We start from the raw sequence: 60926 nt of genomic DNA, 5'->3' as shown, positions 1-60926 counted from the left end.
TTTTCAAAGTTTTGTATATTCCCTTTAAAATTTACACCCCGGAAACTATTTAGCTTTCCCCAAAGCGCTGACCAATTTTTATTACAATCCCGCACACCTACAAACACAAATGGGGAATTTTAAATGCACTCACCATTTTTGTTATATACACTCACATCTAGGGTAATTTTTGTTGAAGTTAAAAGAGATGTGAGTGTGGAAGGTAAAAATGGTAAGTTTATATAACATTTCTCAACACAAATTTGTTATATTACATAAGGCTGCCCATCAGATTATTGGTTAGCATGAGATGCCCACAAACTAAGTGTCTCGGATATTGTTAAGAGACATTATAGTTGCCCAAAATATATGCTTAAACTTGAAGTAATGAGGTGCCTCCACCTTAGGATTCAATGCACATATTTCTTACACATGGTTGGCTCATGTGTCATCTTTATGGCTACTCAATTTGGGTATAAATATACCATATCTTGTTGTAACTTTAGTGTGTGTAAAAATCCAGAGAATAAAATCACTGGAGTTTTCTTGAAACTTTGTTATCTTTAGCTTAATCTCTCATGTCTCGTAACATAATTATTTTACGTTATCAGCACGACACTCTAACCAACCGAGGAGATTCCATTCAACTCAAAAAGACTATCAAAATTTGCAAGTAATTCGTAAATTTTCAAGTTCAATATGTCGACTCTAACAAGTGTTGATTTTACAACCCTTAACTTATGGAGGGAAAACTATATTACTTGGAAGCTTGAAATCGAAGCTCATCTAGAGGCCAAACAACTAGAGAAGACAATTAACGAGGGAAATAATGAACCTCTTTACAGAGGCTCAGCGGCCCTGATTGTGATCCGTCATCATTTGTTTGAAGAACTTAAATCAAAATGTTTAAATCAAAAGGATCTGCTTGTATTATGAAAATGTTTAGAGAAAAGATACGGTCATTTAAAAAGAGTTATTTTACCAAAGGCCCAAAATGACTTGATAAACCTGCGGCTGTAGGATTTTAAAACTGTTTCTTAATATAATTATGTATTAGTTAAGACAACTACAAAATTGGGACATCGTGGCAATCCAGTTTATGAAGAATAGATGTTAGAGAAAACGTTTTCCACTTTTCATATATCTAACATGAACTTACAAGAGCAGTATATAAATATGAATTTTAAATGTCATTCTGATTTAATTTCTTGTCTACTTGTTGCAGAACAAAATAGGGAAGTCACTATGAAAAATCAATAGGCTCGTCCAACGGGTTATTCAGAAGTATCTGAAACCTATGTGACATCTTATGGACGAGGTGGTCGTGGCAACGATCACAAAATGGTCTACTGTTGATGTCAAAAAATGGTCTTCTGTTATATCAACATGAAATTGGGACTTGATGCAGGACAACGTCCGTTATGATTGAATATTCTGTTAGATTGAGTAAGATTCCTATTTGTTGCTCCTCGCTCCCGCTCCTTACTCTGCTTCAGCTCCTGATTCTTGAGGGGAAAACCTGCAAAGGATTCGAAAATCGATCCGACGCTCAAGATAGTCAGGTTGCTCTTTGCAGTAAAAGATTGAATATTAGTTGAACCTTTTGGGGGGCGTGTATGGGAACTCTGTGTAAGGGGTGATCTCTTCGTTTAAGAGATCGTGTTCCAGCTTCTGAAGATATCTTATGGAAGACGATTGGGGCCCTTTTATAGGCTTAAGTAGACTGACTATGATCCACCGTTTAGGGAAGTTTCCCACCGTTTGTAATTAGAGTTTCCATTTGTAGTCATCTCGTATCTAAAATAAATCGAAGTTCCTATGTTGAAGGATCCTTCGTAGATATCCTGTCGAGGTGATAGATCTTCTAGGAGATGTTTCCTCCTTTGAGACTTTTGAAGTCCAAGCTTGCTTAAACACTTAAGATCTTTAGCCGACTGAGATCTTTTAGGAGACTCCAAGATTGAGTTGGTAAGCTGTTGGCATGCTTCTACCTCCCCAGTTTAGGGCGTGAGGCATCGGTCTAACTTACGCGGACCCCCTCATTCCTTTAAAGCCTCCTGAGTTAATCTATTCGTGCCTGGGGGGAAACAGGAATGATACCTCTTAGCTGGTCCTAGCCGACCTCCTAGTTAGGGGTGTAGATGGCGGAGCGTTGAGAGTTTAGCTGTTCTGTTACCTAAAGCCGGGTTGACCCGTTAGACTTCAGGTCTGGTTTTTACTCTTTGACGTTAGTTAACGTCTGGACATTTTGTGCATCATCATGAGTTCCGTCACTCCTTAGTCGAAAGTAGAGAGACTGAGGAGTAGAAGTGACTTTCGAATATCCTGAGTGACCCTGAAGGCAATGGGTATATCTGGACCAGAGCTATTATGTGAATCTCGGTCGTTCTTTTGAGTTTCCTTAGCTCCGTGTTCCGGGGATGATTTTAGCTGAGCTGTTTGTAAAGTCTTTTTTGTGACTATGGTGATGATGTTCCATTTGTCGGGGCCGTTTTTACCCAGAGTCGACTGAGTGATGGTTCCTTGAATATGTGCAAACATATCCTTTCTCGCGTGACAAGTTTCGATTTCTGCATGAGAATATTGATTTCCGCTTCCATGCGTGATTCTGTGACATCACGGATCTGATCTTCTGATCACGCGTTTTCGACGTTGATCTTTTGGGCAACTTCTCACGGCACCGTTGTTGCCATGCGTGGCACGTGGTGTCTTGTGATTGGAGGAACGAGGGGGTTTCTCGTGTCCCACTAATTCCTTCTCTAACCTGGTCAGTCTTGAGCCGTGCTTCGATACCCAGTCATTATAACTTGGTGTGTGTTACCAAGATTACTTTTTCTTTTTTTGTTTTAACTAGGTATAACCCGTACCTTCGGTACGGGCGAAATTCATCAGAACTTAATGATATTCCATTAATTCAATCTTTGTTGATGAACGCACAACTTATGAATTGTTAACACTGAAAATAGAATATTACTCCAATCCAGTATTCCATGAATTTTTGCTGATTGTAACATAAGTGACATTAATAAATATTGATAGTGACGAAAGAAAGCTTGGGGATGCCAGAGCAGTATTTGTAGCAACCCAAACTTGTATTCAACTATTAAGTAATCAAATGTGAAGACAAATGTGTAATAGGCCACTGATTAGTTTGAGTTACCGATTGTAAAAGAACTTAGCTAATATTTTACACAATCCAGTATTCCATGAACTTTTGCTGATATTTCTCGTCCCATATTTATGATTTGGTGTTTTCCTCAAACGCGCGCATATTTATAGATATAGTTAGTCCATATAAATTGGCAAAAATTAGTACAAATAAGTGTAGCCATGGTTAAATCAACAAAATTTCACACCTAATTCAGCCAAATTCATGGGGTCCAAAGTAAAGAAATAGTGTTTTAATTGATAAGAAAGCAGCACTTATGACTTCAGATAGAAATCTTGACATACGTCCCGCAGCTTAAGCTTTGAAGAGTGTCACTACTAATAGATTACTGACCATACAACAATCGTCCAGCAGGACTAATAACAAACATGTAAAAGAGATCAAGACACACTTGTGTGACAAATAACTACAATTATATATAGAGATCTGTCATAGGTGTAAGCTTTCTACTTTCTCCAACGACTTCTCGTTGTCTCCACTACAGTAGAACTTGATTAAAAGAAAATACTTTTGAAGAGTGCATCTTGCCTGATAGTTAGTCCGGAGTTCATCCTTTAGGCTGCCTAACTGCCCGTCCACGTTGTCCGGAAACCTTAACAAACTCACGCTTAAACTCCTATAACGATTTGTATTGAAGACGTGGTATATCATATCCGCCATATTGTCTTATATAGAGTTATACCACATACCTGCCATTTGAGCATGATAAAAAAAAAACTGTGTTAAGATGATATTATTCCTAATACTACCATAGTGGAGACAAAAAATATAAAATAAATAGAAAAACTACAAAGATGTAATGATAGTAGAAATATATATTAGAAGCAACTATGGACAATGCAAAATCCTTTTGTCAATATTTCAACCTCGGTTGCTGACCAGTTTTTGTGGGAGAACCACAACGTAATGTTAAAGTAAACTGATCAGAGGTAGCGCCTGCTGCAGTTAAAAAACAACAAATCAGAGCATAGATACATGTGTTGCTTTTTCCTAACTTACGAGCTACTCAGAGGAGCGATATAATATAAAAAAAAATTAACTATGCTTCTTTAGTAAATGATAGTACTGCTCCTTTCGTTTCCTTAACTTACTTCTCTTACCCTTAGTGTATCTAGGTATTACTTCTAAGCTACACATGAGATTACCAAAACCCAACTTTACATTTAAACAACCACAGTAGAAATTTACAGTTGCCTTGCTTATTTGAGGATTCTCAAATAGGAAGAAACAATGGTGATCGCAAAGAAAATCCAACACCCATCTCTTCAATCAATTCACATGTTACTACATAGCCTAGAAAGATTACTAATCACAATGCAGAGAGACTGCCACAGACCTCCATTAATCGAGAAGCTACTATCCAATTCTCACTAAAGATTAAGACTCAATTTTCATGGAAGGAAAAAAAAAAACTTACCCGTGGTTGTCCAGGTCAAAGATTATGAGGTCCACAGAAAAGCTCGACTCAAGAATGCTAAGGAGCACAAAGAAGATGCGTCTATAACAAATCAACTAAAAAAATTAGAAGGTTATATCTTTGTTAACCAACTTACACCCTCTGCTTGCTATATGGGGGTAAAATTGATGAATTGACTACAAAAGATATAAGCCCATCATTGTTAGGATTAAAAAAGCATAAGAATTGATTATCAAAAGGATATATAGTCAATTAAGACCATCTCTTCCTTCTCTCACTGACACAACCCGTCTCTCTTGTTGTCAACAAAATTGACAAGTTATAATTAGTCAAAAAAAAAAATAGCAGTTCATTTTTGTACACTATACTTGACTATCCAGTGGTGTGAAAGAAAATCAGGTCATGAAAATTGTTGTACGGGGTGTTGCTTCCCGAGAACTTCAACGAACCACGCCTTCCAAGCTTCCAGGTAATGACTAAAGAGATAAGAAACTAATGGGAAAGATTGACAAATGATTGATTTGACAAACATTATCAAGATAATTTCATCAGCAGGATAGCTCAGGTGGATGAGAAACTAATCTCAATCTGAACTGATATTCCGGGAAATTGATCATTCTGGAATGATTTGTGCCAGGATGCTCAAAATGATGGATTTCCTCAGTTTTGAGGGAGTTAGTGACGGAATAGTATGTAAATGGATTCTCAATACCCACATGAACAGTTTGCCTCCAAAATGATTCGGAACTCCAAGTTGCATCAAACAGCATTGTTCTTTCAAAGGCAAGTTTGTTAATTATCACTATCATTTCCATCCTGAAACAGGCTTACAAAAATTGGAAATTAAAGTTTGAAATTTAGCAGCAATCACAAAAGTACGAAGGGAATGCTTTTCTATGTCAGGGTGTTTAATCTACAAATGGACCTAACCCAGTTGCTAAAGAGGCAAAAGGTTTACACAACTGAACCTTTGGAAAACTTCCAACTCGATGACTAACATTGATACTTTTGTTCAGCTTGTCCTGTCCTAGGGATACTTCCTTTCGATATAAATATTTTAGGAAACAAATTTAATAGCATAAGTTTACTTATTCGCAATCGAGGAGAGAAAATACTTTGGTTATGATATTTTAGACGTTAGGAAGCTGATAAACTCTCAATTGCCTGGACACTTTTGAGATCTTTCTTTTCAGCCTCCCCAACGTTCTGAAACTCGGATCGGCTGAAAGGGTCAAATACAAAAGCATCACGCACCTATACTTGAAAAAATATACTGAATGAAATAATAATACTATAATCGAGGGAAAACATTCTGCAATTTATAAGAATATAGAATCAAAGAGCAAGATCCAGAAACAGAGTCAATTTTAATAGTTCTTTCATTTCACTATAATGGATGAATAGGTAATGGTGGAAAATTCGAGAAAGTGCCTGCTAATTAGTACTTTATTATCAAAAAAACAATACAAAAAAATGAAATAAGCTTATAGAGATTAAACCTACTTGAATGAAAATCATTTGAGCAAAATTTTAAAGATGTTACATAAAAAAAATGAATCAAATAGTAACTAAAACTTGACAATCTAGGTTTCATCCAGACACATTGAGAAAACCAAAGATTATAGAAACTTCAGTTTTCAGATACCTAATATTTCAAATTAGCATATCACCAACCATAAGCAACCAGCCGCCTTACAATTATATTTAGTAATTTCGGACCAAACCCATGTGCCAATTCAACATATCAGGGTTAGAGGTACATCTACTCTCATCAACTACTTGGTTTTCATATAAGACATGTTTTCATAAGCCGTTGAATATTCACTCTTCCGTTTCTTTACAAGTATCAGGAACAAAGCAAATGTATACACTCTATGTATGAGTAATAGAGTAATAGACAGCAAATCAGTAAACCTTTTACCTAGACGAAGAAAAATAGATTCTCCCGTGCTAGCTTATTTCGAGGATCAGAACCTGAAAATCAGATATTTAAGCAATTAAGGTTAACAAATCAATATTCGAAATTGGAAAATGAATACTACGGAATACGGATTAAAATATCTAATAACCATGAAATAATCTTAGAAACTCACTATTATAAGAATATAAACTAATTAAGAAGTAAAAAAAACACAAACGAAACTCGAATTACTTCAAATCAGACCTGGTATAAACACCGACAATCTTCACTGCCATGTAATATACAGTAGAAGAGCAAATTCACTAAAATTTCACTGCTATATAATATAAACTAACCTCAAATCAGCCTCAACAACCTAGGTAGTCATCAACAAAGTAAAATTTAGCCAAGGGTGTAAGTTATTTGGGGAGTTTTCTCAAACATGTTATGTGTTCATGTTTGAAATTGAATATAAACTCTATAAAGACTAATCCTGTTTCTGTGTAGTTTCATTTAGGTTATGTGCAGATGTTTGAAACTCAATAGTAACTCTACCATACCTGAAATACAGATGTATAAAAATCAGAACCAAATAGAAAATCTATAAACTCCACAGAACTCCAAATAGAAACCCTATAGAAACCAAACTCCACAGACTCAATAATCACCAAAACTCTATAGGAAATAAATAAAAACTTTATAGAAATTAGTTTTTTCTTACCTCCATTTATCTTAAGTCGAGATCAATAAGAGGTTAACTGCACCTACTTCTTCATAGATACTCGGACAAATCTGCGCTTCTCACACCATAATATGTACAAAATTTAAGAGAGGGTCAATTATATATAAGTAAAAAAGCATAGAAATCACTCGAACTGATAAGATCCCACCTCCATACCTTTCTAATATAAGCAAGGGTCAATTATATATATATAAGTAAAAAAATTTCTCTATTTAATTCTAGGACGTCTTGAAATAAGTAGGTGGTTTACATTTTTATTTGGGAGACGACCATATGTAACCATAGAATTTGTTCATGAACATTTCTTCTTCTACCTGGAACATACAAAAACAGATTGAAAAGAAACACTTTAAAATCAGAGAACTTAAACAACAGTTTAAGGGGAATACAAGGTTGCTTGAAGTTGATGATATGAATATATTTAAAGCCCTAAATAGAACAAACTGAAGGCAAAACCTTAGGTGGCAAGGAAGAAGCACAATGATCCAATTTGTGAATCCCCAGCAAGAGAAAAAGGAACAGATGTTGAGGTAATACAAGAGAAAATAAAGGCAAACTCCTAGAGGATTCATGAAGAATTTAGAAAACCTTGTTACAAACCAATTTGGCGTGATGATAAACAAGTTTCCATTAGTTAAACTTACACTGTTGCTGAATGAGTTGGTGATCACAACTGTAGGGATGGGAAGAGGGCGTAGACAATAAGCAACAAGTGAAAAATTCTGTTCAATGGATGAAGAAAAATAGGAATACCGTGGAGATTGACGTTTCAATTGATTCCACACGGTCCAGTGTTTCACCGATTCGAAGAGATTCACAGCGTCTACTTTAAGGTTCCGGTTAAATGAAGAAAGTGAAGGGTTGAAGAGGAAGCCATGGGCAAAGCCTTTTGAGAATTTTAAGGGAGAAGATGAAAGAAGTGAATTCAGATGAAGGGAGTTAAGGTACGGAAGGAAGAGAAGACAAAGAGATTGGAACGACAAGGATTTAATGTAGCCGTTTCAATTACCAAGTCAAGTAGGATTTAACGGATACGATCGAGGGTCCCTTATGTGATATTAATCTGAACGGCCAAGATTAAAAGAGAAGGAAGTATCTGGTTGTCCAAATCATCATCCAAATCATCATTTAGGAGCATTTATTTTGTCCTAGTCACAACCTATCTGTTTTGTTATATAGATGCTCACTCGTCTCTTGAGAGGATCTTTTGATCTTCTTCTTCCACTATAAATAACCTCCTTTGACTTTTGAGTTTACTTCAACACTTAACCTTTTCTCCAATATCTTTTTCTTTGGATATTTTTCTTTAGCTCCCATTTCGTTTATGACCGAATGAGATTAGATGGTTCGAAACCTGATTCTTTTACATTGTCAAATAACTTGTCGGTGTGTGGTACCATTTCGTTCCATGATATTGGTAGGATGGTACGTCGGGAACTGATAAAAAGACCATTAGAGAAAGAAACTTCCGTCAGAGTATAATAACATGGAATTCGATAATATCTGGTTATGGGTCACATGGGGAGTGCGGAAATGCTCTAAAATTATTCGATGAGATGCAACAAACGGGAATTCTACCCGACGAGGTAACTTTTGTTGCATTGATATCATCTTGCAGGCATTCGGGATTAACTGCAGAAGGCCTCCGACTATTCCAGTCAATGAAACGAGATTATAGGATTGAACCTAGAATGGAGCATTATTTAAACATAGTCAGTCTTTTGGGACGTGCTGGGCGTTTAGATGAAGCTTACAGATTTATCAGAGAAATGTCGATGGAAGCTGATAAAAGTGTGTGGCTGTGTCTGTTAAGTGGGTTCCGTATTCATGGTAATATAGAACTCGGAGAATCAGCAGCTGGAGAATTGTTGAAGTTAGAACCAACGAGGAGAAGCAATTACATTCAATTGTTAAATTTATATGGGGAAGGAGAGATGTGGGAGAAAGCAGCAAAAATAAGAATGTCTATGAAGGAGAGAGGAATGAAAAAGAATCCTGGTTGTAGTTGGATAGAGAGTAAAGATAAAGTGACACATCGTGGAATCTTCGGAGAAATATGGCAAGAGAAGAGGACTCAAGTAATTGAGTTATGAAACTCAGATGAATGGAGAAGTTGGTCTTAGGCTGAAACTGACAAGCCTCAACATGGCAACAACACCCGGACATTCAATTATTCGATCATACGTCAAAACTATATAAACAACAGTTGTTTGTGCAATTCATGAAATGCAATATTCAATTTCTATATATGACATTTCAATTTCATCAAAGTAACAGCAATATTGCCCTCTTGTACAAATGAACAATTTTTTATACTTTCTGAATACGAACAAATGAAAATGGGGCACGAAGAAAAAGAAAATGAAAAATCAATTCAAAGATATTATACAAAACCTGAACACTCTCAAACCAATATTTTTCTAACATAGGCCTAACAATTATCATCTAAGCTTCAAAACAATTAAGGCATGACTGAACTCTATTTTGTAACTAGACCATCATCTCGGGTTTTGATATCGGTTGATCTTTGTCTAGTTGCTGGTTCGGAACCACTTCATTAGCTTGCCCAGTTGTTGATGTCTTCCTTTTGATGATTACGGACCAAGAGATGAGTTCTAGAGCAACTGCTATTGCACCCAGGGATGATATAACTCCGATGTAGATACGCTTCCATTTCTTCTCTGGGTCTAATATTTCAATACCTTCGAAAACGTTCACCACACTCAACACGATTACAACATAACCCGTCAAGTGATGATAGATATTCCAGTAGGATCTATACTTGTGATCTGGTTTCGGCCTTAGACACATAGCGAGTACCTGTAATGTAGCTAGAGCAAAGAGAGTAATACCAATACTCCTATGGGCATCGTATTGAACGCCGGGAGACTTCTTTCCCAACACAAGACCAGTGGCCCATCCACCAACACCAACTGCATAAGCAGATGTCTGGCAAAATATGTGCAAATAAAACCATGTTGGACCTGTGGAATCCACTCTCTTCAAATACCTTGCTATTATCGCACCCATCGGCATTAGTGTTCCCCAACTCACAGCATTCAACACTCCATGTACATTCTTGAGTTGAAGTCTTGGACTTGCTCCTACTTTTGCTGGTTTTGATATGTATCCTGAGAGTAGATTAAGAGACCCAAAAGATCGAACGTTCGGTCCAGAAATACGGTGCATCCCAGGAGTGATTCCGTCAAGAAGAGGTCCATCCTGCCATAACTGATTTACCATGGTAATGTTATCATCGGGAAGTTCAAAGGTTGCAAATATAGTGATTTCATTATTGGCATAGGTTGCAGATATATCATGGACAGGGAAACTAAGAGGTCCCTCTTGGAGTTTTGTTTTGTAGCTATCCAATGGAGAAGAGTAGGCATTCATTGAACCATTAGGACTTTGGAAGGCAACAAAAGCTTGGGCTCCAACCATACCAGTTTTAGTAGGATTGATTGCCCATGCAACCCAAGTTGAAGAAGTAATGTTTGCATGTCTATAAGCGATTTCGACAATTCGGGTAGATTGGTTGAAGTTCCAGTGGATGAAAGAGTTGAGAACAGGAAGGTCATTGCAGAAGTTGTAAACACGGGTATCATCGACAAACGAATGGTTAGAGCATGTTTGTTGAAGTAGTTGAGCAGAGGATGAAAACATGAGAAGAGTAATGAAAGTTAGTATGAAAGATGGGAAGAGTGGAGAAGACTTGAACAGAGAAGAATGCATCCTATTAATGGTGTTAATTATGATTATTGAAGAACAAGCAAAGAGAACTTCAAAAGTGGTGGTGAAGTAGGAAGCTAGTAGTCGATTAAGTATGATGGTTTCTCAAGTGGGTGTTATATATATATATATATGGAGATGTCTTCCTAAACCCATTTGGATTTGTATTTCCAATCTCCAACCGCCAAACAGAACTTTCTAATTCTTGTTTAGATCAAGTTCAATTAGGAAATTAGGAAACAACAAATTTCATCGCTACTTTCTATTTCTAACTAATCCTAATTGGAATAGAAAGGAATTACCCAATCAAACACTTACTCCGAAATTGCAACCTATTTGGGATACTACATGGAAGAGGGTTATTTTAAACGCGCTCCTCTTATGGGTTATTGGCCCCTCTCTCAAGGCAAAATTTGGATGGGAAACCGGGGACACGAAGACAATAACACTTTAGAAGGGTGCCTTTAAGATTATCAATAAGATGATTTCGGGGCAGTCCACATAATGGCTTAGGCTTAGAGCAAACCCAATAGGGATTGAGCAGGCTCCCAAAATTTCCCCAACCGCTAGTTTGGGATAGATCTCAAAAAATAAAGATCCACTCGTACAATTTTTAGGCCAGTGCTTTGGTGAAAGCAAAATAGTTTCTAGGGAGTGAAGACTTGGTCAGAAATTGGTTAATTTTGTTTGACAATTTTATTTTGTAAGTTGTTAGAGGGAAATAGAAATAAAAAACCCTCCACCTCACCTCACTCTCTCTTCACCTCACCTCTCTCTCTCCACCTCATCTTCTGTCTCCACCTCATCTTCTCTCTCCCCACTACTCTCTTCTCCGACCAGGTCGCCGGCCGGAAAATTTTCCGGGCGCCGACCATGAAAAAAAAATAAAAAAAAATGAGATACTGCACGGAATTAGGAAATTATGAAACAACAAATTTCATCACTACTTTCTATTTCTAACTAAACCTAGTTGGAATAGAAAACACTTATTCCGAAATTGCAACCTATTTGAGATACTGCACGGAATTGGGTGATTCTAAACGCCCTCCTCTTAAGGGTTATTGGCCCCTCTCTCAAGGCAAAATTTGGAGGGGAAACCGGGTACATGAGAAAAATGAGCGTCAATAACACTTTAGAAGACCGCCTTTAAAATTACGAATAAGAAGATTTTGGGGCAGTCCGCAGAATGGTTTAGGTAACAATTAGGCAGCCCTTGGAGCAAACCCAATAGGGAGGGACCCGAGCTCCCAAATTTTTCCCAACCCCTAGTTTGGGATAAATCTCCTTAAAGAAAGATCCACCCAAAATTATTTTTCCCTTGTTGTGTAAATTTCTTTTTGAAACTTTCTTTTGTTTATCTTTTTAAAATTTACCTGATCAAGAATTAAATCAAATTTAGGTTTGAAACTAACAATTTATAATTGAAAAATGAAATTAAAATCTCACACACCTCCAAACACAAATAAAAAATTTGAGTTGGAAGTCTGCGTTTCCTTCTGGATTCATCAATTGGGGAAAGCCATCGAAAGAATTCATCTTCGTAATGGGACATTGGAGGAGATTTATGAGACATTGCGGAGTCTTAGGAGAAATATTGAAGGAGAAGAGAATTGAAGTAATTGAGTTATCATATGATGATACCAAAAAATGTGTACATAAATAAGGAATGACAAGAATAGATGTATACTGAACACTTTGACTTCCAAAATGTATTTTCAACTATTAACCCCTCGAATACACACAATCACTATTACTCCGAAACAGTCTAGTAGAACTTCTATGATTCTCCCTAATTCACCAGCCCACGGCTTAGCTCGAAGTTTCTGCAGTAGAATTTTTTTTTTCCGCTTTGGTTTTACATTCCACCTGAGGATGTTCTGTTTACTCTTTGTGCTCCTAATTTTGGAGCTGCGGGCTTTGCTCCTCGGCCTCTGCCTAAAACCAATGGTTTGGCCCTGGTCGTTGGAGGTGGAGCGGCAATGGCTGCCCATGGGTCATTGTCATCATATGTTGCTGCAGGCTTCACGTTTAGTGCTTTTGATTCTGTCCTCGGGGCAGGGGCTGCAATAGAACCCCACATGTCCTCATCTTCATCCTTGGCCACCTTTACAGTAGTTTTAGGTCTCAAACTTGTACCTGAATGCAGAAGACCGATGTTGAAGATAGTGTTGGTATATTAGAAAGTAATCATTCTAGTGACGGAAAGTAGAACATTATTTAAAACACAAGTATATAACTTAAACAAGCACTGCTGAATCAGCTTGACCCCCAACAGTTGTAGTCAAATGATGATTTTACCTTGTGGTTTCGGTTGCACAGTTGATCGTGTTTTAGCAGGTTGAATGTTGGAAAATGACGGAGGAGGTGGTTTTTGCTCCTCAATCGGCTGAACATCATCCCACTTATCCTCTTTGTCTTCACCATTATTTACATCAAAGACCCCATTTCCAAGTTCTCCCCAACCATCAGTTGATGATGTTGGTGAAGATGGGACAGGTTGATCAGCTGATTCCACACTAATAGTTGGATGGATCAGCATGGCATCTGGAGAATGCATTACTATATTGCCACAAGAAACCAAAATATTCCAATTAATCGAGTTGCATGGAGCTAACCATCTCCTGAAACATAACCTAGAAAAAATCCGGGATAATCAAGTATGCAAACACAAACCTGAGCTTGAATTCGAGGTTGTGGAAGTAAGTTGGTTGCTAGAATCTGCTGAAGCAAGTGCAGCTTGTTCAGCACCTTTACCCTTGAGTGTTAAGGAGCTCATTGCCCATCTGCAATTCAATCATGAGATTAACTGTCAGCTATACATGGTTACAGTAACACTCGGATCAACAACCTGAAGCAATCTACAAAAGGTGCTCATTTAAGATTCTGAGAAGCAATACATCACTCATACGACTGATCAACCTTAACATACAGTACATAAAGATTTATACCCCATTCAAAATCAGGAGACAAACGAATGAATGATTCAAATATGATTTAGTTTTCCAGCCAACCCTTCTAAAACATAGAATTGAGGTACCTCAGCTCAACTGCATTTTCCTACTAACTAAAGATGATGCCCAGCTTTTATAATAGATTTCATTATTTCAGATAAGCCATAGTTTTATATAAATATCTAGGCAGAACTCATTGACTTCAAGTTATTAGACCAGACTGTCAGCATAGGTTAGAATTTAGAGGAAAGCACAGCATAACAATTTTTAGTCCTTAACTATAATGACAGCGCCTGGATGGCTGGCTGTTAAATAACTATTTTTATGCAACCGAATGTTGTCATGAAGTAGCCAATTGACTTCGGATTAAAATAGAAAACAAATTGAGTTACCCAAGCAATCCTGCATTTCCAGGAATTGATGGCATTCCAATGCCTGAAGCTCCACTTGTATCTCCAGAATTGACCTACAAGAAGTACATAAGAAAATGAAAATTGGCATGCTACGTAAAACAGTTCACCTCCAACACACCACAGACAGGGATATTTCTAAATCATGTTCATCAATTGCAGCTTACTTACCCAAACAACTACATTTTTAAATGCATTTAACTAGTGTTTAGTAAACCCATGTTATATAGAACAAGATTTCCTTTTTCATTTTCCCTTTAGTATTAGCATAATTTTGTTGGTTTCGCCAAGCTAACAAAAAGCAAAAGAAAATAAGACATAAGTTATCCCGAAATATAATGAGTTTGACCTCTAAAACTACAGTTTTTGCCCATCACAAAGATGTTTCTCGTAATGAACATTTAAATTCTGATAATAATGATGATAAAGACCAACATTGACAACAGAATCCCCCAAGACCAAAGATATGAGCAAAAAAATTTGCCACACCATGTTCTAGCCTTAAATAAATACTTATCATTTTCATATCCTTGGCATGATCAGATGGTGATGCAATCATCAATCCGAAGTGCCCAGGAGTTATCTAGGATAAAACAATAAACCCAGCGAAAAGATCAAGTCTCCACTAAAGAGGCCAAAAATAGGCATATCTATAATTATAAGCATATGTGTACAGAGTAAACCTGTACCCGGACCAAAATCCTCTATACACGTGCCTAACAACAATATCGAACCAAAAAGGCCTTCTAATGAGTAATGGGCCTGGAACAAGCTACCAACGCCTCTTGCGTAACTCGAGACTGTCAGTAGTCATTACCATTGGAAAAACATAATCTCCTTACATGAAGGTGTAACGAAGTGATTTCATCAAATCAGAGACATTAACCACACCTTTTCATGGTATTGCTTAACAAGATGCAAAAATTGATCAACAGCTTGAAATGCCTTCGACCGAACGTCACTGCAGAGGGGAAAAGGATTAAGTAATTCCATAATCTTTTGTGACTAACAAATTTATAATTAAACGAACAGAAATTTTGGTTCAGCTCTTAGAATGGTGTATCATGCTCGGTTAAAACAGAGACTAGAGATGAACAAGCAAATTAAGAAGAGTATGAGTAGTTTGGTCTTTTTGCTCCTTGTAATCTCTTTTTTCTTTGAATTCCTCCAAAAGCATAAAGTGGAAATCAGCTGCTTATTTTAAAGCATTTTAATACAAATCGTTCTTTCTCTTGTTCAAAAAAAAATGTTCGTAAGAAAGCAGTTAGCACTTAGCAGTGACAATTTTAGAGAAGTTCAAGAAGCAGCAGAGGCTGCTTTCAAGAGAAGAAAAGGCTTTGAAAGGCTGAAACCCAGTATCAAAGTGGTCCTTATAGGCTTGACCCAACAACTCAAAAGTTAAACCACATACAGCAAATTTTCAACCTTCCAGCAGCACTTTTTCTCATAAGATTTATAAAGGCAGATAAAAATAAAGTAGTAAAAGGATATGCACCTCAGAAGGGTTAATACAGATAACCAGAAAGTGAAAGATAATGTAGTTTACCCATCGGGATCAATGGTAAGCACAACAATATTTGGCAAGATTCGAGTTGCGATTTCGTTTGCATCGTAAAAGGAACTGGTAGCACATAAAGCCATGACACCTTCGATTGCACAAATTTTGAATGTTAATAAGTTGGAAAAAGATATTATTTATAAAATATCCTGAACTCCAAGAAAAGTGATCGCGTATAGTTATAAATAATTCACAAGAAAAGATATTGTCAATATGCAACCTGCGCATGAGAGGGATACATGTGACCACTCTTTATGCATAACAGTGGAACCCAACTCACTTGGAAAAGCCAACAAGTCCAAACATGCATAAACCTCTGTTACATATTACTGCATAACTTCTTATCCTAAAGATATATTACAAGCTTAGTGCGGATAAACTAAAGAATGAAAAAAGATAAATGTCAATTGGATAATGCTTAACCAGTATAACCAATAATAAAGAAAAGTCTAAATAACATAACATGTGTAGCCAAATAAAACTTGCTTCCTACACATGAGACGCTTATATTCAATAATAAGAACATAAAATAGAGCCAATAGTGGAACTAAATCAGAAAATACAGTATCCTTGTTCAGCACTATTCAGTTCCACAATGAGCAAAGAGGTAAAAAAAATTGTTATCAGAAAAATGACAAATAATGGTGGCGAAGAATCTTAAGGGTTTACTACCTGCACCACGTGCTGGGGAGAAAGTATCACGTAAGGCACGGACTGTAAATGCATTGATCAAAACTCTCTTCCTTGTCTGCATTGTTGATTAAACCCAGTGTTAAGATAGTACATTATGAAGTTACAGGATATACTATCTAGACAATTACTAAATTTTACAAGTTATCATGTTTATCATGTTCCAGGCCTCCAGCTATGAACATATTCTCAAATCTCAACAGTCATCAAATAAGCTATATTCTGGTGTTGTGAAATATAAAAATTATTGACTCGAGAATCTAACCCCCTCGTTAAGATAGCTTGCAATATTCCCAAGTAGTATGGTCGTGTTTGTTCTGATTGCTGGTTCTTCATCCACCTGCATGACGAAAAAACTGTGAAATCTACAACAAGAAACCAAACTTAGTCCGAAATTCAACTGTACCAACAAGTAAACCCAGGGATACCTGTAACTTGGAAAGATACTTCAATAAAGATCCAGAAATTGTCCGGTGAGACAACTGCAGTTGGAAAACAATATTTGAGAATGATGGTTATTAAATATAAGGAAATCCTTGCAACTTATAGGTCGTACGATTATCAAAGATGATTTCATCTCCTGGCACGTCACCTAAAGAACCCAACCCACTTAGGCCTAATCACTGATAGTAGTTAAACCAGGTGACCATTCCTCCGGTCAAGATAACTCTGTACTACTAGAGCAGGGCAAACCATGGGGGGAAAATATGTTATAACTAGACTCTATCTAGAGTTGGGGAGGCAATTTTTGCATCAACGTAACTTCGTATTTATTTTAGCTTTCCCAAATATTTGCACCGCTAATCTCTATCAATAAGATTTTTTTTTGTCGTTTCAAAAAAGGAAGCCGGGAGATAAACAAAAATGTTGGGACTGCCTAGTAAAAGATTAGAACTTCTTTCCTTTACCACATTTACAAAAAGGTACTCCGCAAGACTTCATTCTAGGATCAGGATCTAACGTGTAATTTATTAGGAAAGGTGGTAATGTGGTTACTTCTGTACGGACATAAGGTTGAATAAGCTCTAGCTCAAATCGTCTTATTTTATATGATCAGCCTTGAGTAACATCACATTGTTACGAAAATAAGTGAAAGGTATGCATACCTTAGGCGCCAAAACAAGCATTGATTTTAGAGTTAATTCCCGAAGAAGAGCCGAGGAGTCACTGAACCCAGTGGCAACATGAGGATAAACCTAATTGCAAGAAGTCCACATCCAGTTATTGTTCCAATCAGATATTAAAAATTGCGACTATACTCTATTCCATGAACTTTGGCTAGTGGTGGAAAAGGACCTGTCATTTAACCACTTACTTGCTCATCTACAATTTGATTGGATAGTGATTCGCCATACTGATCTATATGCTGCAGTAGGCCAACGCGTACAGCTCTGTCATTTGAGGCATAAAGTTTCACAATAGTAGGCAATATCTGTAAACAGAAAGTAAGGATGCATCAGAACCATAACTTCTGCTAACATGAAGAGCATAAACACATATTTAGATGATCTGGAAAGTTATGAAGAGATAAGATATGATACGATTTCTAAACGAAAGAAGCCAAATGCTAAAACGACCTTAGTATTGAACTCTTCCGCAGAAAACCATGATCCCGTTTTCAACAAAGCAGTCAAGGCAGGGGCAGTAGCTGAACCAAATTCTAGCGCAGAAGCTAGTAAAGGAAGTAGCTGTGAAGGCAGATAATAAAAACGTGAGATCAGTGACTGAAAAACTATAAGGACGATGGTAATTAAATAAAGAAACATGGTTTCAAGCTTAAAATTTCCAAGACCTTTTTCAACACGATTTGGCGAGGAAGCTGCTCAGCCAAGTTTGGAAGCTTCCGGAAGAACGAATCTTTTTCCGCACTATCTTTCAGACTTAAAATTTCCATGAATTGTATAGTCTCTACCAACTTATTCTGAAAATACTCTACAAACACACACAATGAAACATTACTATGGAGATTAAACAAGCAAAACCTTCCAAGAAAGGAAAAAAAAAATTGACTAAATGAGAACCTGTTAACAATCAAAGACATCATCATGGGCTCTCCTTATCTCTATTATCAAATTGCAAGCCCATGCCTTAGTAAGGAAGATAATCTTTAGGCATTACACTGGGGTACAAAACTACAAAGCAGGAACCTTAAAGTCGAAGGATGTGGAAAAGGAGTTCCTCATGGCTCATGTTTAATAAGTAGCTTTGGCGGCTCTGAATTTCGATATCAGAACCCAGTGAAAGAATACTGAAAGCATTAACAACTATTGATGTTTCTAACAGTACACCGGCCGAAGTTCCAGGATAAATTCGGAACTTTTATCTCAAGTGGATGATATTGAAGATCGTAAATTTTACAGTATATATAGACACAAATGAACATCTTGAATTCTTCACCGACCAAAAAAAGAAAAAAAAACGCCTATGCATATTTTATTATCGGGTAAGGATGTATGAAGGTGAAAAAACTCAACGAAATGTCTTAATTGTGGCTTCAAGTATGGTTAGTTTCCACTTGCAAGTAACAGAATAAGACAAACTGAAATCCTGGGGACAAATTTAGACTTAACTATCTAGAATGTTTGAAAAAGCGATTGAAGCGGACGCATCGAGGCGCGCTTCGCTTCGATGCGTAACCCAACCGAATCGAGTCGCACGCTTTGGCCATCAATTTCTTGCTCTTACACTTGTATCTTTATATCATGGTAAATTGGTAGTAAAACTATGCTTAACCTAACCGAATTGAGACTTTATATCATGGTAAATTGGTAGTAAAACTATGCCATATGTTTTTACACTCTTTGAAATTATTTTTCTATATATATATATATATATATATATATATATATATATATATAAATAACTACGTATTTTACGCATCGAGGCATACGCTTCGAGGCACCGCTTCGCTTTTTGAGAGCCCACCGCCTCGAGGCTTAAAACCGTATTTTCGAACATTCTAGATTCTAGAAGATTATAAGCATTGACCGTGTGAGGTATATAGTGTATGTAGCTTCCTTTGCTAGCTAACCCCCCCACCAAAAAAAAAATATTGTCAGTTTGTCAACACAGAATTAACTGGCACAAGAAGGTCGACACAGAGGTACATCACTAGAACGACATGCAGCAAATGTAGCGCTAAAAGTGTCAAATCCATACATACAAATATTTGACAAGGTTTATTGTATAAACCAGAAACAGAAAGATAGGAACTCACCACTGTTCTCTATTAGCTTTGAAGTATTCAATCTGCGAGAGGGAACGGAACTCAATAACCTCTGGTAATCTGGAAGAAGAGCCTGTGACACAAGAAAAAGAACTGAGTTCATCCGCACTGACTGTCAAGGATGAAAACAAGTAAAATACTAACATGAACCTTACGACCAGTAATACAGCATTGGTAGGGGTGGGGTTAGTCATAATTATCATACACCTCGTTCCAGTAACCAAGTCACAGTATGATGTGAACACACTGACGAAAGCTTCAATGGAGGTCTACAATCTTCAAAATAAGTAAATGAACCGATAGGATATTAGGATTCAATGATTCTTCAAGAACTTAAAATTTTTTAGTGACTTAATACTTCAAATAGCTCCAGCATTGCCGAATAGAAAGAAAATCACATGAAATCTTTCTTCGGGTGCACGTATGTTCTTAAAAGAGGGCTCTTTAACTTTCTTCTGTCCACTTGTAATTCCTTTCCCTAGTTGTTAACGGAGTCTTAATTAAAAAAAAACTTATTTAAACTTATCTCTGTGTGTAAGCAACAAGTAGGAATAACAATAATAAGTAAATGATCTATTAAAGAATTGAAACCCATTAATTTGGGTTGGCTGAGTTTTGGAGGCTTCTTCCAGCACCCAGATCACATCATCCTCCCCCTTCCTCTCCCCCCAAAGAGTTCGTTCTCAAAAGTAAATCATAAACATGTTAATTTGGTTTTGCTTTAAACTCTAACTGAATATGTGGGTGCTTTCAGTAAGACCATTCATGCCTCTCCTAAAGGGACACTATTGCGGCAGAGCCCATAAAAAGCTCACAAGAGTTTAAAAACTAACCTTTGGAATAGATGCAGTGCTACGTAACTCTTCTGTTTTTGCCAATTTCGTACCAGAAAAAAGCTCATAAATAAGACAGCCTGGCACCAAATTACCACATGCAGCAGCACCCAATAAAGAGAGAATAAGATACATGCCTAAATAATTAAAATTAACAACCAGAGAACTCAGAGGCCCATTTACGTACTACGTAGTATTTGTGAACTATGTAAACAGTTTCCTATCCTCTTATGTTTCTGGTGAGTCAAAGAAATAAGGGCAAAACAATGTGATAACAGTGAAGGTCTAAAGAAAAATTTACCCAAACCCCATGAGTCAATGGCCCAAGCTGGCGACTTCCGTACTGCTGCCCAGTCAGATTTTAACATTTCCATTGGTTTGTATTGTGATCCAACTAGCCATTCGTATTGCTGCATAAGATATTTATGTCTCTTAGTGCCACTTCACAGATCTAAGCAAAAAAAAACTATACAAAATGGATCAAGTTTATAACATGGATAATGGAGTCCCGATGAGAAACATCAACAAGCAAAAGGATGCTCAATGTCCATTTGTGCCTCCTATCAAGAAAGCTAGGTTTACTGAGTATTTTCTAGAATACAACATACCAGTCTACAAATTACAATCTTGGGAAGTTGATTCTATAATCAATATTTGTGGAAGTTGCGTAACCAAACAAGTATTATAGTATTGTACACCCATTAAAACAACAGAACTTAAAATCAAATTAAAAGCAGACACTGTACTTTATCCCAAGTATTACCAGCATCGGTCCACTAGAGGCTTCATTATTACCATCAAACTCAGAAAGCACGTCAAAAGCATGCAGCTTCCAATCCAATGTTTGTGTCACAACAACACTGGCCAAGCAAACATTACCATGAACCTGCAATAGCCAGAGGAAGAGCTAGTAAGAAAAGAATTCAAATAAAAGTAATAGAAACTAGTTACGCGCTTGTAATTGATAAATACAAGAGAAAATAGTTACACTCTAAAAAGACCAAATAAGATTCTATATAAATAGTATTTTCTCACTAACGTATATCTACGTTAAGGCTTTAACATTCAACAACAGGAATAATAAAAGCTAGAATCTCTGTAAGAGAAGGAACAAATTATTTGCATCATGAAGCATCTCAAAATTAACACATCACTAAAAATAAAATGGGGGAAGGGACAATCCAGCATTCTATTCACTGAAAGACATATGATCCTCCTTAAACTAAAGAAAAGAAATTAGAAGACGAATAATATATAATCTATTTTAAGCTTGGAAAACGAAGATGTAGCAAAAGCTCTAGACTTAATATCAAATGAGCAAGTGGTAAGCATGTTAAATAAGAAAACAAGTCGCAGCGGGCATTCATCTGTTGTATCAACAAGTAGACTGTTAGCCTAAATTTCTTTTTGGACAGATAAATATCTTTGCACTACCATAACAGCAAGGGGGTAAAGGTCAAGACACCCACTGATACCACCCTAAAGTACATCCTTATGATTTATGAAAAGCATCAAGCTGCCTAGATAACTGAGAACCGAACCGCACACACCATACAGTTTGGTTACTTTGGTAGCAGAACAGAATGCAGACACCACATATTATTTTCAGGTGAAAATCTTACTAGTTTGCAGTCATTATTCAAAAAGCTCACAGCTTTAGATATCTGACGCAATCCCCATGCATAATACTCATCCCTGCAACCAAAAGTGTAGCAAAGTTTAAATAGGAGAAAAGAAATTTAGATTGTCGGGCACGAGAAATAGTGCATCAAATAAGAGCAAAATGTTTAAATTTATATCAGAAACTTAAACCACATAATCAGCACATTGCAATGTCTGACTACAGGATTGAAGGCCAAATTTTTAAGCAAACACAATCCATTGACGAATAGAACTTATCTCTAGGAATATCTATATCTCACTCACAAGCAATTGATCCATGGAATCTATTCTATTGAGGAAGAAGTGAAACAGAATTAGGTTTTCGGGCAGGAAGATTCCTTACCTCTGTGTACCTTCTAGGCGTAATTCCTTTATCTTCTCCGACAGTGGCATAACAGGCTCTGTCACAATATAGATAGTATGCTTTGGAGAACCATCAAAAGTTTCAGCCTCCGTGCTGTGAAGAAATGATAAGATGTTTGGATGCCTAACCTGCAAATGAGTACATAATATCGTTACAGTGCACAAAAGGGAGCCAGTAAAAATCTTTTAGATAGAGGTGGGGAGATGCTAGCAATATGAGGCAAAAAAGAGCGCTGGATGCTTCAAAAACTCAGTTACAAGAAGTCAATTGCAATTTTGTATTCAGGAAAACAAATAGGTCAAGGATAGTGAATCAATAACTTAAGAAATTGCACTGAAAAAAAAATAACTAAAGAAAGTTGTTAGGCTTAGGCTTGTTCAAATTTCAAACCATCATGCTCTTGCGCAGACAAAAATCTCTATTTGCATACAACATGATGAGTGGTCTAGCGATAAAGTGAAAAGTGGACTGGGCAGATATATGTAAGAATCACCCATGACTGACGTACTGCGAGTGCCAGTTCAAAGTTTCAAGCGCAGTAAAACTTAAGAACACATGAGATTCTGAGAAGGAAGATATTAATCAAATTAAGGAAGAAACATTGTTCCCCCGAGAGCGAATATCATGATACATTTGGGTCAAACCAACCCCGGCCTCTATAGAAATCCGTGATCCTTCCTGCTTGCACAGTTACATGTAAACTTCAGCAATTTGTTTTTTACTACATCACAAGAGAATTTTAACATGCATAGGTCATACGTTTGTAGAAAGTTATTATGTCTGTCTTTTCGGGTGAACCGTTTTTTAACTTCAACATTGCTTGGGATAATGGTGAATGGGCAGTTTTGAAGATTATTTAACAAGTCGTTCAAAAATGGGAGTAGTTCACCATTGCAATGCTTGCAGGTATGGAGCAATTAGGTGTTGAGAAACACAAGAGTAGTCACCCATGTTGATTTCTTCCCTCTTGTGATCATTATTGGAATGAATTCGACCAAAAACCATCAAGTTACTTGAATCAAGATCTACAACACCTTGATCAAGAAATCTTTTCATCAAATTCTAGTGACATCAAAAGATCACTGGACTGAACAAAGAGCTGCATGAATTATCTATCACCTATAGGATGACAGAGCTACTGATGGATTACGGAACAAGATGCAATTTTGATTATCATCCTCCAACAACTACGTGGCACGTCGTCATTCGACGGTTTTTCCGTGTAATCTCTAGTAGGGAACACCTCTAAAATACAAGAGGTCATTGATTGGATTCTTGATGGTTAATGTATACCCTTGTGTAAAAAAACAATGTAACTTATGGTATAAATTATAGCCTACCGTGCGGAGACGCTTCACGCCGTTGCGGCCAGCAGCTAAGTGTCCATCTTGAGCATTACTGCCTGAGAGAGAAAATATGGAAACAGGTGAACCATCATCCTGGCAAAGAAAATAAGATCAAATTATCAGTATGAAACATATGATAACATCAGAAATGTGAATCTAATCAACTAATTTGTAATAGTCCACTAATTATTCGATCAAAGTAGAGGAAGTTGGGTTTAGTCAAATAACAAGAACCAAATCTATTGAATGAAAATTTTCTCCAAACTTATTAAAAATTAAGAACTACAACACCTAAGCAAAAGAGTGAACCCTAGACGATGGAACTTTTAATCAACTCCAATTACAGTTCGTATGATTCATATCCATAACACAATTAAACACCGGTTGAATCGAAATTCAAAATAAAAAAGTAACCAATTATGCAATAGATGTCAAGTAAGTCGATCAGGGAAGGGAGTTCACCTTGGAAGTGCCACGGCAGTGAGTCCATGAACCCCAAGCGGAAGGGTATGGCTCTCCGATGTGGTACGGTAGATCTTTGAGTCCAGTACCAGATCCGGCCACCACGTCCTTCAAGAATTTGAACATTTCTACCGACGAACGATGATCTCTCGCCGGGAAGAGAGAGAAAGAGGGAAGTTTCAACAGATGGATCTGTGAGAGGCCAAGGAGCCAAATAGAGATTGTGGAATCCGCGGGGAAATGTCCCAAAAACAAGATCGCCGGAAAGTATTGTATTTTGAAAGATGTCCAAGAAGAATGGGTTAATTCTTATTTAGCCCCTCAGACAGTCAGACCCTCAGACGTGATCCACCATTTTGAACCCCGAGGATTGTCCAAATCCCCCTAGTGTGGGTTATTCGTCCACAAATATTAAGACAACTTTGAAGATCTTGAGAAAGTTTGAAATTTAATTTTGTTGGTTTAGAATTTTTTTAAGAACTTCCAAATTCAGTGGTTTAGATCTTCTAAGTGATACTTATGTTATTTGTTTTTTATTATTAAAAATCTATAACTTTTAACCCAAAAAAAGTTAAAAGTTCTAACTTTGCCCCAGATGTGTACATAAAAAGTTTTTGGATTGAAACAACCAAACATCTTTTCTCGTCTCTGTACAAATAAAAGGGCCAATTTTTCTCCCTCTCTTCAACCGGTCGAACTCAACTTCTTCCTTTGTTTCAAGTTCTCTCTCGTTTTCTCTAGTCTCGTCAAATCTTCACCTCTCTAAATTCGTGTTCATCAGAAGTATGCTAGCTCCCGCTTTATTGTGAGCTTAGATTTTGTTTAGTTTGCGACTTTTAGATTGCAACTTTCAACACACATCTCTCTTTACTATTAGGCTAGAAAAGAATTTTGATTTGATTTTTGCTTTTGTTTTCCGTTATACATGATTACTTGTTCTTCCATGAATCGCCCTTATAATTGGTTTTGTTCTTCCATAATCCATGTTTCTTCCTAATTTTAGTTTTCTTAGTTGATTAAATTAATCATTTCAGCGATGGTTATGGTAAACATTTGGTTTTTGTCTATGTTCTCCCATACTTAGGGGGGGTAGTGGAGCGGGACTTTCACAGACTTTCATAGACAAAATGTCCCGTAGACATTTCAAGACATTTCGGATGAGTTATTATAGACAACATGTGTTCATAGACATTTTCAAGACATTGAGAGTTTGTAGACAAAATGTCTTTATAGACATTTCAAGACATTTGATCCATAGACAAAATGTCCTGGGGACATTTTAAGATCTTGAGTCCATTGACAAAATGTGTAATGCATATTATATTTGTGCTAATCAAAAATATATTTTTCGACTTTTGTAGACATCTGTGAATATTTGTGGACATTGATGGACATTTGGTAGACATTTATTATTTTAATATTATTATTATTATTTAATCACATGAAATAATATATTAATACTAACATTTCAAAAATATATTTTTCGACTTTCGTAAACATCTGTGAATATTTGTGGACATTGATGGACATTTGGTAGATATTTATTATTTTAATATTATTATTATTTTTTAATTACATGAAATAATATATTTATACTAACATTTCAAAAAATATATTTTTCGAGTTTCGTAGACATCTGTAAATATTGTGGACATTGATGGACATTTGGTAGACATTTACTATTTTAATATTATTATTATTGTTTAATCACATGAAATAATATGTTTATACTAACATTTCAAAAATATATTTTTCGACTTTCGTAGACATCTGTGAATATTTGTGGACATTGATGGACATTTGGTAGACATTTATTATTTTAATATTATTATTATTGTTTAATCACATGAAATAATATATTTATACTAACATTTCAAAAATATATTTTTCGACTTTCGTAAACATCTGTGAATATTTGTGGACATTGATGGACATTTGGTAGACATTTATTATTTTAATATTATTATTGTTTTTTGATCACATGATGGACTTCAAATGTCTCTTGTTTTTTGAAAGACATTTTGGCTTCCAAATTTGTCCCAAATCCTTCACAAATTCATCAAACTATGAAGTCCACCCAAGTCTGGGACATATTTTGTCTACAATCGAATGCCTCGGACTTTCATAGACTCTCAAATGTCTGGATTTGAATGCCTCAGACTTTCGTGGACTTTCAAATGTCTGGATTTGAATGCCTCAGACTTTCGTGGACTCTCAAATGTCTGGATTTGAATGCCTCAGACTTTCGCGGACTCTCAAGAGTCCGCCAAAGTCTTGCTCCACTACCCCCCCCCCCCCCCCCCCTTACATAAGAATAAGGTGAGAGAGGGAGAGAGAGTGGGGAAAGAGAGTCTGAAAGAGAAGTAAAAAAGGGAGATAGTCAGAAAAAATGATGGTACTAGTTGGAGATGGTGGTGGTTGTTGGTGGTGGTGGAGAAGATGAAGATGAGTAAGTTAAGAACAAATATTTCAGTTTTAGGTCTTCAAATAATACATTTCCGTTTTAAACTCAGCCATCAATTTGAACAACTTATATTTAAAATGAACCCTAAAGTTTTAATAGAAGTTCTTGAATTTCAAAGTTCTCATGAAAATATTCCAAAACTTCAAAGTTTTAAAATTTTAGAGTTCCACAATTTATAAAATCTTTCTACAGTTTTGAGAATTTTAAAGTTCTAGCAAAAAATTTTGAAAAAGAGATATCAACTCAAAAGTAAAACCCTAATGTGTACCCAAGTTAGAACACGTCATGACACATATGTGTCAGTATCAGGCGCACGTGGTCTACGCGAGACACACAACATTAGATGATTTCACATATATTGAAAGAACCATCATACAAAGGATATTTTGTATATACAATGATTTCTTTGGTCAGTGTGACAACTTTTATAGTGTAAGATTTGACAAGGAAAAGTAAAGCCCGTCAATCACATTTCCAACAGTGAATAGTTGGGTGTCTTATACAGTGCAAAATGCATATGCAAGTAACACTTACCTCCCCACAAAATACTTCGTAAAATTATGAAAAAAAACGAATATATGTTTTTTCTTTGCTATCAAACACAGCATGAATGCATTTCTAAAGTTAATAGATTTTTAAAAACATGTGACGACACACAAGTTTTTTTGTCAAAAGAATAAAACTGCAGCTCCTTCTACAAGCAAGTAATCACACATGTATGCATAGAGGATTTTTTAACGTAAAACATTCGATTAACACTTACCTCACAAGTAGTAAGATTTTGACGATTTAGACAGTTCTTGCTGAGCTAGAGCAAGAATTTCTTTTGGAAGACCCTTTTCGAGCACAAGCACATAATATCATTTGGGAAAATTTCTATATAATTGATCCCTGGCAAGAGCTCAAAAGTATTGAAGTAAAGATGGTAAAGGAGGATATCATAAAAAAGTATATATTAAGAAAAGAAAAGTTCTCGTATATAATTGTGACAGCTGATGATGAGCCCTTGATTTAGTTGATGGGCGTATAAAAATACAAGTATGACAAGAAATTCAAACGCATATTCACAAGATATAGAAAATTAAGTTGATCAGAAAATATTATCTACTAACATTTTTGCCTAGTAATCACGGTTGATGTTTCTTTTCCTGTTTGAAGCAATGCTGATCCGCTGGTCCTGAAGCATGTTCATGTTTGGAGCTAACAATCTGGTATAACGATCAAAATATAGAAGTTGTTTCATGAGAAGTGCAAACTCCCGAGGAAATCTCAATCCGTAAGATTCGCTGACCCTTACCTGTAACATGTAGAGATTAATGTGAGCTTTCTTGTTTATGTTGAAAAAGAAAAGGTGCGCTCTTAAGCTAGGTGTCCGTCATTAAAGTATTAGACAGATGATTTCTGTTATTTTCTATTTGTTAGATGCAACTTGATTTATATTAACATAGGTTTTAGATGCTAGTCGAGAATTTTAGGTTCTTAGACCATCTAGGTGTGATTGAAAAAAAAAATCTAGGTAGCAACGATTATGGATCAATATCCAGACTATTCGGGGAGTATCTATTCTTAAGTTTTGCATATAAGACGCAGTCCATATCAAGGTAATAATCGTAATAGCGACCCCAAATTTGACCCGCACTGAATATCCATGATTTGAGTCTATTTAAAATTTGCATTTGTATTTAGAATGGAATTCATTACCACATCAAGAAATAGAGCATTCATCTGCCTCTCATCCACAACTAAGTTTGCAGAAACAGCAGTTGCATTAGAGTTCGGACCTCTAGCTGCTCCAACAACAACTTCTGTGTCCAAATCCTGCAATGCAATAAGTGAAACTTCATGAACAACGGGAAGTATGAACAAGAAACTGATTAATCGAAAGCTTCATTCTCAGATACTGAGAAAAATAGCACCAAGGCCTCAGCCTAGACAATCGAACTCTTTTCGGTAATTAAATAGGTCAATCCATGAAAACTGAAAATCCAAACAAATTGACTTTATTGGATGGTTGGGATAGCCAACATGATGATCCAAGGGAGTTCATGATTGAACATGGAGGGAATATTGTAGATTATTCGCTGGACAACTTAGGATCAGACATGAAAACCATAACCCGAAGTTCATTTGTCCAATGTCATGTCTATGCCTAAACGTCACTCACATGTGACATTCCCCCGTAGTAGTAGGCATTTGTTGAATTGTAAATTACTGTGGAATACTTCCTAATGCAGATATCTTATCTATGTATGACCTAGAAGTTGCTACCTCCACTCAAATCAGGAATACTTTCTTGACCCATCTCCACTCATAGTGCATAAGATACATGCCTATCTCACTGGATGTGGTAAACTAGCGTAGTAATAAATTTTTTTTTGCAGAAAGGTTAGTTTTACATGGACAGAAAATGCTTGCCTGAATTGATGAAAATATCTTTTCCAAGTCTCTGGCGAAGTCCTTAGCATTCACATTGCTGTCCGTGGCACCCATTTGAATTAAGGAAGATGCCATTTGTTCATATTCTTCAACTGCAATCGATGACAAAAACACCTCCATAGCGGCCCATGTTTTCGGGGATATGCGTCCAACAATACCTGTAAACTATCAGGTTAAGTTACTAGTAGGAAATTACATTTCTGAAGAAGACCATTAATAATGACGAGGTCATTCTTCCTCCACATCTAGTTTATCAATAAAACTTGTTTTAGTGATGTTTCAGAGTTGGGCATACAAGTACGAAATAACAGGGTCATTTCTTTTTCAACTCCTGGCCGAAACCGTAATCTGTTGCAACTGCTAGCCATAAAAACAAGTTAAACATAAGGTAGCAAAGTTGAAGACGAACCAAAATCAAGAAAGCCAATACGACCATCACGAAGAACCCACAAGTTCCCTGCATGTACATCAGCGTGAAAAGTCTCACAAGCTAGTAAGCTTCCAAACCTGCAAGAATATTGACATAGCATTTTTAACAGCGAAGATGTGATTGAGAAAACATCAAGATGAGCTTGAAAGTGCCACAAAAAAGTGAAAATATGATCTTACCACACATTTAGTGCAGTTATAAGACTTGTTTCTGGACTAGAAACAAATGATCTTATAGAGTCTAGATCCGTGAGAGGAACTCCGTAAAGCCTCTCCATGGTCAATATACGACGTGTGCTGCAGTGCTGATAAACTTTTGGGGCCGTCGCTTGGCTTCTGAGTCCCATAGATTCCAAATATCTCCTAAAGGATTCAATATTTGCAGCTTCTTTCTTGAAATCCACTTCTTCAAGCATTGACTCTTTTATATCCTTGACAATATTAACCTAATAAGAGAGGACTTATCAGATTTTTTTTTAGGAAACACATGGACTTGTAAGATTGATATACAAGTTAGGATTAGAGAAGAACGAGATGGTATACGGTTGATGAAAGAAACTCTTAGGTTTCGGGTAAAAGGATTGCAACAAAGATCACAAATGAAAATCATGTATATGGGAGTTACGGAGTGGCAAATGGTATTCTTCTATCAACTAAGCTTATAGATGATCAAAATAATGCCTGAACATGGAGTAAAGATTTAAAATTGCAATAAAGTTTCCCACAGTGCGAGAAAGGCATTCAATTAGAGAACGAAGGGGCTATGAAATGGTTAAATGTCAATCAACTTGAGATTGGAGACGAATGAAACTTGTTTTTTTTTAACTTAAAGGTGTGAACCAAAAGTGTAGAAATTAATAGTGTACATACCAATGATGTCCGTTTGAGCTCAGGATTCAAGAATTCAATAATACGTGAAACAACATAAACGAAGTTCAAATCTGCAACTAATGTATCCTCTATTCCAGGCTTTAACACCTTTATCACCACATCCTCTTTGGAACCTCTGAGCCTGGCACCATGAACCTGGGCATAAAAACAAATGATTATTATAATCTGATTCAAACACAAAATAACAATACCTTAAGTCCTAACAGTCAAAACTTGGAAACCTGTGCAACTGAAGCTGAGGCAATTGGGACTGGATCAACATACTCGTAAGCACTATCAAATGTGCTTCCTAATTCAGCACGTATAATAGCTTGAATTTCTTCGAAAGGAACGGCTGGAGCCCTGTCAAAGCATTTTTGGAACTCCTCGACATATTCTGGTGGAAACAATGTTGGAGCAGATGCTATGAACTGGCAAACAAAAGCCAAAAAGGAAATACAGAGATCAGAACGGATACCAAAAGCAAGACGAAGGATAGCACAAATGCAACTTACAGAGTAAGTTGAAATTAAAACACATGCTAGGAATTTTGGGCGGATCCATTTAAACATTGTCAGTTTCAATAACCAATTATAACTTGGTGACCAGATACAGAGTAGGTAAGCAGAAGAACCGAGAGTAACCTGGCCTAGTTTGATGTAAGTGACTCCCATGCGCTCAAACAATCTCCTTAAGTAAACAGGAGAAAGTAATCCAAGTTGCATTTGCGTTGGCAACCCTTGAGATGCATTCACCGTCTGCAGAAAATAGAGAAACATCATAATTGTTTTCTAAATCGTCAATTTAATTGATGTAACAGACATTAAATACAGGAGGGAAATGTTGCATAATAGTGAACACCTTGGTTGGAGTGGTCACAGACTTGGTTTCCGCCTCCAAGCCTCGGGTTTGAGGCATTTCTGATTCGTACTCCCTTAAACTTATGTTGACCAATACAAAAAAAGGTGGTGGAATAACTAATCTACAATTAGACGAGGGTACAGTTGATTTAGTTAATGAAGTTAAGCATCAAACCGTGAAGATGGAGATCGACCTTTTTTAAAGTTTTTTGGATATGGGTGGATACCTAATCAGTTTATTAGCCAAAAAATTGACCCTACCCGTTTGATTATGTTTATCCCAGTGTGAGTGCTTGGGTTCCGAATAACGTAAACCTCTTGTGTTTTGTGGGATTGTTTACTCTCACTATTGCATTTTTGGGTTGCTCTTCCTTCGGCATAACAACATTTTTTGAGCTAAATTTAGATAATTTCATTGCTTGAAGAGAAAAAAAATGTTACCTTGGAGAAATCAGAAAGCCACTCTCCACCAACACCAAGAACAGCTTGAATACCTTGAGCTAATCTGATTGCTCCTCGAGGGCCTGTGTTTAAAGATGTTTGCAGAATGTCCTCTACCAATTCAGGCAACTTTTCCACACCATCTGGAAATTGGAATGATGGGGATTGGAAAGAAACTTAAGTCTAGGGTTTGATATCAGCAAAAAGAAAAACAGTACACAAACAAAATGATGGGGGAAAGTATAGAGTTGAATACCTTACCTTGAAGACGAGTAGAAAAATCAGTGGTTTGTGAGTAGCGAAGAAAGAGAGAAAAACGATTAGGGCATCTTGGGTTCCTTGATTGGATTGAGGTAGTAATTATACGAGGAAACTGCAAGCAGAAGCCCTAAATTTAGTGAAGATGATGATAAAAAAAAGATGGTATGAGAAATTTGGAAGAGAGGGGGGTTGAAAAATAGAAGAGCTGACCTTATTATTAGTAGAGAGAGAGTGGTGGTGGAGAACCGGCGGTAAACGCCCCCAAGCTGTGCCTCTGAATGCTAAAACCGCCATTCTTAGACACCACCACCACCTGATTCACTTCCTCACCCTTCAATTAATTCTCTCTCTCTCTCTCTCTAAAACTCTCTTCTCTACTATTTTAGGGATTTAGTATAGGGACATTGATATATGGTATAGGGACATGGCCAAAATATCATATTTTTAGATTGAGGTCCCTTTACCAATTAAGAATAGACATTAAATTAATGTTTATTTGGATAAAAATTAAGACTGAACTAATAAAAATATCGAAGTTTTCTTTTGTTTTCATGTCCTTCATTAGATCTACATATCTTAAAACAAAATTATTTTTTTAACCTAGAAACAACGATCACCTATAGACAACATATTATATAAATCAACCATCACTTATAAACCCTACATTCTTATTTCCATTTAAGTTGTTCCCATCTCTCTCTTTTCTATGTAACACATTTGTTATTTAATCCTATTAGTGTATAATGTTGATGAACATTTCTTTCAAAAAGTAAACATTTCGACTACCGTGATCACTTTTTTTTTGTCGCCAGAATTTCGGTCACTGTGGTCGAAATATGTTTAATATTTCGACCATCGTGGTTGAAATATGCCCAAAATTTCGACCAATATTCATATTTCGACAATAATGGTCGAAATTTTGCGCATATTTCGACGATATCGGTCTAAATTTTGGACATATTTCGGTTACTTCGTCCGAAATTTTTCTGTCAAATTTTATTTCACCATTTGTTCCGTGTTTTTCGATACAAAAAGAAATTTTTTCTATTAAAATATTTCATCTTTTTGTGATTAATTTTAAATATTAAAGTAATATTAATATTGTCATTTGAAAATAAATATATGATGACTTATTTGTTTTTAAGAGAAAAATGTCTACTTACCAAAAGGGCTAATGTCTCTTTACTAATCGTGTCCCAATAAAGTAGAGACAGGTCCCTTTACCAAAGACCCTATTTTACTTCCTCACAGCAAGTGTGAAAGAAGTGATGCCACGTGGCACATATAGCTCCTACAGTTGTTTTTGTTAAAGTAGCTCAAACAGGACCAAAAAGATGATGTTGGAAATGTAATTCGGTACCATAATTCGGTTCAACAACAAAAAACAAAAAAAGGTACCATAATTCGGTAGTTCAACCAAACAAAAAAAGGTACCATAATTCGGGTTGTTAGATACTATAGATGTAATATCTTTATTTTTTTCCCAGCAGAGCCGTGTTTGAGGGGGGCGGGAAGGGCGTCCGCCCTGGCCCCCACCTCAAAAGGGCCTACTTCTTATAAAAGGGCCATAGTTTAAAGGTTATATTATATGCAATACCTAATTAAGCATCTAATTACTGCTAGCTTTGTTGGAAAGGGTGATTGAAGTCCATGCAGCAGACACGGGTTCAAGTCCAGATTTCTACTTTTTGAATCTTTATTTTTGCTCCACTACTACACTTTGTTGTCTTAACCATTTTGTTATCTTTGGTGTATTTCGTTAATTTTTGAAGTGTTTTTCAAGGAATAGAATGCTAAGTGTTTTTTCAAAAAAAGAAAATCAATAATACATGAATACACATGTGAATCATCTATGATTTTCATCATCTTACATTGTGTTCAACTTTTTGCTCGTAATTTATTTTTGTACGAAAAGCTCGCAATTAAGTTTCGCCCAGGGCCCTCAAATTCTCAGCCACGGCTCTGTTTCCCAGTATGGATTGGAAGGCTAGTAGCACTCCCACCCAGTCTTTGTTGGTACCCAGTCTCTTCTTCTTCTTCTTCTTCTTCTTCTTCTTCTTCTTCTTCTTCTTCTTCTTCTTCTTCTTCTTCTTCTTCTTCTTCTTCTTCTTCTTCTTCTTCTTCTTCTTCTTTATTTATCAAGAATGAAGAGTTAGAGAGAAAAAAAACATTGTTTTAGAGAGACAAAGAGAGTATAACCATTATGAAAAGAACTTTGATTTCAAACCAACATTGATCTACTGGTGAGGCGTTAAAGAGAGAGAGCTTCGATCCAAAATCACCATTAAAAATATAATTTTTGAGTTTATAGCCCAAAAAACGGGTCTTAATAGGAGATATAGTCCTCTATAATCCAATAAAGGGTTTCAAAACCAAAATAATAATATAAATGGATATCTAGTCCATTTGGTCTCATCTAGAGAGAAAACACAAATCCCTAGAATACCAAATAAATCATAATTCCTAGTCTAACCTTCCTCATATATTATAACTGATTTATCTTCAAAATCCATAAAGATCTTCTTCCATTTTTATCTCCCACATTCTCTCTCCAATCACGTTTCTAAACAAAGAAATATATATTATAACTGATTTATCTTCAAAATCCATAAAGATCTTCTTCCATTTTTATCTCCCACATTTTCTCTCCAATCACGTTTCTAAACAAAGAAACGTGATTCATTATTTTCAGTAACCGAAACTTCTTTATTCTCTCTCTCGAAATCCGATTCACATAACAAAACCTTCATTAAACTCAGAAATCTTGTTTCATCTTCATTAGATTGTTTTTCAAACATTCGTCTTCTAATCCAATACACAAGCTCAGAACTCCATTTCTATTTATATCTCTTCATATCAAGTTTATTTTCAAGATCTACAGTTTCATCTTATTATAAGGTAAGAAACCATCTTTCAAATTTATGTTTTCGCTTAACATCTTCTAACATTTATATGATTTTGTTTATAAATGGTTGTAATCACTTTATCATTGAATCATCATATCATATTTCATTAGATTTAGTTTTCCTATTGATAATAAATCGTTTTAATTATTTTGTTTACAAACCAGATTTTGATCTCTTTCTAAAACCGAAACATCTTTTATTCTCTTTTTCATACAGAAGATTTCAGATTTGTAATTTAGATTTTTGATTTTCTGATATTAGGTTTTTGATTTTCTGACATTTCTTCACATCAGAACTTTGCATCCGTATAATTTTTTATCAAGATATTATTCCGTACGGTTTCTCTTAACAGAATGTACATTATAAGTAATTCATATTAAATTTTTCATACTTTAAAGTACATTACGCCAATTTCGGCCGTACTGCAAATGTATAACAGAATGTAAAATATATGTAATCTGTTAACAGTTATACATACTTTAGCAGCCTTATTTAAAAAGAATGTTTAATTATTCATAAGTACGTATAATTGTGTAATATCTGAAACAGTACATGTAATTTATAGCAAATTACACATATTTGTGTTATATTACAATGTCAATGTGATTTAAACTAAAATACTATTTATCTGCAACACATGTTGAAGTTTATCAAACATTATGGATAATTAATTCATTGTTTAATGTCGTTTATGATAAATTATAAGTTTTTCTAACTAATGTACATGTTTTTTTTTCTTGTAGTAAACCAGCACTGATGGAATTTCCTACAGAATCATCACATAAACTATAGAAGTATAAATTACGATGAAGAAGATTGTTTCTATGATCCTGTTTGGATAACGGAGTCTTATGTGAAGACTTACAAGGAACATATAAGTCCTGCCCCTAACTTTGATGAACCACGTACATTTAATGAAGAGTCAAAAACACTACCATGTTTGATTCGCCGTAGACCTGGAAGACCAAAGACAGTAAGGATCGAGAGCTCGGGCAACATTCCAACGGAGTTTGTTTTTAAGTTACCTAGTCTACTATGTTATTCAATAAAATTTCATTTCAGTTGTACAAAGGTTGTGTTATTTACTACACATACATAATTTATGATAAATCACATACTTTATAACAAAAAACATGATTTCAGATTTACATTTCCTAACATGTTACCATAATTTATGGTACATAATGGACATGTATGCGTAAAAAACAAGTAATTTATGTCAGAAAATAATCTAAGTATTCAATGGTACATAATGGACATGACACACATACATATGACAAATTACGTTGTATACATGACAAATGATGGTTTCCTCGTCATAAATAACACATAATTTACGAGCTCGTTTCATAATTTGTATTCGATGTGTGTTTATGTATGAGTAAAAACGAAAGTTAAGTGAGAGAAAGTTGATATATATGTTTTGAATATTAACCCCCAAATCACGCTAATTGATCTCAGAAAATATACTCTTTCCAAATCTCAAAGTTAAGTGAGAGAAAGTGATATATAGATTTGGTTTCTAAATCTGAAAGGATGAGAGAGAAAATCTGTTTTGGAAAATATCCTTGATCCGTTACTTCCTATAAAAACCCCCAAATCACGTCCAAATCTTGCCTTTCCAGATTCTTTCTGCCCCCAAATTAAAAACCCGTGAAATATGAAGGTGGGACATTGACGGGACTATGTTTTAGAAAGTGAGGGTTTTTATATCTATATGGTAAAAGGACTAAAAATCCATTTTTTGGGAAGATTGGATCCTAAACCCTTTTTGAACATTATTTTGGACTATATACCCATGGACTCTTAAAAATACTTCCGCGACCCTAATCACGGATTAGTCTCGAACCAGTTCGACAGGTTTCGTCTGAAACTTATTGGACTGATCCGAGTATGAACCCTTGCTTTAGGTTTCAGACAGCTTGATTTGTGCCCGAGTGCCAATAGATGGTTGGGGTTAAAAGGGATGACCTTAGTTAATCTCATCCTCCGAGTGCCAACAACATTTTAGCGAGTGCTATTAGTCGCTTCCTTATTCTTATGGGAGTAGCTGAAGGCACCCGACTGAGTTGCTATTCGCGTCAAGTGTTTGTTAACACCTAGTGAGCTAAAGACACCCAATTAACTTTTTATTAGTGTGGGGTGTTTGTTAGCATCTAGTGTGGAGTGGGTGCCTCCCCATTAGGCACCCAGTCCGCCCCTTCCTCAGCCCGTTTTTTTTTCTTCTCCTTCTTCGTTTCCTTCTTATTCGTCTCTTCTTCTTCTCTTTCGTATCATCATCACTTTATTATATATGGAACACAACCTTGTTTCCACTCAATTTACAATGAGGAGTTAGAGAGAGAAAGAACCTTAGTTCCAAACCCTTGACCTAAAACCACTATTAAAATTGGTCTCTAACTGGTCAGCCGAAGTAGGTATTGGATCGATGTCTGAGACCCAAAACAAAAGTTCTCACATAAGTAGTCAGATTGTTTCTACGATTCTTCTTCCACCTATGTTTTCTTCCACCCCATTGACCCTAACCCCAATCTATAAGTAGTTAAAATTCTAGTACCCCAGCGAACACACACCTTAAGGCACGACATATACTTATGTGAAACTAACTCAATGTGTTGTTTCAATGTGGGACAAAGAATGATACACAATAGATTTGTGTTGGAAATTCGGTTAGAAGACAAATTAATTCGCTCCAGAAGATTACTATTTTTGAATGGTTAACAAGTTCTTTTAATTTGTGTTCTACAAAAAAAGTTCTTTTATTTTGAAATTTCATTCTATACATTTTCCACCAAAATTTCATTCGTCTTAATAAAAAATTATAACATTGTTTTTTTCCATCACTATCATTTGTGTCTTTCGGAAATCCTTCCTCAAAACCTTTTCACTTCAACATTTACGTGAAAGGAGGGTAAAGTTTTGAGGGAACCTTCATAAGAAAATTGCATACATTTGACTTCAAATGTTGACCGATTCCATTAACTTTTTCAAATCACTAACTTATTTACAATTCCTGCTACATGTTTTCATTACTATCATAAGTATCTTTTCTTTTGCAATATTTTCGTCCATGATTTGTCTGTGGACGGGGCACGGGTTATATATAGTTTAAGAGAGAAATGAACATGATATACACAAATAGTCGAGTTGCTTTATCTATGAATGGAATTAATTAAGTAATAAAGTTAATGACAAATTATATTTTAATGAATCAAATATCGTATAAAAATTTAAACGATTACCACAACGGAATTTGCAAAATGAGAATGGTAATTTAATAGATGACTTAGCTACTACTAGGTAAGGCCACCCATGAATGGGGTTATGGGGCTGGGACTAGGGATGCTTGCAATTTAATTGTGTGGTTGCAATGGAGGGAATATGGAATCCATATTATTCTTATTGTCCTCAGCCGAATTGAATATTGCATTTATCAGTTCTATAACCTGAGACCTACCTTCGGCTTCTCTCCCAATTATATCTGATCTCATAGGTCGTACTTCATCTTGTCCTTCTTTTCCAATTGTTTCTGCATTGGTACCAGTATCTCCGCTTGCTTTTATGGCAGCATTGGCACCAGGGGTGTTGGTGCTGCTTCTGTCGTAACCCATAAACGGAGTGGAAGAAGAGCATGTGTGGTGGCCATAGTACGTGATCTCAAACATGTTGGGATGGTGGTCAAGTCTCTGGACTTGCATCTTCGCTTGTCAACCGTAGAAGCTCTTGTGTGTGCACCTGTAATATCCCCTTCACATTTCAATCCCCCGCCAACAACAACGTTAACAACATTAGTTTAGTACAACTCAAGTTAATACCGTAACTCATATTATTATATACGCAATTATTTATGGGAACTAACGATAAATATCTTGGAAAGGTGGAGCCAAGTAACTCCTTCTGACCATATTTCCTCTATGTAAAACCATCGTCCAGCGGAATGTCCATATTGTTTCCTCCTCTTCCTGTTAGCCCTCCTTGTCGTGGACCATCAGCAACAACTACTCTCATTGTATGTTTCTCCACACCTCCCTTCCTGATCATTCATTCATTCATGCCCAATCGATTAATTACGAATTAAACAAACTCATCATAAGAACAACAATAAAGATTGATTGTCAGTTTATTTGGTCATCACTCGACGGTATTATAACAAGACAATGTAAAAATATATTTAGATTGAAGATCAGTGGCGTGACCGAGAAGTTGGGGGTCCGGTGCGAAATTTTAATTCGTAGACCCTCGATACTATAATTGAGAAATGAAAATATCTCAACAAAATAACAAGAGATATTAGATTAAAATCATATAAAATAACGATTTTAACACAAAATTACAATATGAAAAGTGTGATTTTAACACAAAATTACCATGTGAAAAGTGTGATTTTAACTATTTAATAACACAATATAACATCTATATAATGAGGGAGGAGGGTATTTTTGTTCATTGTGCCTAGAAATGACATGCAATGGAATGGAAATAATAAATAGGATAGTTTTAGTGGACTTAAATGCAATGGCAACAAAAGAGATCTATTTCAATTCAGTTTTTTGCTTATGGTAGTTTTATCTTCGTAAGTCCTCTAGATCAATGCAACGACAACAATCTATAGAGCCGAGATAGAAAAAGTAACCTCTGACTTCTTTCTCTTTAAGTTCTATTTTTCTTGATATCTTTTAAATTGTGTTTAAGGTGTTTGTAGAAATGTCGGATTGATTTTTTTTTGCTTTATTTTAGTTTTATGGCAGAGAATATCGTTTAAGGTGTCTGAAGAGTATTTTGCATTCATCTTTCCTTTTTTTCCCTACTTCCTTTTTTCTGTTTTAACTTTTGCTTTCCTAAATGTTGCATTTTACTTACTTTTATACATTATATCTGTTAGCTCAATGTTTATAACATCATGAATCACCCCCCACGCTAAAACTTGCAAAGTTAATGTGTATGGAGGTGGACATTATTGAATTGTTGTTATCCATTGTTTGGATCTTGCTTAATATTTGTTTTTGTTGTTCATCTTCCCCATTAGACCAAGCTTACTGAATCTTGCGTTTTATGCATTTGTGATTATGTTTTGTTCGGACAAACTTCAAGCTTACGTTTTGTTCAAACAAATCCTAAACTTAGAGTTTGTTCAAACAAATCCTAAACTTAGAGTTTGTTCAAACAAACTCTTAACGCACTTTATAGAATTGTCCATGCTTATCGGAGTTCCAATCCTTCTGATTATCTATATATCTACAAGTAAGTATGTATTTTGAAATAAAATAATCAAACTGCTTGTTTTACCTCTAAATCAGGCATGGAATCCGACTCGAGTTTTGAATTGACTTGAGTTAGATTCCAGAATCTTAGTTCTTTTTTTTGCTTCGTCATCATGATTGGTTTAAGGTTAATTTCAAATGAATCAGATTTCCACAATGAGAAGGAAAAAAAATCCCATCTTATAATTATGATTTATATTCAGCTTTTAACAATAAATGTCAAAACTTTTGATATTATCTTGCCGATCGAACAATCACAAGTGGGACTGTACTGATCGATATTTGATTTTTTATTCCTCCCTAAATGAATCAAAAAGAGATTTTAGGTTTTGTGAATAAAATTGAAGAAAAACGTTGAAGGTACTCCATGTTAATCTTACACTTTTGGCACTCTTCCTCTCTGGAATTGGTTGAAGGTACTCTCTCTTCTTCTGTTTTTTTTGTTTTCTCTCACAACTTATTTTGTTATGAATGTTTTCTTTTTCTCAGAAAAACATTCAAGAAATAGGGTTTTGATTACCTCAATCTAATTCTCTCTCACTCTCCATCTCCTTCTCTTGAATAGATACAAGGTAATCTCTCTTCTTATCTTTTACTGTCTTTGTCTAATCTCTCACAACACAACTCATTTTGAAAGATTTCTCAAGCGAACCTGTAGGATAATATTCTTTTAAGTTCTGTATATACTACTCTCTCCCCCACAGTCGCAGCAATACGGGGGACTTCTGACATCATTTTTATCATCTCTTCATGAAGATAAACTTCATTCATGCTTTCTTTCTACCCGTATGTTATCATATTCTGATAAAATAGGATATGTTTTGATCAACTTTATAGGGTAAAAGGTTGAGTTGATTGAACTGTATAGTTCAAAGAGGGATTTGGTTTAGCGGGAAAGAAATATTCCCTGGGAACTGAACTTAGAATGAGAATTTTTCCTCTGCTCATTTGTGTTTGCGATAATGTCCAAGTGAAATATGTATGGAGTAGCATAATTCCAAACAATTATAATTGTTGATTAGTACTACTTTAGCTTGGTTTTTCTCTTCGTAAATATTTTGAGACATCTCGGGTATTTTCCAACTTGCAATCTTCAAATGGTTGCTCAATCGTTAGCCCTATTATAGTTTTCAAATGTTTGTTTGGGTATTTGTTATTACATCACAACTTTTGAAGTATTAAAAGACACTAAATTAAATTGAAACCAAAATCCATGATGTAAGTTCTTATATGAGGGGCATACTGTCTTTTTTTTTTTTGGTGATTTAGGTCTGCTGTTTAATGACTTGGACATATTTTAGCAAAATTTTTTGCTCCAACTAATTTGTTATTGTTTTCCTTACTGTTACAATGTTCATCCTGCATTGTTGGTTCGGTTCGTGAGGGAGCATCGATCTGAGTGGGCAGATTATAACTATGATGGCTATAGAGTTTCATCATTAAGAACTGCGTCTCATGCCTTCAGGTGATTGAGGTCCAATTGGTTCTCTGGAAGCCAAACCATCACGCCACTTGGTGACACAGTCGAACGTGAAGAGGTATGGTCTATCTCTAACACACACAATAATGCTAAAGATCATATTAACTCAGAACTCATATTGGCATATCCCATATTTATAGGTTTTCTTCAAGACATACCTTGTGGCACCAAAATTTTGAAGATTTTGTGAACTCATATCTATTGGGTCCTTATTTGGCAGTGTCTCGGAGACCCTGCCATATTAGGGAAGACTCATTAAAACACAACTTCCGACGTTAGTGTTGGAAAATTATTTAATAAACAATTTTTGTTTGAGTAAAATTATATCAATAGGTACTTGTGAAAGTCACCAGTTATGGGTAGTCACAACCCAATGGAGAGACATCTTGTAGAGTCATGGCTAACTCTATAAATACTCTAATTTGGTTTCTTTTTTAAATAAGTTTTTTGGACAGCTTTTAGTATATTTTAAAAAGACAATAGTTGAGTCGTCTAAAGTCGCGCTTGAGAGCATAGTAACTCGATAGTTCGATGGAGCATATAGAATTGTAGTGCTTCTTTCTATATGACGTGATCGTTGTATCTTGGGAGACAAATGTCCGTAGACCGTTAGCACCATTGCGGGGACATGATTGTCTTAAGGAAAGAGTGACCACTCGCCTCGATCAAACAAGATAAGTTTTTTTTTTGTAAAAGATTATATTTATATAATCTTATAGTGTTATATGATTAGTTGTCAAGAACCGAATCCGTAAATCCCGATACGAACAGTTAGGAGAGTAGTTGAGGAAAACACATAATGGCAATACAAAACTTGATGAAATAATGGATTGGGTTTCATTTATAACCAGAAAGCATGAGATAATTGATTTATTACTGTGGATATTTGGTGCGGTGTATTAATCTTTTCCTTTCTTCACATCATTAACTCGGACTTAAGACCTATTTGTGGAACACTCATTGACTAGGATTAAAGCCTTCTGGGGGTTTCAGTTTGTGTTGCCCCATTTGGGCGATAGACATTTGCTCATCAAAACCAACCGTGGGGAAGTTATGAAGCTTGGTAAGATACAATTTGTCATTGATAAAAACCCGTAAAATATATTGCGGTCACGATATTTTGTTGTGGTATTGTTAAAGTTAATAACAATATGAATGTGCAGATTCATTTAAGGCAATAAAAATGACGAGGAATTTAAATTTTCTAGAGGCCATTAATGAGGGGGAAAGCTATGCATACATTTCATTTTGGAGTTTACCGACTCCTTGATTTTGAAGCAGTGCAGGGCACCAGAGACTATTCTTGCTAGGGCAGTAACTTAAATGACAGACATGGAGTTAGGACGAATGGAAGGAAACAACAACGCATGATGTGAACATCAAGGAATAGATGATCCTGCTGTACCAAGTTCAAGTTCAAACTCAATAGGCATATTAAGCGGACGAAGATATGCATGTTGGTGCTAATAGGGTCAAATGTACCAACATGAAGCTTAATGAATTGATTTCGACTATTTTTTTAATCGATTGTTTACTTTAATTGATTTCAAATGTTTAGCTCATGGTTATCTCCATAAATATCTGAGATTGTAAGATATTTCTTTAATGCATTTAGAAGGACTGTCCGTGCCCCACGGGCACAGGTTACACCCTTGTCTATTTTAAATGGTCGAAAGTATAAGGACATAGTCACATAGAGATATACCAAAGATGACAGAGAAACGAGAGGAAATTCAGAAGAAATTAGATGCAATCGACATGAACGACATGAAATCTTATGCCGCTAAACAACCCACCAAGATGGCCCACAAATATGACCAGCTTCTAAAGTAACCCCTTAAATGATTATTCAGTTAGTTTTTTTTTTTGAATTGTTTAGCGTGTCTCGGACCCTTGACCTCTAAGGTGGAAGATATACCTCTTACCACTCTAACCACAGGTTATTCAATTAGTTAACTTTAACTTTTGATGTTTTCTTTCGTTTTTCTTCGTATCCTTTCAAACAGCTTCCTTTATACTTTTCTCCTACAAAACTTATCTAAAAACGACTCATTAGCAAAGAAAGGTTTGACCATCTATCATCGCGCATTTTCTCTTTTCTCAAAAAAAAAACGGACCATTTTTTTCATTTAAGAAAAAAAATCATGGTTTCAAGTAGTAATTTATTACTCTTAAGCGTCATGTGATTGGCTGAAGTAGTTGTACACTATTGTAATGCACTCAAAAGAGGTTATATGCACAAACATGGAATTTGTTTGACCTCGATAAATGTTAATTTGCTTAACAAGCAAAACTCTTTCGGAGAATATATGCACAAAAGTAGTATTTGTTTGACAATAGTAAATGTTTATTAGCATAATAAGCAAGGTAGAATTGTTCATGCCCTATGAACACAAGTTACACCTAGTCAAGGGCGGAGCTAGGTTTTTATGTTAACCCGGACTAGCCTAAAATTACTAAGAAAACGAAATTTTCATTTCCGATGTATATGCATTCATAAGTAGTATTTCAAAAGTAAAAAAATTTACCACATAAAATATTTTCTTCGACTATTGTTCTCATATATATATATATATATATATATATATATATATATATATATATAACTTTACGATCCAAAACAAATGATTCTAAAACTTCACATTAGAAGAAATAAAATTTACGTGAAAATTTAGTTAATAGTTTAAACAACAAACACTTAAGAAAACTAAACTATTAAGAGTTTATAATGTATGTGTTATAATGTATGTGTTATGTGTTAAGGAGCTTAATGCACATCTGCAATTGGATCACATGGGGACTGCAGAAATGCTCTGAAATTGTTCGATGAGATGCAACAAACGGGAATGCTTCCTGACGAGGTAACTTTTCTTGCATTGATATCATCTTGTGGGCATTCGGGATTGACAGCAGAAGGCCTCAGTCTATTCCAGACAATGAAACAGGATTATGGGATTGAACCTAGAATGGAGCATTATGTAAACATAGTCAGTCTTTTGGGACGTGCTGGACGTTTGGATGAAGCTTACAGATTTATCAGAGAAATGCCGATGGAAGCTGATAAAAGTGTGTGGTTGTGTCTGTTAAGTGGGTGTCGTATAATCAGGGGCGGCCCAAGTAGTTTGGGGGCCTAAAGCGAAGAAAATTTGGGGGCCCTCTCACGTGCGTTATAGGAAATTTTAACTTTCTGTTGTGACTGATAAATTAGTATGAAAGTATAACTAAAACGCATAAACCTGAACTATTTACTACATAAGAAGATCCAATTTACATAAAAAATGAGCCTAAATATGTTTGGAAAAAATTCTTCTCGACTTTTGAGATTCATAAACCTGATTGATGTGTACGCTTTATTTTCGCACTATATTCAATTGAATAATTGAAATACTATACAAAAACTTGAGCCTAAAATAAAAAACATTAAATTTTAATCAAATACGAATAATCTAATCGAATAGTACAATTCTGTAAATTAAAATTGTAGAAAAAAATGTGATTGAAAAAAATGGGTAGTTAAATTTATATCAGAGTGTAATTGTTGTTCGTCCAGATCTAATTTTAAAACTAATAAAATAAATATTCTCTGGAAATCAATTAATTCTTTTTAAAGAGAGATAATACTATATATAATAAAAGAAAATTAGGTCGAAGACCCAATTTTAAAAAAAATTGAAGTTAAAAAGACAAGTTATATTTTTTTAATTTAAAATCCAAAATCTATATTTTTTTTATTATAAACTTAAATATTTGTATTTTGTCTGGTTAAAAACCAACAAGCTTTATAGTTGCACTATCTTACTAAGTTGTTGCAAGGTCTTGCGAAGCTGCTGCAAAGTTGTCGCACGGTGCTGCGAAGTTGTTGCAAAGTGTCGAAAGTTGTCACAAAGCGTTACAAATTACTTAAGTACTTACGAAGATAAACACTAAAAAATTGACTGATTACTTTTCACCGTAACAAAAAATTTATAAAGAGATTTTGATCTAATTTGTCATGAAAAGAATGATTACTTTATTTGTAGTTTGTAGAGTGTAAGAAATTGACTGATTACTTTTTTTTGTTGAACGACTGATTACTTACCCTATTGAGAGAACGGAGTCACAAAAATACAGAGAGAGAGGAAGAAGCAAATATTTAGTGTTTTTTTTTTGTTGAACTAAGAAGCAAATATTTAGTGTGTTAATTTATTTAGATTTAATGTCTACAGCTATCTCAACAAAAAAAAATGTCTAAAGCTAGATTAGGTGTCAAAGCTAGATTAGGTTCATTTGTTGTTTGTGTGGGCCCACTCATTTAATGGTTGCCACCCAAACGAGTAATAACCCTCAGTCAAAAGAAAAGTACGGAATGTGTTTGGGCTACTGTTGAAGTGGGCTTGGGCGTTTGACAAAGCTTTAAATTCTTTGTTTTTGGAGGCGCCTTTAAGCAACAAGTATTTTGGGGCCCTGCCGAAAATGAGGCCCAAAGCAGCCGCTTTGGCTGCTTTGGGCCTGGGCCGCCCCTGGCCGTATTCATGGTAATATAGAACTCGGAGAGTTAGCAGTTGGTGAGTTGTTGAAGTTAGAACCGACGAGGGGAAGCAATTACATTCAGTTGTTAAATTTATATGGGGAAGGAGAGATGTGGGAGAAAGCAGCAAAAATAAGAATGTCTATGAAGGAGAGAGGAATGAAAAAGAATCCTGGTTGTAGTTGGATAGAGATTAAAGATAGAGTGAATGTATTCTTTTCAGGGGATTCGTCTTCACCGTCGACATTAGAGATCTATGACACATTGTGGAATCTTCGGAGAAATATGATAAGAGAAGAGAATTGAAGTAATTGAGTTATGAAACTCAGATGAATGGTGAAGTTGGTCTTAGGCTGAAGGGAGTGAACATGGTAACAACCCTGGACATTCAATTAGTGAAAACTATATAAATAACAGTTGTTTGTGCAATTCATGTAATACAATATTCAATTTCGATATATGACATTTCAATTTCATCAAAGTAACAGCAATATTGCCCTCTTGTACAAATGGACAATCTTTTAGACTTTCTGAATACGAACAAACAAATGAAAATGGGGCACGAACGAAAAGAAGCTGAACACTCTTAAACCAATATCTTTCTAACATAGGCCTAAAAATTATAATCTAAGCTTCAAAACAATTATGGAATGACTGAACTCTATTTGGTAACTAGACCATCATCTTGGTTTTGGTATCGGTTGATCTCTGTCTAGCTGCTTGTTCTAAACCACTTCATTAGCTCGCCCTGTTGTTGATGTGTTTCTTTTGATGAATACGAACCAGGATATGAGTTCTAGGGCAACTGCTATTGCACCCAGGGTCGATATAACTCCGATGTAGACATGCTTCCACTTCTTCTCTGGGTCTAATATTTCAATACCTTCGAAAACGTTCACCACACTCAACACGATTCCAACAAAACCCGTCAAGTGATGAATGCAAGGAGAGCAAATACCAAGTACCTGTAATGTAGCGAGAGCAAAGAGAGCAATACCAATATTCCTATGCGTGTTGTATTGAATACCCGGAGACTTCTTACCCAACACAAGACCAGTTACCCATCCACCAACACCAACTGCATAAGCAGATGTCTGGCAAAATATGTGCAAATAAGGCCATACCGGCCCTTTGGAATCCACTCGCTTAAAATACATTGCTGTTATCGCACCCATCGGCATTAGTGTTCCCCAACTCACAGCATTCAACACTCCATGTACATTCTTGATTCGAAGTCTAGGACTTGCTTCTACTTTTGCTGGGTTTGATATGTATCCTGAAAGCAGATTAAGAGACCCAAAGGATAGAACGTTTGGTCCAGAAATACGGTGCACCCCAGGAGTGATTCCGTCAAGAAGGAGTCCATCCTGCCATAACTGATTCACCGTGGTAATGTTATTATCGGGAAGCTCGAAGGTTGCAAATATAGTGATTTCATTATTGGCATAGGTTACATCTAGTGTGGAGTAGCTGAAGGCACCCGACTGAGTTGCTATTCGCGTCAAGTGTTTGTTAGCACCTAGTGAGCTAAAGACACCCAACTAACTTTTTATTAGTGTGGGGTGTTTGTTAGCATCTAGTGTGGAGTGGGTGCCTCCCCATTATGTAGGGATTTAAACCCTTATACTAGTGTTTATAGCGGAAATAAGACATCTAATGTCTACACTAGTATTCCCAGGATCACATGCAAAACTAGTAATTAAACTAATGGAGATAGTAGATTACCTTAATCGCTTTTCCCTCGAACTAGTTGAATTGATTGAAGAAGACCAAGAGCTTCAAGTGTAGCTCCTCTACTTGGGACACGAGCAATCAATTTGATCTCCCACCTTGTTGTATAGCTAGCACACCAATGGTGGTTGGATAGAAGAACACCTTCTTCTTTGACTAGATAGATAGTTAATGGGAATTAGCTCACTTTCTCCTTTCTACTTGATGTGGTAGAGTAAGAAAGCTTAGAGAGAAATTCCACACCTTATTCTCTGCCCTAAGAGTGTTTATATAGAACCCTAATAAGAATCCACCTCCTTTTAGGTTTCCCAAAACCCTTTAGAATAAGATTTAGAGAAATAGTCGAAAATAGCAACTATTGATATTTTCTCAATTCCCTAAGGAGGAGGTGTCCAAACACCACTAAAATTGGCAGATATAATTTTTATTATATCAGCAACTAACCCTCCAAAATTCAGCCCAATCCGAGTCCTAGAAGTACCCGAACCGGTCTAGGCCCAAAAACCCTGTTTTTGGCCTTTTTGTACTATCTTTGCCTAATTCCTTTTTAGGCCTATGAGATATGTTTATGGGACACTCCCATGATTATATCTCACTCCCACTAGTCGTATCCTAGATCAATTTGTCACTCTTATGTGTAACCCGTTGTAGGATCCGATTGAAGTTAGCCGCGAATTACGAAGTAATTCGACGATCGTAATTGGTCTCTAGCTACAACTCTACGATCCCTAAATCAATCAGACTTGATGATCTTCCACATCAATTGTCCTATCCGACAAATTGTTCGCATTGTCACCTTGGTCGAAGGACATCTCCTTCAACTCCTTCAGACTCCCACTTGGACTTAGAACAAGTGCAATGCCTCGATTCCCGTGTCAATTTAGTATCCCATCTGATACGTCACGTCATTCAGACTTTCTTGATATCCGAGTACAACTGTAAAAGACAAACGATTAACTTTTAATCCGTTTGAGCGCGGCCACGCATTTTCAGTTGCTACTCATCAAGTGGCCTTGAGACACTTTGTACCTAATGTGATTAGGGTGACACAATCCATTCTTGCGCTCCCACTTAACTTCATGTCTATCCTGTCCTTCCCAGTATCCGTCTTTATAACCTCCTTTTATGGCGCGGCGTTTGACGGAACCAAAGTCGGACATTCCTTTCATAAGATGAGTGGAGCACTCATGTTTTGAGGAATCTCTCCAATTGTCTTTATGAGAAGTATTGACGTTCATCACGAATGATGTACTTCTCATTTGAGGGTTATCCAGTGTATAAACCTTTTACACACCCACGTAGTCGAATAGAATATACTATTATAGCCCATGAAACTGCGCTATCCCATCGACTCCCGTGCTAGTCTTCGTGAGTCATTGTTGTCCATGCAATGACCTGGACCAGGGATTTTTGATAATAAATATTCCAAGTTCACTTAATAGGGTTTCATTCATCAGATCACGTATCTGACAAACCTATTCGGAACGTTTTATCATCAATGGACTGTCGTTTAAATACTAAACCAAATTTAGACGACTTGTGAAATAACTCTATTATTTTGATAATGAGAGTTGTAAATCTGAGCCTCTTCCGTAAAACTCCTTTTACCCACTCAATTTTACTTGTCGAGGTTTAAATTTATACCTCATGCCTTAGACTGTGTATGAATCTCATACTATGTCTTAGGTGACAGTTTAGTTTGACTACCGTGGTAGTCGGTTTTAAACTTTGCTTATTATCAATTAATTTGAAGATTGCTAACTTCAACCTTGATAATATCTAGTAATTTTTACTAGAGTTAAGGCTTTTAATTCTTTATGTAGTTTTTGCAACAGTTCCCGGCTTAAAAAAATTTTAGCCTACTTTCCTTCCATGTCTGGAAGTTTGTTATGATGACATGTTCAACTTTTGTACTACTTTATCCTTAAGCCTTCTAGGATATTCAAAGTAGTGTCTTCGATTTTCTAATCCGAATTTGGATATCTAAATGTTATTCATGTCCAACATGATTGACTTTATGTTTTCGAACATAAATGTCTCTCTCATGCGTGCTAGCTCATCGGTGTCTTTTCAGACTCCGAGTTTTGCAACGCCCTCTGTCATGAGTTTTTGGGTCGAAATTCTTTTAGACTTTCCGAGTCTTAGATTTTCTGTTTCGGATCTCAAGCATCTCAGCGTACTGAGTCTCTCTAATCCTATCATCCTTTTGATCAATGCTTATAGATCTTCAGATGCCCAAAATGGCATTTCATCCTTGTGTGCGGTCCTTTTATTGAGTCAGTGTGTTCACTGTTACACAACATCTTATGTCGTACTCAATCTTTTGTATGTACTCAGCATACGGACCCGGAAGGTTTGTTTCTCCCACTTACCTTCTTGAAACTCGTGATTCAAGATTTTTTTCTTTCCTCAGGAATCAAACTTCTTTGATTGCCTTTTTGAATTGAAGATTCTAACTCTTGCGTGCTTTTAATCCGTCGATAGATTTCTGAAGCATGCTTGTGGACATAACTTGATTGGAAGAATCTTATTCTTCTTGTCTCGTTTCGGGAAACATGAATGTTTCCATCCTTCTCAGTTTTCTATTTAGGAAAACCAATTTAGGTCTTCTGTTGACTTAAATTATCAAGCTTCATGTCTTGACGAGATATGGATTCCACGATGATTTTGGCTTCTAGCCAAAATCTAGAGTCACTTTCCGTTTCTGCGCAGGTCTTTTATCTCTTCAGAAATAACCTTTATTTTCTGAGTCTTTAAGATTTTATTTTGACCTTACTAGGGCTTTTGAACAACAATTTGGAATTTTCTCAACTACTTTGAGATATTCCTTTTAGAGACACTTTCACTTGCTTTGAGAGTTCTCCTGCGAATGTCATTCGCTTTGTGCGGTGGGTTTACAAGATCACATCTTTAACCTTTCATTTTCCGAGGAGCCGCAGTTTGTTGCTCTTGGTCGAATTTAATCGTCTTGTACAAGTTTTCATGATTATTCTTCATGACTCTTCATGATTTTTCTCATGATCGAATTAAATCGATTTGTACTTTTCTCCCACTTATTCTTGAAATAATTAGTGTTTTTCTCCCAGAGTACTAGGTGTGCTAATTATTAGAAGAATACTATCATGAGCAACAAACACTTTGTTCTCTTGATTGGTTATGGAAGAAGCCCAAATTTCTTTCAAAAAAAATTGCGTCAGATATTAGCTAGTTTTGTACAAATTTAGCTTTAGACGGAATTTTGGTAGTTTTGTGAGAAGCTATGTCTAGACTAATGGATTTTGGAGGATAGAGTTTGATTCGTGTTCTTCATCTTAATCCTTTTGGACACTCCAAATATGGATAGGTTAGAAGTACGTTTGAAAATCAATCTCTGTTTCCGACTCAAGGCTTTCTTTCTTGTCAGTTTGATTCATGTTTTGGTTATAGTGGACTTGTTGTCCTCATCCCTTTCCGATTGGGATGAACCTATCTTATAGGTTTTTGACCAAGTTTAGAATCTTTTGGTATGGTTTGTTAAATTTAGCACTTATTAACATCTCAATCTAGAAATAAAGTTCTTTATTGATTCTCCATAATACTTAGTACAGAGATGATGTTAAAAAACTAGAAAAACGATTAATCTAGAATAGTGCCTAAAGTAGACTTCGATCCCTTTCAGCATCCTTAGCAGTCGAGGCTTCTGCTCCCTCTTGGATCTTGTCTTCCTTAGCCAAATACTCAGTTCCCAGTTGCACCTGTCCATTCAAAATGATAGGGCAATTTTAGGTATCACATACCAAAGTTTGGGAATTTTACAGTATTTGATAAGTTAACTGTTTATACCTGAATTGGAAGCCACTGTTCCATTCTTTTTGTCCTCCAAGAACTTAGGGCAGTTTCTTTTCCAGCGGCCTATGCCACTGTAGTAGAAACATCTTGACGTAGAATGAATACCTTTGTTTTGAGGTTTAGCAATCCGTATGCCTTTTCCTTTTAACGCGGGTGTCTTCTTCTGCCTCTTGTTCTCTTGAGCCACAAGAATCTCATTCTTTGGCTCCAAGTCCATTGTTAGTCGTTCTGCTGCCTGAAGCATTGCATCAAGTTCCTCTAAAGGCTTGTTCCATCCATTCATCGCATATTTCATCTTAAATAGATTGAACCCTTCATGAAGTGAAATAGAGGATCATATCATTAGCCGCCGATTGGCTAACAGGAGAACCCAGCTCTTCTAGTTTAGCAAAGAGTTCTATCATTTGCCGAACATGAGGACCTACTGGTTTTCCTTTCTCGAGGCGCAGACGCAATAATTTACTAGTTGTATCAAACCTCTCCACTCTCGCTTTGCTTCGGAGTGAATCCTCAGTTTTCGGAGTGATGGAGGGGACTTCCATGTTCAGAGGTTTCTTGTTAAGAGTAGCCTCCATGGCTGATAACAACCGAGAAGTCATTGATTCTGGTTCTGCCCTCTTTTGATCATCCTCTTGACGCTCTATTTCCTTAGCAGTCAAAAAATCCAATTTTGAAAATGGATAGTCTGAGACATCTAGCTTGTTTTTAAACTCTCCATCCAATATTTGAAGTATCTCCCGATTCCTTCCTTCATGGATGTTTTCGTTTAACACCTTCCTTAGGTACGTTTCAAGGTCGAACATGTTTCCTTGTGTCATCTTTAAAACTACATAAAGTAATGGCAAAGTTTTAAAACTCGTTATCGTTTTTGAAAAACTTAGTTTTCCCACATTATTCAATAAAAATCGTCCCCAATTGAATAAGTGATTCCAAGACCCCAGTTCTTCGGTGTAAAGCGGACGAAGGCCCTACCCTTTGACTCCGTCGTTCCGGGTGAGTGAACTACTTCACTGATCATACCTTATGACTCTTGGTTGATAGATTTCATTAATGAATGACTAATCTATCCTTTTGCCTCGAGTATCCAAGACTCTCTTGTTGATCTCGTCGAGTAGAACCATTTAGACGTGTAGGCCTCTTCTATAGACCTACCCGCATTGTCCCAAGGTAGAGGAGGTACTCTGCGAAGGCCGATCCACCTTCCTCGAACAAGGGCGCAACGAGTGTCTTAATCTGGATAGGCGATTACTCAAGATTACGTTTTGGGGACGTTTACGCTAGTCTGGCGTTTGTTATAGTGAACTATTTAGCCTAACTAACATCCACGACATAAAGCGTAAATAAGTAAGTAAATGCGCGCGAGAAAGTAAATCAAGCAGACATGGATCCTAGTATGGCCCCTAACCTAGAAGATCTAATCTCCTTTGGTTTTCTTCTTGTTTCGCCTTTTGGTTCGTCTTAGATCCCCATCTTTAAACCTCCATTGATTTCTCCCACTCGCCTTTGGATTTCATCCTCGAGTTTCTTCAATGGACTCATAGACCCTAAACTCTAATTACAAGACTCTAACGATTCGCAGATCGTATAAACTTGAAATTAAAATTAATTACAAAGCATGCACCCATCCGTGCTTAAAACAAGAATAAAGAAATAAATCTATGGCCATACTAGTTTCCCGCATTCACATCACATGCAATCATATAATATATCAAGGCTAAGAACTATATATGCATGATTATCTTGGGAGATACTTTTGTTGACATCACATGTCACATTACGGACCTTAAGTCTAAATTCGAAGAATTCAACTAATGGTGCGTTCCGATTTTATCTTTTATGATTTCTAAAATCAACTTTAAGAAAAACTCCGTTTTGGGCTCGAGAAAGCCCGGGTCAATTTCGGGAAAAATATTGGTTCGATTCTTAATGATTTCATAAATCAATTTAAAGAGAAATCCGTTTTGGCCTTTTGGATGGCCCGGATTGATTTTGGAATTATTTGGTTGGAATCAGAAGAAATTTTGGCAAAAACTCCCACTCGAATGATGGTCACTTTTTGTGGTCCGAAAAGCCTCGAAAAAGCCCGGGTCAAGTCCTAGACAAGTCCCGGCCCAAGCCCACAAAAGGGCTCGGACAAGGTCCGGACATAGCACGGCCCATAGGCCGGCATGTCCTGGCCGAGGCCTATCAAGGCCTGGTCTCGTCCTGGCCGGAGCCAGGACGCTAGTCCATGCACCGAACGCGTCCTAGACGTGTCCGGTGCTGGACCGGACCAGCACAAGGTGTCTCGGACTAGTCCGAGACACCCAGAACCTCCCAGACGCGTCTGGTCGAGAGCTCTGGACGCGTCCTAGACGCGTCCGAGCTGCTCTGGACGCGTCTCCAAGACGCGTCCGGATGCTTCCATTACAGCTGGTGGTCGAGTCCTAGACTCGACCTGGACGCGTCCTAGACGCGACCAGTGGCAATCTGGTTGCAGCTGCTGGACGCGTCCAGTGGACGCGACCAACAGCTTCCTGGCCGGACACTAGGGTTTCCAAAACCCTAGTTTCCAAATTTTTTTTTTTTTTCTTGTTGTGCAAATCTTATTTGCTAACTTCCAATTTTAAAACTCTTTCTAAATTTTGAAATCTTTTAGAACACTTCTAAAATTTTACAAAACTTTTAGAAACTTTTTAAATTTAGAAAATGATTGTTTGGGTTTGAAATATTATCATAATAACTAAAAACACCTAGATCTTTTCATATTAAGTACAAGTTATCAAAATATTATAAGTAAAAAGAGATCAAGTTCAAAATAATTTTGATATTAATTATTCAGGTCATTTTCTAATTGTTTGGTTCCCAATATACCCTTATCCATAAGAAATCACTTTCTCTCTCAAGCAACCCAAATTTTTTCTAGGGTTTTTTCTTTCTACTCCTTCGAATCCTTCTCTTCGTCTGAATCTTCTTATTCTTCGGATCTTCTTCTCCAATTTTCAGGAACCTATCTTCGAAGTTCTATTGATTCAAGATTTACAGAAACCCATTAATGGTTGCGGGAAAGATTTAATCGAGATAGAGAGCAAAATAGAGAGAGATGGATCTGAAACAGGCAGGTTCTTCACTCGATTCACTTATATCTTCTTTCAATACTCGAATTCTAGAGCTTCAAGATTGGTCGCAACAGTAAGTTCTACACACAAAAAAACCCTCATTTTGTTTTACCTTCTCTCTCTATTTTGATAATCAAAGAAACAAATATTGACTACTCTTTTGATTTCTCAGTGTATGCGCCAACCACTATAGCGAATTTATCAGCCGTTGATACATCAGTTAAATCTATGGAGTTTCAAATGCAATCCATCAAAGATCGGTTCATGGGTAGTTTGATTTACTTCAGACTTTGGTACTTCTAATGGTTTTGTAATTATAATCTAAAGATTCCCAAGAGGATCAATAGTATTTTGAATGGGATTTGGATATTTAAACATAGATATAGAAGAACAGAAACAGAGAAAGAAGAACACAAATAACGAGATAGATATGGAATCACAGTTGGGTTTGATTAATCAATCATTTAATTCCATTTACTCATCATAGGTAAATGAAGCTCTTGATGAACTACCAGATAACTTTACAATAACTGATCCTTCAATTTCTGGGCACCCAATTGTGTTTGCTAGTAAAGGGTTTCTGAAAATGTCAGGGTACTTGAAAGATGAAGTTATTGGAAGAAATGGGAGGATATTTCAAGGACCAAGAACTAATAGAAGGTTAATAATGGAGATTAGAGAAGCAATAAGAGAAGAAAGGGCAATTCAGATAAGTTTATTAAATTACAAGAAAGATGGGACACCATTTTGGATGTTGTTTCATTAGTGTCCAATTTTTAGCAAGGAAGATGGAAGGGTTATTCATTTTGTATCAGTTCAAGTTCCAATTTTGAGGAAATTGAGGAGTGAAGATGGAAATAGATGGCAAGAAATTGTGTTTGGGTCTTGTAGGAGAGAAGTTTGTAGTGATAGTATGTTGGAATTTGATCGAGCTAGGGCATCGAACTCGTTCTTGGATTCGGATAATTGAAGTATGTTTTCTTATACTAAACCATTATATTCATCATGGGAAACATAATGCGGATTTCATTTTGCAGCTTAGGAGTAGTTATTATTGCTTTGATGAAATTGGTCTAAAGTTGTTTTTCTTAGTATTTTTCGGTATATACTTTTATTTTAATTCTTCGTATTACTTCATTGTCATTCAAGTTTACTTAGTTGCCATCTTAGGAGTAGTTATTATTGCTTTGATGAAATTGGGAACGGGTTGTTGTTGCAGTTCCAGGGAAGACAATGAATCAGTGCACAAAGAATTTTGCATCGATGAAGGAAAAATTCAGAAACGAGAACACTTAAATAAGATTTTATCATCTAATATTTGGTATGAAGCTGACTGAAGCTCAAAAGGCAGGATTTTCCATCTTCTGAATACGGTAATGGGTGTCATCCTTATTCTTGGTCTTTTCAGATCATGATTTCAAAACTTATACACATTATTTAGGTTTCTACATGTTTTTCTTTCGGTGGAGATGATGAAAGTCTATTAAGATATTGACTTAAGAAGCGAAGTTTTGTGAGGTTGATAATGTATCAAGAAATTTAATTGTTGGGTGTTAATTTGGAACAAGTTTTGCTGATTTTATGATGAAATTTAGTTAACTTTTGAAGTAGTTCATGGTATTTTTCTTCTATGTTATGATGTGGTCAGCTCAAGTACCAAAGTTGTTTTGAAAACAAGAATGAAAAATGAAGATTTAGAAATGAAAGTTGTAGAACATATAACCAAAGATGACAAGAAGAAATAGAAGTTGAACTTTCGAATCAAGTAGATACTTTTATAGACCTGGAAGATCAAAAGAGGACTACCTATTTGAGAAGCCAACTCTTAAATTTTGAATTTGCATCGTAAAGTATAAGACTAGCAAATGAAGTTCGCCCATTTTATTTGGATGGAGGCAAAAATTCATTGGTGATTCTTAGTATGATTGAACTTATGAATGATGAAATCGATTCCAAACTCAAGATTTCATAGACACATATTCTTAGTTTATGTTCTCGATTTGCAAATCGAGTTTGCAAGATATGCAACTCAAGATTATATTCTGTAAAGCTTGCAAATCATGTTTGCAATCTCTTTTTTGCAAACACAGTTTGCAGTTTACATTATGCAAACACATGTTTGTAGTTTACATAATGCAAACACACGTTTGCAGATCAGATTGTTGCAAACACGTTTGCATAACAGATTGTTGCAAACACGTTTGCATAACAGATTGTTGCAAACACTTTTGCATAACAGATTTTTGCAAACACGTTTGCATAACAGATTTTTGCAAACACGTTAGCAGAAAGGTGTAAAGGAAAAAAACGTCGTTTTTTCTTGGTTTTTTTTTTTGAAAAAAAAATATTGAAAGTGGATCTTGTTAGAAAGCTAATGAAAAATCATTTCTAAATATATAATTTTTATAGAAATCCGACATCTCAAACAAAAATTATATCGATTTAAAGTTTAAAGAAAAATAAAAGAATTTAGTTACACAAAATGACGAAAAGGGGTATTTTAGTATTTGCACACTTTTTTACCTGAATAATAATTTTCAAATGTTTAGTGCTTTTCTACTCATTTTCAATATTATTTTGACCTTTCTAGTAATTACCTCTTTTAAATTTTCCAAATTTTGTTTTGAGAGTTTCCTAAAACTCAAAAAACAACTCTTAATCAAACCAATTTTGGATCAAAGTCTAGGTTTTTGAAATTTTTCAAAGAACAATTTTGAAATCAATTTGAAAAATCTTTGAATCCAATTCAAAATTAATCAAATTTTATGTTTAAAATCTTTTTAAACATAACTATCAATTTAATCAAGCATGGATTAGTTTGAAATTCAATCAAATTGAGACTTTTTAAAAAACACTTTTAACAATTTGATTCTCAATTTGAAATTCATTGAATCCCATTCAATAATATCAAATTGTGAGTTTAAATAATTTTTAAAACACTTTTAAAATACTTTTATAAACTCAATTTATTAAAACTATCAATCATATCCAATGTGAACTAGTTCGATTCTTAGCAAAAACTAGTTAATTGTAAGAGGCTCTGACGCCACTGTAGGGATTTAAACCCTTATACTAGTGTTTATAGTGGAAATAAGACATCTAATGTCTACACTAGTATTCCCAGGATCACATGCAAAACTAGTAATTAAACTAATGGAGATAGTAAATTACCTTAATCGCTTTTCCCTCGAACTAGTTGAATTGATTGAAGAAGACCAAGAGCTTCAAGTGTAGCTCCTCTACTTGGGACACGAGCAATCAATTTGATCTCCCACCTTGTTGTATAGCTAGCACACCAATGGTGGTTGGATAGAAGAACACCTTCTTCTTTGACTAGATAGATAGTTAATGGGAATTAGCTCACTTTCTCCTTTCTACTTGATGTGGTAGAGTAAGAAAGCTTAGAGAGAAATTCCACATCTTATTCTCTGCCCTAAGAGTGTTTATATAGAACCCTAATAAGAATCCACCTCCTTTTAGGTTTCCCAAAACACCCTTTAGAATAAGATTTAGGGAAATAGTCGAAAATAGCAACTATTGATATTTTCTCAATTCCCTAAGGAGGAGGTTTCCAAACACCATGAAAATTGGCAGATATAATTTTTATTATATCAGAAACTAACCCTCCAAAATTCAGCCCAATCCGAGTCCTAGAAGTACCTGAACCGGTCTAGGCCCAAAAACCCGGTTTTTGGCCTTTTTGTATTATCTTTGCCTAATTCCTTTTTAGGCCTATGAGATATGTTTATGGGACACTCCCATGATTATATCTCACTCCCACTAGTCAAATCCTAGATCAATTTGTCACTCTTATGTGTAACCCGTTGTAGGATCCGATCGAAGTTAGCCGCGAATTACTTCGTAATTCGACGATCGTAGTTGGTCTCTAGCTACAACTCTACGATCCCTAAATCAATCGGACTTGATGATCTTCCACATCAATTGTCCTATCCGACAAATTGTTCGCATTGTCACCTTGGTCGAAGGACATCTCCTTCAACTCCTTCACATTAGGCACCCAGTCCGCCCCTTCCTCAGCCCGATTTTTTTTCTTCTCCTTCTTCTTTTCCTTCTTATTCGTCTCTTCTTCTTCTCTTTCGTATCATCATCACTTTATTATATATGGAACACAACCTTGTTTCCACTCAATTTACAATGAGGAGTTAGAGAGAGAAAGAACCTTAGTTCCAAACCCTTGACCTAAAACCATTATTAAAATTGGTCTCTAACTGGTCAGCCGAAGTAGGTATTGGATCGATGTCTGAGACCCAAAACAAAAGTTCTCACATAAGTAGTCAGATTGTTTCTACGATTCTTCTTCCACCTATGTTTTCTTCCACCCCATTGACCCTAACCCCAATTTATAAGTAGTTAAAATTCTAGTACCCCAGCGAACACACACCTTAAGGCACGACATATACTTATGTGAAACTAACTCAATGTGTTGTTTCAATGTGGGACAAAGAATGATACACAATAGATTTGTGTTGGAAATTCGGTTAGAAGACAAATTAATTCGCTCCAGAAGATTACTATTTTTTGAATGGTAAACAAGTTCTTTTAGTTTGTGTTCTACAAAAAAAGTTCTTTTATTTTGAAATTTCATTCTATACATTTTCCACCAAAATTTCATTCGTCTTAATAAAAAATTATAACATTGTTTTTTTTCCATCACTATCATTTGTCTCTTTCGGAAATCCTTCCTCAAAACCTTTTCACTTCAACATTTACGTGAAAGGAGGGTAAAGTTTTGAGGGAACCTTCATAAGAAAATTGCATACATTTGACTTCAAATGTTGACCGATTCCATTGACTTTTTCAAATCACTAACTTATTTACAATTCCTGCTACATGTTTTCATTACTATCATAAGTATCTTTTCTTTTGCAATATTTTCGTCCATGATTTGTCTGTGGACGGGGCACGGGTTATATATAGTTTAAGAGAGAAATGAACATGATATACACAAATAGTCGAGTTGCTTTATCTATGAATGGAATTAATTAAGTAATAAAGTTAATGACAAATTATATTTTAATGAATCAAATATCGTATAAAAATTTAAACGATTACCACAACGGAATTTGCAAAATGAGAATGGTAATTTAATAGATGACTTAGCTACTACTAGGTAAGGCCACCCATGAATGGGGTTATGGGGCTGGGACTAGGGATGCTTGCAATTTAATTGTGTGGTTGCAATGGAGGGAATATGGAATCCATATTATTCTTATTGTCCTCAGCCGAATTGAATATTGCCTTTATCAGTTCTATAACCTGAGACCTACCTTCGGCTTCTCTCCCAATTATATCTGATCTCATAGGTCGTACTTCATCTTGTCCTTCTTTTCCAATTGTTTCTGCATTGGTACCAGTATATCCGCTTGCTTTTATGGCAGCATTGGCACCAGGGGTGTTGGTGCTGCTTCTGTCATAACCCATAAACGGAGTGGAAGAAGAGCATGTGTGGTGGCCATAGTACGTGACCTCAAACATGTTGGGATGGTGGTCAAGTCTCTGGACTTGCATCTTCGCTTGTCAACCGTAGAAGCTCTTGTGTGTGCACCTGTAATATCCCCTTCACATTTCAATCCCCCGCCAACAACAACGTTAACAACATTAGTTTAGTACAACTCAAGTTAATAATCCGTAACTCATATTATTATATACGCAGTTATTTATGGGAACTAACGATAAATATCTTGGAAAGGTGGAGCCAAGTAACTCCTTCTGACCATATTTCCTCTATGTAAAACCATCGTCCGGTGGAATGTCCATATTGTTTCCTCCTCTTCCTGTTAGCCCTCCTTGTCGTGGACCATCAGCAACAACTACTCTCATTGTACGTTTCTCCACACCTCCCTTCCTGATCATTCATTCATTCATGCCCAATTGATTAATTACGAATTAAACAAA

General features: G+C 36.0%; 2 protein-coding genes, 2 long non-coding RNA genes and 3 pseudogenes across 7 annotated transcripts; 3 read left to right on the top strand and 4 right to left on the bottom strand.

The window, feature by feature from the left end:
* The first annotated feature begins 8136 nt into the window (after positions 1 to 8136).
* LOC147565347 (pentatricopeptide repeat-containing protein At2g40720 pseudogene) lies at positions 8137 to 9300 on the top strand (annotated as a pseudogene).
* Positions 9301 to 9425: 125 nt separating this feature from the next.
* Positions 9426 to 11029, bottom strand: LOC147565346 (cytochrome b561 and DOMON domain-containing protein At5g47530 pseudogene; annotated as a pseudogene). The gene has a single exon (XR_015237155.1). The product of XR_015237155.1 is annotated as a cytochrome b561 and DOMON domain-containing protein At5g47530 pseudogene (transcript).
* A 1517-nt stretch (positions 11030 to 12546) lies between these two features.
* Positions 12547 to 24622, bottom strand: CTEXP (kinase family with ARM repeat domain-containing protein). Its single transcript, XM_086651830.1, has 21 exons — positions 24439 to 24622; positions 23971 to 24069; positions 22610 to 22758; positions 22227 to 22299; positions 21368 to 21490; positions 20906 to 21014; positions 20605 to 20684; positions 19763 to 19844; positions 18338 to 18477; positions 18123 to 18233; positions 17861 to 17977; positions 17652 to 17741; positions 16974 to 17027; positions 16811 to 16885; positions 16528 to 16603; positions 15844 to 15943; positions 15189 to 15258; positions 14280 to 14353; positions 13610 to 13719; positions 13235 to 13495; positions 12547 to 13072 (listed from the first exon to the last, which is right to left on the bottom strand). Exons 1-21 carry the CDS (start codon positions 24562 to 24564, stop codon positions 12792 to 12794), a joined length of 2400 nt encoding a protein of 799 aa, XP_086507956.1. The 5' UTR covers positions 24565 to 24622; the 3' UTR covers positions 12547 to 12791.
* Positions 24623 to 27838: 3216 nt separating this feature from the next.
* Positions 27839 to 33569, bottom strand: LOC147565344 (Protein kinase superfamily protein). The gene is made up of 12 exons (XM_086651829.1): positions 33431 to 33569; positions 32410 to 32576; positions 32200 to 32311; positions 31939 to 32081; positions 31282 to 31395; positions 30880 to 31068; positions 30638 to 30793; positions 29948 to 30213; positions 29748 to 29845; positions 29318 to 29496; positions 28604 to 28720; positions 27839 to 28199 (listed from the first exon to the last, which is right to left on the bottom strand). Exons 2-12 carry the CDS (start codon positions 32491 to 32493, stop codon positions 28023 to 28025), a joined length of 1635 nt encoding a protein of 544 aa, XP_086507955.1. The 5' UTR covers positions 32494 to 32576; positions 33431 to 33569; the 3' UTR covers positions 27839 to 28022.
* Positions 33570 to 40386: 6817 nt separating this feature from the next.
* Positions 40387 to 43424, top strand: LOC147565343 (uncharacterized). Of its 3 annotated transcripts, none has more exons than XR_015230175.1 (4): positions 40387 to 40726; positions 40856 to 40938; positions 41636 to 41904; positions 43128 to 43424. It is a non-coding gene; the product is annotated as an uncharacterized LOC147565343 (long non-coding RNA). The 3 variants fall into 3 exon arrangements; XR_015230174.1 differs by having other exon boundaries at positions 40387 to 40782; positions 41751 to 41904; XR_015230173.1 differs by having other exon boundaries at positions 40387 to 40782.
* A 3654-nt stretch (positions 43425 to 47078) lies between these two features.
* Positions 47079 to 47534, bottom strand: LOC147565342 (cytochrome b561 and DOMON domain-containing protein At4g17280 pseudogene; annotated as a pseudogene).
* A 7147-nt stretch (positions 47535 to 54681) lies between these two features.
* Positions 54682 to 56618, top strand: LOC147565341 (uncharacterized). Its single transcript, XR_015230172.1, has 3 exons — positions 54682 to 55083; positions 55183 to 55981; positions 56230 to 56618. It is a non-coding gene; the product is annotated as an uncharacterized LOC147565341 (long non-coding RNA).
* Positions 56619 to 60926: the final 4308 nt, after the last annotated feature.

The sequence above is a fragment of the Eschscholzia californica genome, unplaced genomic scaffold (genome assembly GCF_041429995.1).
Source record: "Eschscholzia californica isolate CP2 unplaced genomic scaffold, dmEscCali1.0.p SCAF_1, whole genome shotgun sequence".
Lineage (NCBI taxonomy): Eukaryota > Viridiplantae > Streptophyta > Magnoliopsida > Ranunculales > Papaveraceae > Eschscholzia > Eschscholzia californica.
Note: the sequence above shows the minus strand (reverse complement) of the source record. Positions and strands in the feature narration are given on the sequence as shown.

Excerpts from the sequence above, each read along its gene's own strand:
- LOC147565344 (XM_086651829.1), bottom strand. The coding sequence starts at position 32,493 with ATGGCGGTTTTAGCATTCAGAGGCACAGCTTGGGGGCGTTTACCGCCG. Across the intron at positions 29,846-29,947 it reads ATAACTGCACTAAATGTGTG|GTTTGGAAGCTTACTAGCTT; the intron begins GTAAGATCATAT and ends ATATTCTTGCAG. Across the intron at positions 28,200-28,603 it reads ATGCTCTATTTCTTGATGTG|GTAAGGGTCAGCGAATCTTA; the intron begins GTAATGAATTCC and ends TACATGTTACAG.
- CTEXP (XM_086651830.1), bottom strand. The coding sequence starts at position 24,564 with ATGTTCAAATTCTTGAAGGACGTGGTGGCCGGATCTGGTACTGGACTC. Across the intron at positions 22,300-22,609 it reads CGCCTAGAAGGTACACAGAG|GGATGAGTATTATGCATGGG; the intron begins GTAAGGAATCTT and ends TTTTGGTTGCAG. Across the intron at positions 17,028-17,651 it reads TGCTTGTTTTGGCGCCTAAG|TTGTCTCACCGGACAATTTC; the intron begins GTATGCATACCT and ends TTCCAACTGCAG.